Source organism: Ylistrum balloti, unplaced genomic scaffold (genome assembly GCF_031769215.1).
Source record: "Ylistrum balloti isolate Yb309-2 unplaced genomic scaffold, AGI_CSIRO_Ybal_v1 Utg370386, whole genome shotgun sequence".
Taxonomy (NCBI): domain Eukaryota; kingdom Metazoa; phylum Mollusca; class Bivalvia; order Pectinida; family Pectinidae; genus Ylistrum; species Ylistrum balloti.
The window spans coordinates 1910966-1973798 of record NW_026782268.1 but is presented as its reverse complement, the minus strand read 5'-3'; the positions used below and the strand labels follow the sequence as shown (position 1 = coordinate 1973798).

The following is a 62833-nucleotide window of genomic DNA, read 5'->3' as shown; positions in this document are numbered from 1 at the left end:
GAGTGTTTTCTAATTTATATTTTACCAAAATTTTATCTCTTCGTATCTCGGTTTGTTCAGTTTGCGATCAGTTTAGCTATTAAATGTTCCGAAACGCTAATGATATCTTACCAGAATCACCTGGAAGTCTCGATAAGATCAAACGTATTTTTTCAGCATGTTGAAAATGAGCGTGGATGGCAACAAATAATGTCCACATATTTGAATTGTAGATATTGTGTAATGACGGTTCAAAGCCAACTCCGCAGGATGTCCTGTCGGGTGACTTGTAGGAACTTCATTTATCCTATCAACGCTATCATTACCTGTGTAACACGTTTCTCGCGGAGTTTTCATCGCTTTTCTATTACATCCGATATTAGGGTGACGATAACGCTAAATTTCCACAGCACGTAGATCTAAACTGTAGCCACACCTACAAATATGTCTGTACCACGGAAACGATTGAATTTTCTTCTTCGTGCCGAAAATTTAAACGATCTCAATTGAAGTCAATAACTGTATGAATTAAAAAAAGAAAGTTTAGCGGCCACGCCTATCATATATGTGACCATCTAAATTTCGTTGGTAATAAGTTGTTCCGGAATAAATTACAAGATTCCGGCTATTTTCAAATTTGAATCTGCGATGTTATATTAAGATTTACCTGATTACAAAAAATAATCAAAAAGTAAAGTCTGGTGATAGGTCTAGATACACTTATCAGTTGTAATTATTTGAAAAAAAAATACGTATTGAAAAGTAATTTTACTCATTTACAGGTTTCCAAAATTCGTGATTTGTCAAGTATACAGCATTTTATTTCCTTCTGAAGCTCTGGCAATTCCTTGTCCCTATAATGAAAGATATAAAAATATATGAAAAATGTGCAGGGATCTGGATTTTCCCAGTAAGTAGTTTCATGCATTACAAGTGCCCTGTTAACAGAAAATCTAGGTCTGGTATATGCTTTCATAATTTTATACATGTGTGCACACTTTAAGCTTAAATATCGGTAAAAATGTATTAAATAAAAAAGGATCCTGTTTATTGTTTTATTTCAGATTATTGCTAAATATTTATTTCAGCCTAACATCATGGAATATCTTATACTCAAAGGCGATTTGGTGTGACATTAGCTTCCAATGGACCAGACGACAAACACACATTGTGGCTAGGTGTGATATCTTTACACCTGACTTATATACTCACATAGCGTGAGAAATCCCTCACCTGCTTCAATGATGGTCATTATAAAGTTACTCGTTAATACTCCTATACTGGGACAGTGCAACTCTATGTCCACATCTTCAAAGTAAACAATTTGACATCCTCCTGCATGGACGAGATCAACTATGTACGCATAAAAGCCAGATATAAGCTTATACGCAAGATATGGGGATGATCAAAGTGTTTCATTTGAATTTTACAGCTCTTTAATCCTCTTTAATGACACTGGTATTCAGCAGGTATATCATGTGTACGAACTGGGAGGCAAACTAGTACAACTCATGCCCATCAGCTTCCTCATTTTCATCATCAGCCTTGTCGAATTACCGAAATGACGTTTAGCGTGATCAGACTACAGAGCTGAGTTGTGTCTGATCATGACCAGCCTGCCGAATGGCATCACATCTGGTCACATTACTGAGATGACTTATGGTCTATCGAAGTAACTTGTGGCCTCAGGATTGGTCAGACTACCAAGATAACTTTTAGTTTCACAACTGGATAGAGTAGGGCGGTAACTTATAACCTCACATTCGGCCAGACGTTCGGGATGACATCTAATCTCTTGACCAGTAAGACAACCGATTCAAATTGTGGCTTCACGACTGGACAGATATACCGATGTAACTTGTGGTTTCACGACTATTCAGACTACCGAGGTACTTGTGGCTTCACGATTATCCAGAATACTGAGGTGACTTGTAGCCTCATGACTAGTTAGACTACCGATGTAACTAGTGGCATCTCGACTGCCCAGACTACCAATGTGACTAGTGGCCTCACGACTGTCCAGAATACCGAGGTGACTTGTGGCTTCACGACTGTCCGGACTACCAAGGTGACTCGTGGCTTCTAGACTGACTAGACTACCAATGTGACCTGTGGACTCACGACTGCCCAGACTACCAAGGTGACTTGTAGCTTCTAGACTGACTAGACTACCAATGTGACCTGTGGCCTCACGACTGTCCAGACTACCAAGGTGACTTGTGGCTTCTAGACTGTCCAGACTACCAAGATGACTTGTGGCTTCTAGACTGACTAGACTACCAATGTGACCTGTGGCCTCACGACTGCCCAGACTACCAAGGTGACTTGTAGCCTCACGACTGTCCAGACTACCAAGATGACTTGTGGCCTCACGACTGTCCGGACTACCAAGGTGGCTTGTGTCTTCTAGACTGAATAGACTACCAATGTGACATGTGGCCTCACGACTGTCCAGACTACCAAGATGACTTGTGGCTTCTAGACTGACTAGACTACCAATGTGACTTGTAGCCTCACGACTGTCCAGACTACCAAGGTGACTTGTGGCCTCACGACTGTCCAGACTACCAAGGTGACTTGTAGCCTCACGACTGTCCAGACTACCAAGATGACTTGTGGCTTCTAGACTGTCCAGACTACCAATGTGACATGTGGCCTCACGACTGTCCGGACTACCAAGGTGACTTGTGGCTTCACGACTCTCCAGACTACCACAAGGTGACTTGTGGCTTCTAGACTGTCCAGACTACCAATGTGACCTGCGGCCTCACGACTGTCCAGACTACCAAGGTGACTTGTAGCTTCTAGACTGACTAGACTACCAATGTGACCTGTGGCCTCACGACTGTCCAGACTACCAAGGTGACTTGTAGCTTCTAGACTGTCCAGACTACCAAGATGACTTGTGGCTTCTAGACTGACTAGTCTACCAATGTGACATGTGGCCTCACGACTGTCCAGACTACCAAGGTGACTTGTGGCCTCACGACTGTCTGGACTACCAAGGTGACTTGTGGCTTCTAGACTGAATAGACTACCAATGTGACCTGTGGCCTCACGACTGCCCAGACTACCAAGGTGACTTGTAGCCTCACGACTGTCCAGACTACCAAGATGACTTGTGGCTTCTAGACTGACTAGACTACCAAGGTGACTTGTGGCTTCTAGACTGTCCAGACTACCAAGGTGACTTGTGGCTTCTAGACTGTCCAGACTACCAATGTGACCTGCGGCCTCACGACTGTCCAGACTACAAAGGTGACTTGTGGCTTCACGATTGTCCAGACTACCAAGGTGACTTGTGGCTTCTAGACTGTCCAGACTACCAAGGTGACCTGTGGCTTCACGATCTGATTTATAGAGAACAATTGAATTAATTAATTTTAGACCAAATTTCACGAAAATGCAAGTTCACGATGTATATTTTGTGATATGATAAATTATATTTAAACTGAGCTTCATTAACATACGATAGAAAATTACATTTTTGTACATTAACAATTACTAATGTGACATTTCTACTTTTCGGAATGTTAAAAGAATGTGATTTAAATTATACTAGTGGTAATATGTAAAATTTACACGATGATATAATAATGTTTTGTTGAAGATTTACGGTTGATTTAGTAACGATAGCACAGAAAGGTACATTGTTATGTTTAGAGAGTATGCCATTTGTAAGATTTACGGTGAAATATGACGTCGTTAAAATTTTGTGGTTATGAAGCTTTCAAATGTGTGGTGAATTTTTTGTAATGCTTACGGTAAATTGTGTCATATTCCAAATGCTTACAGTACACAGATGTAACTTGTACAACTTATCATCCCTGGGAAATTTGTCATTTAACATATCTTTGAAGTGAGAACATAATCTTTTCCTTTGAAAGGTAAAACCTGGAGGGATTCCCAATTATTGTTCGGCACTTCCCTGCCACAGACCTTTATCACCTGTCGCATTGTACACTGATAGCGGGGGTAGATTTTATAATTGAAATATGTGACTGTTATTGTTATATCTGGATTTGAAATTAGATAATATCGAAGCCCGAAATGATGTATTATCCTGCTCCGGTTGGCTTTACTAAATTTTTATTAGCAATTTAATTGCTTATAAAACGTTTGTGATCAGCGCGGGACAAAGCAATACACCACATGGCTTGAAGCTAGGCGGCGGCCTCGGATTCCGGAGATTAACGATGGAACATAGTCTAAAATTACATAAAACATCGCCCTCGCCACGTACTTGAAAACATCTGATATTAAAATATTTACTTATTTATCATGTTTTTTTGTGAAACATTTAAATTATATTCCCATGAGTAATTGCTCAAAAACTCCCAGTAAAAACAGGAAAGGAATTTTTATTAGTGGTAACAATAACGATACCTCTTAAAATTATAAGTGTACTTATATTTAATCAACCAATTGCTGGGTTTTAAATTTACATTGTCTGGTGGGTATGGTGTTGCCCCAGAAACAGCACATGCCCATGTAAGAATAAAACCTGATTTAACTGGAAAATGAAATACAAGACATAGTGGTTTTAATCATCGTGTATAATTTGACATTTTTCGACGTTTGATTGCTTTGTAACTGGTAATGTAAAAACAAAAACAAAAACAAAAACAACAACATAATCAGAATTTGGTTTATTTTAATTCTATATTTAACCATTCACTGTTTAAAACGTTAAGTATTTAACATATTTTACAGTAGAAGCGCGTGGTTGGGTAGTTTAAGGTACGCCGCTTTGTCTTGTGTATGTGTCAATTTTACCAGTAATTGAAGAAGGAAGTCAAATCATCATGCGAATAAGTCATGCAGTACTTTAAACTAAACCTGTTCACAAATTATACAGATAAGTTCACAAATTATACAAATTAGTTCACAAATTATACAGATTAGTTCACAAATACAGATTAGTTCACAAATTATACAGATTAGTTGACAAATTATACAGATTAGTTCACAAATACAGATTAGTTCACAAATTATACAGATTTGTTCACAAATTATACAAATTAGTTCACAAATTATACAGATTTGTTCACAACGTATACAGATTAGTTCACAAATTATACAGATTACACAGATTAGTTCATAAATTATACAGATTTGTTCACAAATTATACAGATTAGTTCACAAATTATACAGATTACACAGATTAGTTCATAAATTATACAGATTTGTTCACAAATTATACAGATTAGTTCACAAATTATACAGATAAGTTCACAAATACACAAATACAGATTAGTTCACAAATTATACAGATTAGTTCACAACGTATACAGATAAGTTCACAAATACAGATTAGTTCACAAATTATACAAATAAGTTCACAAATACAGATTAGTTCACAAATTATACAGATTAGTTCACAAATTATACAGATTAGATCACAAAGTATACAGATCAGTTCACAAATACAGATTAGTTCACAAATTATACAGATTAGTTCACAAATACAGATTAATTCACAAATTATACAGATTACACAGATTAGTTCACAAATTATACAGATTACATAGATTAGTTCACAAATTATACAGATTAGTTCACAAATACAGATTAGTTCACAAATTATACAGATTAGTTCACAAATTATACAGATTAGTTCACAAATTATACAGATTAGTTCACAAATTATACAGATTAGTTCACAAATTATACAGATTACACAGATTAGTTCACAAATTATACAGATTAGTTCACAAATTATACAGATTTGTTCACAAATTATACAGATTAGTTCACAAATACAGATTAGTTCACAAATTATACAGATTTGTTCACAAATTATACAGATTAGTTCACAAATTATACAGATAAGTTCACAAATTATACAGATTAGTTTACAAATTATACAGATTAGTTCACAAATTATACAGATTTGTTCACAAATTATACAGATTAGTTCACAAATTATACAGATTAGTTCACAAATTATACAGATTTGTTCACAAATTATACAGATTAGTTCACAAATTATACAGATTTGTTCACAAATTATACAGATTACATAGATTAGTTCACAAATTATACAGATTAGTTCACAAATTATACAGATTACACAGATTAGTTCACAACTACAGATTAGTTCACAAATACAGATTAGTTCACAAATACAGATTAGTTCACAAATTATACAGATTACACAGATTAGTTCACAAATTATACAGATTAGTTCACAAATTATACAGATTACACAGATTAGTTCACAAATACAGATTAGTTCACAAATACAGATTAGTTCACAAATACAGATTAGTTCACAAATTATACAGATTACACAGATTAGTTCACAAATTATACAGATTAGTTCACAAATTATACAGATTACATAGATTAGTTCACAAATTATACAAATTAGTTCACAAATTATACAGATTAGTTCACAAAGTATACAGATTAGTTCACAAATTATACAGATTAGTTCACAAATTATACAGATTTGTTCACAAATTATACAGATTTGTTCACAAATTATACAGATAAGTTCACAAATTATACAGATAAGTTCACAAATTATACAGATCTGTTCACAAATTATACAGATTTGTTCACAAATACAGATTAGTTCACAAATTATACAGATTTGTTCTCAAACTATACAGATTTGTTCACAAATTATACAGATAAGTTCACAAATTATACAGATAAGTTCACAAATCATACAGATTTGTTCACAAACTATACAGATTTGTTCACAAATACAGATTAGTTCACAAATTATACAGATTTGTTCACAAACTATACAGATTTGTTCTCAAACTATACAGATTTGTTCACAAATTATACAGATTTGTTCACAAATTATACAGATAAGTTCACAAATTATACAGATAAGTTCACAAATTATACAGATTTGTTCACAAATACAGATTAGTTCACAAATTATACAGATTTGTTCACAAATTATACAGATTAGTTCACAAACTATACAGATTTGTTCACAAATTATACAGATTATACAGATTTGTTCACAAATTATACAGATTTGTTCACAAATTCAGATTAGTTCACAAATTATACAGATTTGTTCTCAAACTATACAGATTTGTTCACAAATTATACAGATTTGTTCACAAATACAGATTAGTTCACAAATTATACAGATTTGTTCTCAAACTATACAGATTTGTTCACAAATTATACAGATTTGTTCACAAATACAGATTAGTTCACAAATTATACAGATTATACAGATTAGTTCACAAATTATACAGATTTGTTCACAAATACAGATAAGTTCACAAATTATACAGATTTGTTCACAAATTATACAGATTAGTTCACAAATTATACAGATTAGTTCACAAATTATACAGATTAGTTCACAAATTATACAGATTTGTTCACAAATTATACAGATTAGTTCACAAAGTATACAGATTAGTTCACAAAGTATACAGATTTGTTCACAAATACAGATTAGTTCACAAATTATACAGATTTGTTCACAAAGTACACACATAAACTTACAAACTATAAATACAAGTTATGCATAAATTTAGTTCACAATTATAGACAAATCTGTTCACAATTATAGACAAACTTGTTCACAATTATAGACAAACTTGTTCACAATTATAGACAAACTTGTTCACAATTATAGACAAACTTGTTCACAATTATAGACAAACTTGTTCACAAATTATAGACAAACTTGTTCACAAATTATAGACAAACTTGTTCACAAATTATAGACAAACTTGTTCACAAATTATAGACAAACTTGTTCACAATTATAGACAAACTTGTTCACAAATTATAGACAAATCTGTTCACAAATTATAGACAAACTTGTTCACAAATTATAGACAAACTTGTTCACAAATTATAGACAAACTTGTTCACAAATTATAGACAAACTTGTTCACAAATTATAGACAAACTTGTTCACAAATTATAGACAAACTTGTTCACAAATTATAGACAAACTTGTTCACAAATTACAGACAAACTTGTTCACTAATTATAGACAAACTTGTTCACAAATTATAGACAAACTTGTTCACAATTACAGACAAATCAGTTCACAACCCATTTTCTCTGTTTTGAGACCCCGCCTAGTACTATAAACATGTATACTGCGTACATACTTTAGGAAGCCTCTACAATATACAGACGAAAAACTAACGATTTCATTATGTTTTTATTTTCAAAATTAGAAAATTGACCAATGCAAAAATGAAAAACGGTAATGGTAATTTATATCAGGAAATTTGAAAACCTTTCAACCTTGCACGCTACATGTCCAATATCGAGACTCTACAAAGCAGGCTGTGATTTCACTCTGACTTCTGCGAGAGCCAATAAAAGTGAACGATACAAATGAACACACTTTAATATAAAACGTAATTTGATTATTGTTTTTTAATGAATTTTGACTTAAACATGAGGAACTTTTAATTTAAGAGGGATATATAACTAATCAAACACTGTATATATTATATATATATATTTTTTTATGTATTTTCTTTCGCCAAGTTTTTTTTAATGTGATTAATTTAGTATGTTTTTTCATTCCAAGCGTATTAAATCAATTGCTACTTCGCTACGCTCTAATGAATTCTTGCATTATTTTTAATAGTAATATGCATGTTTAGAATCATTTTAACATAAAAAAAACTGCCTCGAATTATTTCGTTGCATTATTCTTGGCAATAACGTATATAAATTAAAGCATTAAACTGCATTTAAACTAACAAAATTGATGGTTTTTTATTCTGAGGTGTGGACATGGTTGAAATCATTCCCGTGAACCTTAACAGCGGTAATGTACCACTGCGTCTCTGCGTCGATGTAGTGTAGATGTACTTACCGGTATGATAATATATAGACATATACGGGAACCATGAAGGTCGCGGAACCGTGGCATGGATCTAAGTAACTTGCCAAAAAGGTTATTTGTCCCCCTGTCTGACGATGGTTTTAGTCATTAATAACTTCACATCAATAATTTGAAAAATGATTTTGGTAATTTGACACATTTTCAACACTGACCTTTGGCCAATGATATAGTAAATGTCTTATATAAAATCATTGAAACTATTGTATGCTTGTACAGAAACACTGTATTCTTGTACAGAAACAAATGTATTCTTGTACAGAAACACTATTCTTGTACAGAAATACTGTATTCTTATACAGAAACACTGTATTCTTGTACAGAAACAATGTATTATTGTACAGGAACACTTTATTCTTGTACAGAAACACTGTATTCTTATACAGAAACACTGTACTGACACAAATGTATTTTTGAACATTGGTTGAATGAAAAGGAAAGTTTGCTTAGAGGTAATGTGTCTGTGGCTGACGGCCATCCAGGGTGTCTTGGCATGTTTGGAGGTGATGTGTCTGTGGTGGTTGACCGTCATCCAGGGTGTCTTGGCATGTTTGGAGGTGATGTGTCTGTGGTGGTTAACCGCCATCTAGGGTGTCTTGGTATGTTTAGAGGTGATGTGTCTGTGGTGACAGACGGCCATCCAGAGTGTCTTGGTATTTTTAGAGGTGACGTGTCTGTGTTGACTGACGGCCATCCAGGGTGTCTTGGTATGTTTAAAGGTGATGTGTCTGTGGTGACTGACGGCCATCCAGGGTGTCTTCGTAAGTTAAGAGGTGATGTGTCTGTGGTGGATGACGGCCATCCAGGGTGTCTTCGTAAGTTTAGAGGTGATGTGTCTGTGGTGACAGACGGCCATCCAGGGTGTCTTGGCATGTTTAGAGGTGATGTGTCTGTGGTGACTGACTGCCATCCAGGGTGTCTTGGTATATTTAGAGATGATGTGTCTGTGGTGGTTGACGACCATCCAGGATGTCTTGGCATGTTTAAAGGTGATGTGTCTGTGGTGACTGACTGCCATCCAGGGTGTCTTGGTATGTTTAGAGGTGATGTGTCTGTGGTGACTGACGGCCATCCAGGGTGTCTTGGTATGTTTAGAGGTGACGTGTCTGTGGTGACTGACGGCCATCCAGGGTGTCTTGGTATGTTTAGAAGTGATGTGTCTGTGGTGACTGACGGCCATCCAGGGTGTCTTCGTAAGTTAAGAGGTGATGTGTCTGTGGTGGCTGACGGCCATCCAGGGTGTCTTCGTAAGTTTAGAGGTGATGTGTCTGTGGTGGCTGACGGCCATCCAGGGTGTCTTGGCATGTTTAGAGGTGATGTGTCGGTGGTGACTGACTGCCATCCAGGGTGTCTTGGTATATTTAGAGATGATGTGTCTGTGGTGGTTGACGGCCATCCAGGATGTCTTGGCATGTTTAAAGGTGATGTGTCGGTGGTGACTGACTGCCATCCACGGTGTCTTGGTATGTTTAGAGGTGATGTGTCTGTGGTGGGTGACGGCCATCCAGGGTGTCTTGGTATGTTTAGAGTCAGTGTCTGTGGTGACACTTGTGCTGCTTGCTGACCGCTGTGAATGGTTCTTGTAGTAAACCTCTGTCCTCAGTTCATTTTTACGCTGAAATGATACTACAGCACATTTGGGTCATTCTTTTGTACTCTGAATCAATTTTATTCCCAAAACCAACTGCATTGAAAGAGAAGACTTTAAAGCAGAATTCGTTAAGAAAGTTCATTTTATATCAGGGGTTTGGGGCAGTAAATTGGGGAAAATACTATTATGAATAAGAATAAGGACATTGGAGATCTCCCGGAATTTATCACTAAAGATAAACGTAATACATTTGACGTTCATTCATTAACTTTCATTTAGACTATCAACCGTAATGGCTTGTTTCATGAAATCTCAGATGCACTCAGTAAGTCTGGGAACTGAACTCGAACGCTACATTATACACTGTAGCTTTGCTGTACGATAGAATCAGCAGCGCACAATTTTGAAGTATATTCATGTTCGTACTAGACACTTAACTGTATGCATGTTACCATGTTGCAGTCTCAAAAATGAAAATTCATGATTGAACCGGAAGAAAATATTGTAGACATTTATTGTCGATAATATGTTTCTCTAAGTTAAATAAATGTCAACACAGGTTGTAACTGTTCACAAGAACAATGCCTCACGACACGCGGCTTCATATAAAATGGACACTTGTGTAAGATCATTTATCGAGTTGTGTTAAAACGCTTAGATATTTTATTGTTATTTTTCATGTTAACGCGAACTGACTAAATGTTTGAACGTATGTAGTATAAATGAAAAGTTATGAAACAGATAAGACTTAATTTTCTAATCCTATTATATCGCCAGAGTGTCTGTTTTTCCTGATTTTATTCCAACCTCAAACATTAACATCTATTACAGTACAGCCGCTGTATACAGTTACAGTACAACCACTGTATACAGTTACAGTATCAGCCGCTGTATAAACGTTACAGTATCAGTCGCTGTATAAACGTTACAGTACCGCTGTATAAACGTTACAGTATCAGCTGTATAAACGTTACAGTATCAGTCGCTGTATAAACGTTACAGTACCGCTGTATAAACGTTACAGTACCAGTCGCTGTATAAACGTTACAGTATCAGTCGCTGTATAAACGTTACAGTACCGCTGTATAAACGTTACAGTATCAGTCGCTGTATAAACGTTACAGTACCGCTGTATAAACGTTACAGTATCGCAGTATAAACGTTACAGTATCAGCCGCTGTATAAACGTTACAGTACCGCTGTATAAACGTTACAGTATCGCTGTATAAACGTTACAGTATCGCTGTATAAACGTTACAGTATCAGACGCTGTATAAACGTTACAGTACCAGACGCTGTATAAACGTTACAGTATTGCTGTATAAACGTTACAGTATCAGCCGCTGTATAAACGTTACAGCATCGCTGTATAAACGTTATAGTATCGCTGTATAAACGTTACAGTATCAGTCGCTGTATAAACGTTACAGTATCAGCCGCTGTTTAAACGTTACAGTATCGCTGTATAAACGTTACAGTATCAGTCGCTGTATAAACGTTACAGTATCAGCCGCTGTATAAACGTTACAGTATCAGCCGATGTATAAACGTTACAGTATCAGCCGCTGTATAAACGTTACAGTATCAGCCGCTGTATAAACGTTACAGTATCAGTCGCTGTATAAACGTTACAGTATCAGCCGCTGTATAAACGTTACAGTATTGCTGTATAAACGTTACAGTATCGCTGTATAAACGTTACAGTATCGCTGTATAAACGTTACAGTATCAGACGCTATATAAACGTTACAGTACCAGACCCTGTATAAACGTTACAGTATTGCTGTATAAACGTTACAGTATCAGCCGCTGTATAAACGTTACAGCATCGCTGTATAAACGTTACAGTATCGCTGTATAAACGTTACAGTATCGCTGTATAAACGTTACAGTACCGCTGTATAAACGTTACAGCATCGCTGTATAAACGTTACAGTACCGCTGTATAAACGTTACAGCATCGCTGTATAAACGTTACAGTATCGCTGTATAAACGTTACAGTACCGCTGTATAAACGTTACAGTATCAGTCGCTGTATAAACGTTACAGTATCGCTGTATAAACGTTACAGTATCAGTCGCTGTATAAACGTTACAGTATCAGTCGCTGTATAAACGTTACAGTATCGCTGTATCAACGTTACAGTATCAGACGCTGTATAAACGTTACAGTATCAGCCGCTGTATAAACGTTACAGTATCGCTGTATCAACGTTACAGTATCAGCCGCTGTATAAACGTTACAGTATCAGCCGCTGTATCAACGTTACAATATCGCTGTATAAACGTTACAGTACCAGACGCTGTATAAACGTTACAGTACAGCCGCTGTATAAACGTTACAATACCAGTCGCTGTATAAACGTTACAGTATCAATCGCTGTATCAACGTTACAGTACCAGACGCTGTATAAACGTTACAGTACAGCCGCTGTATAAACGTTACAGTATCAGCCGCTGTATCAACGTTACAGTATCAGTCGCTGTATAAACATTACAGTACCAGTTGCTGTATAAACGTTACAGTATCAATCGCTGTATAAACGTTACAGTACCAGACGCTGTATAAACGTTACAGTACAGCCGCTGTATAAACGTTACAATACCAGTCGCTGTATAAACGTTACAGTATCAATTGCTGTATCAACGTTACAGTACCAGACGCTGTATAAACGTTACAGTACCAGACGCTGTATAAACGTTACAGTACAGCCGCTGTATAAACGTTACAGTATCAGCCGCTGTATCAACGTTACAGTATCAGTCGCTGTATAAACATTACAGTACCAGTCGCTGTATAAACGTTACAGTATCAATCGCTGTATAAACGTTACAGTACCAGACGCTGTATAAACGTTACAGTATCAGCCGCTGTATAAACGTTACAGTACCAGTCGCTGTATAAACGTTACAGTACCAGACGCTGTATAAACGTTACAGTATCGCTGTATAAACGTTACAGTACCAGCCGTTGTATAAACGTGACAGTATCAGGTGCGGTATACCATCCATTGTATAAAAGTTACCGTATTTGACAGTATCTGCCGATGTATTAAAGTCAATACCAGCCGTTTGATAAAAGTTACTGTTTGATTAGAGTATTATATACTCCAGATACTGCACCAGTCAGAAATTTATTTTGATGTCATCAAATGGACATGAAGTTGTGAACTGAAAATAGACTTTACAAACTGTCAGCGCATCATTTTTTTTATTATTATTATTATTATTATTGTTATTATATTGATAAAAGTATCTCAAATCTATTTTTTTTTTAATTTCTTATGATATTTCAGGAGACTTGTCTCGATCATATACAACCCCATTATATGTTCTCATATTACAAGCAGTTAGAAGAAACGGAGCCGAATCGTCTTTCCGGGGATAGAACGTTATTACCGCCTATTGTAAGTATGGGGCCTATTTTCACTCTAGTCTTTTTAGCCATCTCGTCACACCTGTTGGCTCCGTTGTTGTCACACATAATTTTCTGACTAGTTATGATATATAAACATACATTCAGTATACTTTACCTACACGAAGAAAAAAAATTCCATTCTTAATTACGCTGGAAAATTAGTATTGACGACAAACTTGTACGCATGTTCATGCTACTTTGTGTAGTATATCAAATGTTATATATATAAGACGGAGATTAATTTTAAAGTTCTTTGTTATGAAATATTTGCAACGGCAAACAACAAAACATATTTGCAGAAAATCAAAATCAATCTTAAAAAATCAATAATGATTTATATAAAACCTCCATACCTGTCCGGACGCATATTTTCATCCGGAGTTCGACACGGTATATTTCGGTTAGATTCTATTTTTTTAGGTTCGATAATTGACGTCATGGTTTTTTGTACTAATCTGTCGAGATTTTCTTCACGTCGCCCGCTGTTTAATAGCCCCTGCCCACACCTTTACATGATGAACATCACACAATTCAAAAGAAAGGTCTGTTTGATATTTGATTTTCTTCTAGCGGTATCATTCGTTGTTTACTCAATTGTGGTCAAACGCGGTGTGTAGGATGTGAGTGCGGCTCCTAGGCTAGGAGAACGACATGGCCTGGTGTATCTCTTTCTCTTCCGTGATAAGGAGCGAGATACCACCTGGAGCGCGTCCAAAGTTGTCTTTGAAGTTGGAGTTTCGCTATATTATCTCTGTAGGCTGCACTGTATATGCATAATTTTACTGCAATTGTTTGGCAGGTAAACACAGACTAACTTGCTTAAATGTTTATTTCAAGTCAAAATACCACTTAAAAGGCACAATTTACAATGCCAATTGAAAACATTTTTATGACATTAGTAGAAGCCCATTCAAATCAATCGAGATATAATACTGATCGCTCTGAAAGAGGTGTTTAACTTCTAAAAGACAACGCTTTCATCTTCGTTCGTCGTATCATCTGCTCGAGCATAAGCGATAACGCCTAGGGTTTTATCTTAAATGCTTCGCGTATTATTTTTTTCACACAGAAATCCGACAGTCTCGTAAACGTCTGCTATGTTTTACGCCAATGAATAACAGTACACTATGGGTAATGTTTCTAGATAAACCTTTGTCATCAGTCGAAATGCACTCACTATCGTTTGGGCAAACATATGTACTTCTCGTTCAGCATCCGTTTTTGTCAACACCCAACAATTGCGTCGTTATTGAAATATTAATATATATTTGGAACAATTATATTTCGAACGTCAAAATCAGACGTTGTTAAATTTTGAAGACATGGACGTACAGCCATCCAAACTCAGAAACAGTAAGAACCATTAGCATTATCGGGTTTGGCGTAATGGAAAAAGCCTTGAAGCCAATCCTTTGTGATGAAAAAGAATGTAACTTTTATTTGAAATGCTTACGTAAAAAGTAATTTGCAAATTAATATTAGTTGATGCAAGTTCAGTTACGCAATGCACTAATATAAGTTTGTTTCTACTTATATACGAAACTTACAAGCAATAGCCATGATTTCCTTGAGAGATTTTATATACAATATAAAAAAAAAATCAAAAGTTCAGTCAGTGAAACTACAACGTTAGAAAACCTGTGTTTCTCAATACCGCTCTTTAAAACATAAATAATACTGCTAGCACTCATATATATTATTTGATACTGAATAAACACTGCAATGGTTTCAATATCATTATCGAAAGCTTTCCGTTTCTAAACCGTTATAGACCTATTCAATGTCGCAGTAGGTTCGATGCTTTTGTGTTGTTGTCCCCCCCCCCCCCCCCCCCCCCTCCCAAAAAAAAATCTTGTGCGGTATAAAAAAAAACTGTTTTCTCATTTAGGAACATAAACAGAAGACGCTTATGTGTCCGAAACATATGGTCTTACTTTCCTACGTTTTCTCAGAGATTCAATCTATTTTTTCTTTTCTCCGTTCGACGAATTTTAATTTAAATCAAAAACGTGTTAATAGTATTTGTTGAGACACCTGTATCGGTGTACAATCGATGTTTTGTTTTTGCTGACGTGTCATCACTTACAATCAAACTGTTAGTGCACAGTCTCCCAAACATCGCCCACATACCATTCAAAACAGGGAAATTCGCGCGGAAAAACATACTTTAATGAATAACACGCGAACTTCTTTTTTCAGGTGGAATGAAGCAGAAAAAAAGACTGAGAAAAAGTATGTTTCACTCTTCTATAATGAATGAAAAACGAAAAGTTATTTTTTGACAAAGTTAAGTAATAAATATATACTTCTTCTCAAGAAAAGTTAAATGTTTGTTAGTTTTACCCTAATAACTAACAAGTGTCTTCTGGTTTGTTTTTTTGTTAGAATTCTTAAGGAGAAGAAAATGTATCATTGTAAAAATAGGCGAAAGTGCGTTACTTGAAAGTTTCTTACAGAATATATAATCTAATGAAAAGATAAAAGAAGACCAGTTTAGTACTAATGTCGTCAGTTGTCGCTGCTCTTGTTGTTCTGCTTAGTGACTGCGTGAACATATCACTGTTAAGACAAATAAATTCTAGCTGACGGAGGATATCTTTCCATATTTTTTCCAATATCATTGGTGTATCCAAATGGTCTTGGCAATGTAATGCAAGTTTAATTTAGATAAGATAAGGATCCATTGGTGGGGGTGGGGGAGGGGGTGGGGGAGTCGCAGATTGATGGACGTCGCGAGCAATAACATGTACAATGTAGTGAAATGAGTAAAAAAAACACCATTCTACATATTATGATTTGCATGTGATTCTAGTTCCACATTAGTTGCCTCTCACACACAATTCAACATTTCAGAAAATATGTTAACCTTTTCAGTTCATCATACAGGACAACATTACTATTGATTTCCATGACAACGGAAATGGCAGGGATATATATCAGCATTGAGATATATACACAGCTAACGTCTTCAGAATCCATTGACATATGTGTAATTCGATACATAATTCGTCATATGACATGTAACATGAACTTAGAAAAAAAAATGTCAACTGTAATGAATTTCAAGAACCGATCACATTTCATTTCTTTTTAATTTGTAGTTTTTTCGCCCTAATAGTTATGTCAAATACTTCCTGATGTTACGTACACACGATCCTGTTAAATATGAGGTCATTTAGTTAACGTATTACTGTTGAAAGGAAATTAAAATTCTACGTTTCATCAACGAAACCGCTGATCTATATCGTAAACAATTTCACAAATATTTCATATTTTAGGTAACACCTTCATGGTGTATGACTAGCCTTATAATCTGACCTAGAAGCAAACGGTATAAACATTCTTCTACATCAAAAGTTCTTTTTGTTTTATGTCTAAGAAAGTTATTTGTGTGAAAGTATGTTTTAAGTCAGCAGGAATTAAGTGAGCTATTTGCTCTGACATAAGATATGAAGACGGGGACTAGATAGAACGGAGAAGATCTATACCCTCCTCGCTGACATTTCCTTATCGTTTACCACTCCAAAGGGAAAGTGTATTACCTAAGTTTGACGGAGCAGTATCAGTCTCCGGCCGCTCAGAAAAAAAAAAAAAAAAAACTCGACAGGGCTGAGAACGCCATATTGAAGTACAGGAATACTTCTGTAATGGAAATCGTAAAAGTTGGCTGGACATCAAAGTAAAACCGCTCGTTTATAGAGGACACCTACTGAGACTCCCCGCTCAGTTTTACCGTGTTGTCTTGTTAGCATGAGATACACAATGGCTTATGGAATCAGATTTGTCATTGTCATCTATACCATATTAAATTACCCATTATTGTTAAAACGCTTTTAGACGTTTCTACGCGGAGTTTAAGATCCGTTAAAAGAAACCAAATGCGATGTTTGAATGAGGGTTTTTTCTCTTCAAATTACCATGTTCATTTTTCACCCTGTTTGATGTTGTATGCTATCACAGGGTCTGCCGAGTGCCTACTTAATCCTGTATAATTCCGTATTTTACCTGTAGAGGGTTACTATACATCATGTCATCAACACAGTTTCTGTGTCTGGGTTCAGCTAGTTTGAACACACACGTGTTCGTTCTTACTCACTCAGCCATACAGTGTTTATTTATGATATGACTTTTTTAATTATATAAAATATTACATTTGTCAGTTTTTAAGTATACAAATGACGTATTGGTTTGTGTCGATACATCATAATACATTTTATTGGGTATGACTTGAAACTTGTCTAAAGTTGAATAAATACATACCAAAATAAATGAGTCTGTAAGATTTGTGATGTTATTGAAAAAGAGTCTTTAAAAACAGTCTGTAAGATTAGTAATGTTATTGAAAACGAGTCTGTAAGATTAGTAATGTTATTGAAAACGAGTCTGTAAGATTAGTAATGTTATTGAAAACGAGTCTGTAAGATTAGAAATGTTATTGAAAACGAGTCTGTAAGATTAGTAATGTTATTGAAAACGAGTCTGTAAGATTAGTAACGTTCATTGAAAACGAGTCTGTAAGATTTGGTATGTTATTGAAAACGAGTCTGTAAGATTTGGTTTGTTATTGAAAACGAGTCTGTAAGATTAGTTATGTTATCATGGGGAAAACTAGTTATTTTATTGAAAACGAGTCTGTAAGATTTGTAATGTTATTGAAAACGAGTCTGTAAGATTAGTTATTTTATTGAAAACGAGTCTATAAGATTTGGTATGTTATTGAAAACGAGTCTGTAAGATTTGGTATGTTATTGAAAACGAGTCTGTAAGATTTGGTTTGTTATTGAAAACGAGTCTGTAAGATTTGGTATGTTATTGAAAACGAGTCTGTAAGATTTGGTATGTTATTGAAAACGAGTCTGTAAGATTTGGTATGTTATTGAAAACGAGTCTGTAAGATTTGGTATGTTATTGAAAACGAGTCTGAATGTGACATTGCTAGAGAATGGTATTATGATTAAGTAACTCTAAACACTCTAACCTCCATTTTGTCAACTAATAAATCTAAAAATACACGAAGAATATGCCTACTTATAGATCGGCCATTAGACCTAAAGAAAACGGCCTTTCGTCCAGTATAATCTATTACTCTATTCACTCTGCGACACCGTTATGTATGTTTGTATAGTACGTATTGCTATCAAATTTCTGAAGTGTTTATCATTTTGCGATAAAATTTTTAATTAGATTGAAAATATTTATCTTTTTGATACACTGTATATATAACTCTATAACAATTTCAGACTGCATGATAAAATTATAGATAAATATTTGTGTAGGTTTGATCAAATTTATATAAGCAGGAATTCGATGTTTCCCAATTGCTGTAAATTAAAAAAAAAAAATTTCTTATAAATATAACAGAAAGTACGCGCATATTATAAATCGCTAGATATCGTGTGTATGACCAACTCCGAATAAGTTCTGAAAGTTATACTTTTTCTGTTCTAAAATTTAGTGCTTAAATGCATTTATGACAATTCAGTTTTGATATTAGTATATAATATAATGACATAATCTGTAGTATCACAAAGCTGTAAAACATATGAACGCTCGACTATGGAACCTACTTCTAAAACATACTGAACATATATATATATAAATGTATAAAAACTTAAAAAACTGGAAAACACGATGAGCTGTAAAACATAAGAGAATTTACCATATTTTCACTATATAAATGTATATTCAATTAATGAATCTTCCGAAAAAGCGTACATTAACGATTAAACTCTCTAGAGTCGAGATTATTATAATGAAGCTATTCTTGTTATGGAAAAAAAACCTGACAATGTCTTTAGCATTTAGTCCTCATTAGCAATAGTATCGATATAATTGAACACACTTTATATATTCACGCTCAATCAGTTCACAAGCATGACATCCTATGTAATTGTTTCAAAGCGTGCACCTGTTTGCCGCCCAGTATTAAGTGGGAAGCGCAAGACAGGTTAGACTGTTGTTTGTAAAATTAGATCGGATGTTATTCTTAAAAAATAACAATTCGGTGTGATAACACTATAAATGTGTCAGTCCTTGGTCCTTTCGTCCGCTATAACCGTCTACGTATGAACGCATAGATTCACGGTATTTCTGAGGATATAGTATAAAGCCGTCTATTACAACTGGGCCTTTGTATCAACTTATTGTACTATACTGCAGCGGACCATTTGTAGTCCATAAGGACTTTAAACGGACCCTTTTACCGTGCCATTGCAAAAATAGGTCTCTCACTTAACCTTCGTTTATCTTAACACCTTGTAAAACAACGCTATTTATACCGCAATCCACGACTGTTGGGGTTCATCTGGTAGAGACATGAGATCGGAACGCTTTCCTTAGCAATTCAGTGCCAATATTTCAATTTTAAAATATCTGTGGTTCGTCAGACTGATAACAGCGTTCATCAAAGCACTACCACCACTCTTCGGTAAAATCTTAGTAGTAGGCAACAAGACAGTTTTGCTTCATTTATGAAACATATTTTGGAATATGCATATTATTCCGCAACTTCTTGGACATTAAATAACAATTAATTGAAATATTTTATGGAGTTATATGTAAAAAATTATCCCTTGTAGTTTTAGAATATATGGGGTGATCGGAGGAAAATAGACAATAGAAAAAACATATTTACCTTTAGAAAACAACGGGAAGAACAATACCAGATATGTAGGAACGGTAGATATACGCCATTGTTATAAAAGTGGAATTCAAGTAATGTCAGTTTCTCAAAGAGGGAATCAGGGCACTCACGAACACCAAGCGTGGCAAGATTTATATTTGGACTTAAAATGCCACAAGTTAATCTGTATCTTTTGAAACTCTGTTGTATCACCAGCAGTCGACTCTGTCAATGAAATCGTAATACAAAACACATTCTCCAGGATGTGCTGGAACGAAAAAAATCAAGAGTTTGCGAAATATATATACTGAAAACATACATACTTAAGTGGTAATATATTTTTGCACTTTTCGCGGTGAACGTTTTACTCTAAAATAGACTAGCTTGATCTGTCGCTTCAGGACATTGTTTATATACATCTTTAACTACTGATGCAAAAAAATCAGCTCTGCGTTATCCTTCCAAAAAGTATATTCGTTGAGAGTATTTATTTGCTCACGAGACATATAGTTCTTAAAATATTTTCATTTTTAAGAAATGTCCTTTCATGTTAGTTTCCAAGACATATTCCCACAAAAGACATCTACAAATGTAGTTTCGAGTATCGTGGCCGCGCCGCCTTGCTTCAACCACTAGAGTGACCAAGATTGGCAGTAGCCATCCAAGGATTTCGACAACCTTAGTAGAAAATTATGAATAAGGTGTAAGCACTTAAATCTAATTCCTTTCAGACATATTTTTCACGTTAGCTGCTCTCGGGATCGTGGTACATATATACAGTATCATTTAACTCAAATATCTGGGTTTTTTTTACCTTTGACATATCGTGAGCAATACGTACACTTAACAAATAAATGGTTTGCACCATTTTCTTAACATATTTTGAATGATCGTTTGTTTTCATTTATACAAATATGGAAAGTTCTCAGCATTATACTCCATCTTAGTTTTCAAAACAGTTACAAGAAACAGTATCCAGTTAAATACAATTCTATAGTTTCCAGCAATAGGTTTACAATTTAAGTTACTACAAACCAGCATTGTGTATAGAAAGTTCGTTAGTTATTATGTTTCTGTTGTGTCCGTTATGACATCACCTTAAAATTTATATAAATATTAATCGGAGAGGGCGTTGATAATGTTGAAATAACTTGTGCCCAAATCGTTGTTGTCAAATTTTGGCAAATAAAATATGTTTAAACTATACTATCGCTTCCATTAGGGGAAATGCAACATTTTCATTTTACATTATATATATCTATATATATATACGTATATTTCAACATACCAACAAAAAAAATCAAATTTTAAACGAAATATTTTTAAACAACCTGTACGGCCGAAAAAAAATCAAATGTGACAAAGAACTAAGATAGACACAGTGCAGAAACAACAGTACAATGATGTTATGACACAAAGATATAATGAAATGAATTCAAAGGTGAGATAACAAAAAAGAGTGGAGGGAGATGAAATAGTAAAACGATATGCTGAGTAAAATAGACATTATCAGAATATCATTTTACAACAAATATCTTCCGATTTTTTCTCTCAAGATTCTCGTCTGAGGACGTGGGATGGGATATTTGATATACAGAGAACATATAATTATGCGTTACTTAACAGATCAGGAACCACAGGAATCCAGATAACTGTTGAGGTCAAAGGGTTAAAGTTAATATATATTTTGAATAGCAAATCGTCTCGGCAAATGTTTATGTACGTGGAATACAAAAATATACTAATTTTATTTCGACAAAAAGGATATTTTAATTCACAAACCTGCCCGGGTTTTCCGCCTCTTCCGAGTGAATCGATAGACATTAAACATTTGAATCAGATATTTTATTGCTTTGCAATCACTCATTGTTACTTTCATAACAAGTTCATTATCACCCCCTTGTGTATTTTGATTAAGTAAACCTTACAGGGGAGGTAATAATTCAACGTAATGAATTGACAAAGCTATTTAATCCAATAGCCGGCCCCAAGGAGACCGTTCTTTACTGTACAACTTCAAACCCTGCTTAGACACTAAATAGCGGTAAACCTGTGTGTTTAAGAAAGACTAATGTTATTTAAGAAATTTAACTTTTCATCATCTTATCAAATTGGATGGGAGGGCTGAGAGCAGGTGCGGATAAACGACAAAACACTCTTTGTTGACTGATCAGAACCCCTCGGTGCGTTGTTTAGATCAACGTTTGTCATTTTTATTAAAATCCTGGAGATTAACGAATTTGGTTAATTCTTTATTCACTGCATTACGCCTCCTCGTTATAACTCCCGATAGAATTTCCACTATGTGGTGTTGGGCCTGTATCTGATAACTTGATTAGAAACTGTATTGTAAAGCGTGACTTTCCACTTTTGTTTGTTAAAGCTGATCTTTTGGGTGTAAAATATCTATACAACTGATTCATACCTCCAAGTTCAGGCCATTTATCAATAATGAAGAACCGCTAGACTGTCTTGCTGTGCGTAAAATGAACTTAACAACAGTCCAATTCAGATGGATATTGTGTTACCGACATTTTTCAGAATACCTAGATGACTAACATAGACCATGTAGAGATCAAAGGGACCCGACAATGATTTGAGCGAAGATAAACAGAGAATATTATATTTGAACAAAATCCGATCAAAATTTACGTACGAAAATTAAATATGTATAACATATTAGAAAAAGTCGCTATATATAAAGCCAGGCAAAATTGGTAGTCGCTTTAACTATTGATAAATACTATTACTTCAAAGGATCTAAAAGTTGACTGCACTAAGATTACAAAAGGGGATAGCAGTTCTGTAATACTAATTTATGAATCGTTTAATATAAGGTGGGCTGTCTGTATTTTCACCTGTAATCCTACAGAAAGTTAAAGCAAAATTAGCAATCGTTTCAGTTCTAAGACTTCATAATGTTGCATATATAATATGAACATAAAAACTCATTGCTCCAACCGGTGTGGTCCGCGTGTGACTCGGAATATGTCAATCTGATTACCACAACACGGGGTTTCATCATAATATAGGCTTTCTGTGTTGATGTGTATTCATATGATTGAGCAAACACTCTTACACACATATTGATTTGACGCTTGATATTAAATTTATAATGTATTACCTATAGTGCTTTTCTTTTCATCTAAAGGTATCATGTGTGATCTTTTCCATATTCAGTCTCAAGGTGATACCAAACAATAGCGGACTTTATAAAAGTTATGCATTTGAAAATGATTTTTTATAAAAATGTTTGAAATAAGTTTTTAAATTATCCCTTTAATACAAAAAAAAATCAGTTTTAAACAGATTTTTAATTGATTATTTTTAAAATATTGCTTATATAATGATCAGTGCTTATAGGATAGCAAGTCTGACTCAATACGTGTAGTAAACATATTTTTTAATACCAGATAACGTTTTAGAATATTGGAAAATTAAAGAAAATTGATAAGCGCCAAAAGGATTTGGATTGAAATGATAAAAAGGAATTGATTTTTTTTTCATACCAGAGAGATGTTAAGAATTGTAAGAAAAGGTTTTTTTAACTGATATATCTCAATAATATCTTCGTTGGATATTCTTTAGTGTACCAAGGGTTTGACTTTACAAAGAGAACTCAAGCCGATCCACTAAATACACACACCCTCCTCCCTCCAGTAAATAGATCTTAAATATTTGAATTGCAATACATTCAACTGAAACCAGATTAAGAAAAAAAACATGTGAAACAGCACTGTTTCTTTTATTACGTGTCTAAAGATTTCTTTCGTATGTAATAGATAAAGATATATTTCAATGTACAGGTATATCCTTTTTTCATCACACGTTTTAATAGATATGTCTTTAATACAAGCACGGCAGACAGTCGTTAAAACCTTTCATTACAATGATAAAACATCACTGAAATGATTAAAGTGTATGTATCATAATTCTTTAGTCTATGCCAAACAGGTATTAACTTTAATTAAAGGACGTGCGTTAATATATAAAGTTTAATAGAAATATCTGACATACTTCTAGATAAGTTCCCTGTGGGATAGTCGCTGATCACACATCACGTGAGTAATCGTCAAACTATTGCAGAAGTAAACTTTTCACGTGATAATGATATAAATAGTTTTATAATTTTTTAAGGATGGTTCTTGTAAATATGAAATATCTCTATAGATTCTCCTATAACAGAATGATATTGATTAACGAATTCGTTAATGATATTCCAGAAATCGCGTGGTTAAAATAGGATAAAACGAATTTAATGCCAAAAGCAGTCATAAGAACACCGCTTGTTTTTACGTACCCTCGTGACAAATTTAAAACAGAAAATACGTGGTCATTTTCGCCAATAACAAAACGCCATGTCTATATCTTCCATTTGCGTATATAATCCAGATTCAGGCGTGACCAGTCGATAACATTGCAGCTTGTCATTCACGATTTCACTGTGTCCTTTTCTATTATACAAACATCTTTCTATGCGATATAGTAGGAACCGATATATGAACGATTACTTGCCAAGTCGGGAGACGTAACTTCTCGTTTATGCTACAGAATCTAAATTTTATATAACAATAACGTATCGTCCGTCTCAATTCTTTTGCTGTAAAATGTCATATTCGTCAGAAAGTATCAGAACAAATATTATATGATTAGTAATAAATATTTTTATACGATTTAATTCATATTAGATATATAAAAACGAAGGATAAAAGACCATGTCAAACAGTTGAATGTCTAGTGTTAGATTCTGTCAACAGACGCGGAGGTGGTTACCCATTCTACATATTGAATGCCTTGGATGGTTAGCTGTTGTCCCTTGCCCTTTGTTGTTGTACTGATCAGTTCTATTGTTTACCTACTTAAACCGACCACACGTGGCAATCCTTTGGTGACATTAGCGCTAATCCTATTTCCTAGTCCGCAAAAATACTAGATTGTCTTTACAACTCCTCATTTTCGTTCGTTTAGATTTATTTACATACGTAGGTTGATAAAACAAAAGTCCGGACAATTATAACTAATCTGAAATTCCGGTGTGACCCGAACCTGGCACGGAAACATATGGTGGGTCTGTTGAACACTCCCATTAACCTGTGGGTTTGGGGTATGTCAATTTGATCTGCACCAAGATTAATAAGTGTAACTTAGATTTTAACAAACGTTATTTTCTACAGTTTCTCTATAGTGTTACATCAAATATCTTTTCGCTTTTTTATTTTACGAAATTTGATTTTAAAGAATTGTAATACCAAACACCCGTAAATGATTCCTACTTTCCCCATATCACCGTCTGTGTGTTTCACCAAGAATATTTTTTAATTATTTCATAGCATTATCTAACAATTATTCACTTCATTTCTTTTCATTTCGCACCTGAACGGTCTATTCTCTTAACCAGCGTTCAAACTCATTCAGTGTTCCGGGGGTTTTCACTAAGTTCCATATGTTTTTTTATTTTTTTTTTTTTTTTTCATGATAAATTATTATATATATCGATTTTGAATACAATCAATTACGGATGTAACTTAAGTAGAAGAGAAAAAGCATGGAATATAATAGCATTATTTGTTTGTTTATCAATATAGATTGATAACAACAATAAACATTTTCTCGACATGGTTAGTTTACTGTTTATATGCGGACTGTCGGCAAGAGGCCATTAAGTAAAGACACATACAATACACTGACGATTGACCTCCCTTACCTGCACATCGTAAAATCATTGCTTTTGATGACAAAGGTAAACACAAAGATTACGTGTGAAAAATTCTAAACATTTCCTATCTCGCTATCATTGTCAATCAGTAAACAAGAGCAAGCCTCGATGGCGAGCATAAAGGGGAGTTATCGTAAAAGGTGCATGGGATTGATTTAAATTTGGACAGCGATAACAGCGAACGATAGCTTAATCAAAAGCTGTTTTCTTATGTGAAACGGGTATGTGCAACATTGATGTGATGTAGGGATATCCCATTTCCTACAAAAGATGAATATCCGTAGGGTTAAAAAATATATATTGTTCTGTCCATGTTATCGAAAAATTTGATATGATTCAGCATTCTCTGCAAGGGAAACAAACCCGAAAAAAAATCATTGAAGTTTAATTAATTTTGATAGTATTTGTCATTTTGATTTGAATAGCAAGTTGATAGTGTTAATGCTAGTGTTTTCTTTAGCTTTTGATCTTTGATCTGTCATGACTTGGCAAAGTTAATTAAATTTGAAGGTTTCTTCGATGGATAGTTCTTTTCAACTCTAAACAATTAAAACACAAATAAGGTTTTGTGCCATACAGGTTTACACATTCTGGCAGTTAAAAACAAATTACAAAGTTGCTATCCTAACCTTAAACTGATGCTTAAATGTAATGAAAAAAAAACAACAAACAAACAAAAAAAAAACCCAGTTACTGATCGTGTTACATGGTACTATTCTCTACTACATACCAGCAATTCCTGGCAGAGTTCATCATCAAAATTCTGTAAAAGTTCACTTCCACATCATATTAATACACGAATTCAGCTTTTAAGCTTGATTTTCTTTCCCGACCCGAAATGCATCATTTTTTTCTTTTAAAATTATTTCTTTCTTAAGTTCAACTATTTAAACCTTTATTTGTTTTTAACGTCATACATCTTTATTATTAATACCTCTCATTAATAAAGCCCTGCTCTGTTACATGAACATGTAATAAAACACATCCACAAATGAAGAAAGACATCATTGAAACATCCAGTAACGCAGAGTTACTTCAACAGATCACAACGTCATAATACTTGTATATTGCTATTGCGGGCTTAGGTTATGACCTATTAAAATATTTGTTATATAACAGTTCACTAATTCCCTCAGACGACACCTCACTATCTCATAAGTATACATAACATCGTAAAATATGTTCACGTGAACAGCTAGCTTCATATTAGATTACGCCAGCCAGCTCTGCCTGTATACCACTGAGAAGTAATCGCCGGTCCCTTTCATGTTTACCCTCCGAGGAACGTCATGTATCTTACCTGCCGCGATCAAGGTATTTGTACAAAGGGTATATCTTAGTCCTGGGTTTCAATGTCCTACCTATGTAATCTTCAACCTTTCATTCTCATCCTTTGGTATTTTTCATCCTACAGATACCCCGCATGGATCGATGCCGAACTTTTAGAAATATCCCCAAGGAGATACACAGTGAGCTAATTACTAACTATTTAGAGGTCGTGGGTAAAACCTGGGGTTCGGCTACTAAATTCTTTTATAATTATCTGTTAGTGTATTTCGCTAACCACCAAGCGTTCTCCGATACTTGGTCTAAACCCGCACAGGGCATACCTATGCTCACTTTGATTCAATAAAGTATATATCAAAAAGGTTATTCGATGTTGTGTGACTTAACGAACAAGGATTTGATATGTTATGCGTGTTTGAATTTACTCACATAGTCTGTTGATATGAATGAACCCAGAGGCAGTTGGTTAAACTAAACTGCCGTGTGTTATAACCCCGCCTATATTTAACATCAAAGACTTCGGCGACAGAGGTGTTTTGTAACGCTGGACTCTGTGGAAAACTACAAAAACAAAACACAACCTTTACAAATGGTGTTTGTCCATAATAATGGATTTAGACGCTTGTAATGATTTAAACATTTGTGTAAGTTAAACACTTATTGGAGCAAAGCTTAACATTTGAGTGATTGGAAATGATCCGTTTGGTTGGCGTCACGCCCCCTCGCCACGCCCCCATCACAGGTTTTGAATGAGTTAGTAAACTCACACGTGGTGTAGACCGCTAATATATAGGCCTTAAATATGAAAACTCTAGACATTTCAATATACAATTGTACAAGTTGATGAGGACAAAAATGGATAAACATGTACAGTACTTCGTAATGAGAATGAATTTCAAAATATTAACGAACTTTTACAATCAAAATGGAACATTGTGAATATCTATTACAAATACTATTTACAAAAACATCCGGTGTCCTGAAAACGAAGAAACTGTTTTTAAGCGAAATCATTTTAAAAGTTTAGTTCCTAAAGAAGTGATATTGGATTACATCTATCAACGATTTCACGGCGTCAGTGAGATTCTAACATTAACAATGGGATATTCATCTACAAAGCTGCAAATAGATGTGATGGTGTTACTTCTGTTGTGGAGTCATACGAGTTTTGTGTATGGACTTGTGTTTAACAGGAGGGCCGAAACATGTGAACCTATACAAATCCCCATGTGCCAGGGAATGCCATACAATATGACAAGAATGCCTAATCTTCTCCATCATAGTTCACAAGAAAATGCAAAATTATCCATTGAACAATTTGAAAAATTGATAGAACAAAATTGTAGCGACGTTCTGTTGTTTTTCCTATGTGCTATGTATGCTCCTATATGTACTGTGAACTTCCAACCAGAGCCTATTCCGCCTTGTCGTAGTGTATGTGAACGAGCTCGTACGGGATGTGAACGTATTATGAACGAACATAATGTTTCCTGGCCGGAATATCTTGACTGTTCCAATCTTCCTCGGTATGACAGAGGAGTATGTGTCTCACCGGAGGCAATTGTCTCATCTCTACCAGACCGTTAGTATTCTTCTTTTTTTACCTTTACTTTCACTTAATCTTTATTACAGAAGTTGCACGAATCAATTTTCCGTATTGTGAAATGTATGTCATGTTAATTCAGACTTTCCCCATTCGATATCTATCTGTTACATTTAGTATAGCGTTTACCACTTAAAAATTTGTATCAGTGAAATCTAAATGATACATATTCTCTGTAGTTTTTTGAACGTTATCCCAGACAGAAATATTTTAATAGTTATGATTTTTACAGGTAGACAATACATCAAAGGACTTTTATCAATAACATCCATTTACAAAAACGTACATAGTAAATGCTATCTGGAACCACCTGTATCAGAGAAATGCAGTATAACGTATATATATATTCGCTGAAAGCCTTGTCTGTACCAGTTGTGTGGTAAATTTGCTTCTGTATCGGAGCTATCCGAAAGTCTAGCGCGTAAGCTCTAATCTACGTTACAGCGTGATGGTATGTGGATGAGTTCCAGACACAGTAGGCAAGTGTTGATCGTACAGAATTTTCGCATTGTTATTTATTTCCTATGCGCACTTTGTAAAAGCAAAACGTGTCTATCTATCTTCATATATACTCTAAATATATAGTAAATCAAATATGATACATACACTGGTTCGTTAATAAATAAAAAATATTTATTAACACTCATAACTGATATATATATAATCCTATTATTGTTTGTAGATTTTGTCATGAAATATAGATACCAGTAGATATTTATTTCTTGAATTCTTTCCCCGATCTCAGCTATCTTGTAACTCTTCTATCAGGCTGTCATTATCTTCATTGTCATACAGGTCCGACTTCTTAAAAACTTTCACGTGGGTAGAGAAAGATTATTTCCCGTCCTTATTTAAAGTATTCACCACATACATGTCCTATGATAACTTCTTTTATTGCGTTATGGAACATGTCTGAGGTTCCACTGCTGGTAAGGGAAATGCTATATAAATACTGACTTGTGATTTGTGAGTCAATTGTCCAACATGAAATATAATTTGACATTGACTTTTCATACTTATGTGGATAACCAGCCGAGAAACTGACTTAACTGATCCCATAGCTAGGTCACTATATTGACATCAGTCTGTAATATATCATATTTAAAAAAAAAGTTAATTGTAAGTACCCTCGTATTAAAGTAACCACGCCAAACAAACACATATGGTTTTGATTTTACAATTGTTTATCTTCCCTGTTTATGACGAACCCCCCGGTTGCTATAAGTATGCAATGCCACATATCAACATAGACATCAGGAGTGAGAACTCTATAGACATCATGAGTGAGAAATCTAATTGCGTGACATAATGGCGTATGTTTTACACCTATAATCTATTACCCTCACCTGATTGCTTATTTAAGTACTGAAAACCTTTATCAAACATGTCAACAACCACATTTAATACGAGTAATTATATGTATTCAACACAATTAGAGAAGGTCCATAAACAGCAAATCTGAGCATTACAGTAATAATTCTTTGAAGATTGGAGAAGGTAATGAGTATGATACCACCGTCAACATCTGTCCTTATTGTTCATGTCAGTACTATGGTCTTCTACGCAATAGAAGAAATAGAAAAAATAAGTCGGTAAAACCGAAATGTAGTCGATATTCCTCCCATCAACAGAGAACAAGGGAAAGCGTGAAAATATAAACAAAAAATCACGATCATTGTAAAAGAAGCGATATCAATATGCAACAAAGCATTTGGCGTAATATATGCTGTGATTTAAGATAATGTATTGTTCTTACTATGTCTTTTAAGAAAGGGATGGTGTAGTGTATTATATATATTTCAAGCGAAGGAGTAGTGTATATATACAGTAATAACTTCGGATAGTGAGTTTTACAATGTTGAAACACTACAAGAAAATATAAACCTAAAAATTTAAGAAATCTTCAGTATTGACACATACCTAAAACATTACTAAAAACAGACGCGGCAAGCTTTAATGATCAAAGGACCTCACCGCAGACGAAAGTTAAAAAAAATCCCCACTATTTTACAGATTAATATTTTTGCAGTATTTTTTTCACGCTGTTTTATTTCTTTAATGTGAATCTTTTGGTTGTAAACAACCACAGACATTAAAAGAAAACGTGTCTTATTTATCAAACAGGATTGTTTTCATTAAATCTTCAAATTCGTCTACCTTTAAATTTTTTGTTTTGTTTTATGGACTTTGTTGACAGCAGGAGTCTCATCCGTATATAACTTATGTGGCTCGGGTCATACCGTTACAAATGTTAAAAGAACTTGATAAATAAGCTGTGGTTTTTGCTAAGGACTTGTTAGCATTCTGTACCACTATCCTTTGGTAATTTAAAGGAGAGTTAATCTCTCTGATGATAAATAGTAAAGCCCCTGATGTCATAACGACATATCACCAGGATTCCCTATTACGAAGGTATGCCAGTCATGTAGACGTGCTCAACTGATTTATGAATTTAAGCCTTCTATGCTAATTGGCTGTTCCCAAAATGTAAATATGAATACGCAACACATTTGTAGCCTCCAGGAGATAGAAACCATACAAGACACTAAATATGGTTTTGTAGTAGACTTATACATACAGAAAATAATTCGCTAGCGGTACATAGCCATCTCACTCATGCAGGTATTATAATATAGAAGCACAAGAGAAGTGATTGTTGAACGTGCCTTGAACTGAAATCAACACAGCTGTAGAGCTGAATAGCAACTTAGATATCACCAAAACAGTGTTTCAAAGCCGCACTGATTCAGCAATAAGTGTCTAAGCGACAAGTAAACTGAAAGCGATATATATAGTACAGTTTCTTCTTATGTACTTTCTTCTCATTCAGGACCACGTCTCTAGTTACTTGGAATGACCAAGATTTACATCTGACGTCATCGATGAAGCAGATGACGCTAACACTTTTAAAACACATGGCCTTACTCTCCTAGTATATTTTCAAACAGTTTGACCTGGTTTCATCGAATTTCTGTTTGAATTTGATTCTGTTAACATGTCATTATTTTCTTTGTTGTTATGGTAAGAGAAATACTTCAATTTCAATACTTTATCGTACCAATAGTTACCTCACAGATTTTGAAAATTATGTATGTGAATGAATAAACAAACGAGACAAGGAATGACTGATCAACGGACGAACGGACGAAATAGAAGCATAATGACATAGTTATACAAATCTCCGTTATCAAAAACTATCAAAATAAAAAAAGCCTACGATACATATGTTTAACACGTAACAACTTTGTAAAAATAGCCACTCGTTGAGTTAAATGTAGTCCTGAACACCAGTTAGGAATTCTAAATGATGCTTTTTTCTCAAAATCGAGCACGGTTCAAGATTCCTAAAGCTTCAACAACTTGTGGAATAATTTTGTAATAGCTGCACATAAATATTTCAATTGATAAAACGAGAAAGAAAGATATGTTAGAATTCAATTAATATTAAGTATTCTTTAGTGTATACGGGGTTTAACATCCTCGAAACAGCGATGATCTTACGGGTAATGATGTTAAAAGGACACCAGCGGAATGGCAGAATATAAAGTTCAGTTGCGGTGGGAACAGTAGATTTCTTATGGTATCTCCAGTGTCCATTTAGTTGAAAACACCGAATGAAACCCTCGTTTTTCTAGGTGACCACTATTAATCAACCCATATCATCATGTAGTGTTACACAGCGGATCCTATTCTTGGCTTCTCAGATTTCCAATAAAACAGACAGCATTGGAAAACTAACCTCAATTGTCAATGGGTGCTCCACACCTATTCGTCTCTTATGCCATGCAGTGAGATACAGACCCATTCTTTCCCCGCTCCTGTAGGGATTTCTCGATATGTTACACACACATTAACTGATATTGTATGCATTAGGATTAAGGTAAATCAATTAAGGTAAATATGACACAGGGTAATATAACATCACGGACGTGCCTTGTTTCGATTTTTCATAAATGACCTTCATATTGAGCACGCTTAAACAAAACGAATTGTGTTTATGAGAGGGAATTATGATATCATTAAATGAGATTAAGAAACGCGTTGCATGTTGTAATGTAAACAATACACTTCATCATAGAGAACTGATAAGCAACACCACAATCTTCAAAGAAACGTTCCACATCATGCATACAATTCGATCATCCAACTATACATATACCTCACAGGGGCAAAACCAGAGAGCTATCAGTGTGCGTTTGTTATAAGCGATTTTAATGTTGCAGTGCTTAGACTAGCTAATACGTCTACTGATAACACGTTTACGAGCTATGCCGTGTTAACTTTGTCACAATTAAACATTGTTAAGTCTTCAGGAAAAACATTAGATAAAGTTGGCAATTTTTTCGCATGACGTGATGGTGTAACTTCTACAGAGTTGATCAGGTGGTTCTTTTCAACATGAAAGGTGAAGTGTATTATTTATAAAGCGAACGGTTTAAAACTCTACGATACATGCAAATCTAATGCTGGTTTGGGAATAGCACAAGATACATGTCCTCAAGTGCTCGAGATAGATACAGCCTTCGTCATGTCTTATGTATCCTACATATTGTTATCATGGATGGAGTCATGACAGCCGACCTCTATTTAATTAATCCGCTAATTATCTTTTTATTTGTGATTCCACTATGCCCAAGAGATATTGTTTTGCCAGCACCACAAAAGACATTGATGACGATTGTACAAGACACACATGTGAATAGCAACATTTAAAACAAATTTTGAGTTAGATACAGGAAAGTCAAATAATAAATTAAACTGTATCATACAGCTGTTTCATCCTTCTAGGACTCGTCAGTGATGCTAAGGGCCTAAATGTTAAACTTGGGAAATAATTGAGAAAATTCCAAGTTATTAAAAGAAATGACAAATATCTTGATGAACATGTGCCTTAATGCAAGAAATTTTGTTTATTTTAATTATTTGATAATTGTAGAAGAAAGTCATATGTTTATCATTCTAACTCTAATAGTCACTTCTCTGGTATTTTCCTCTCATAAGTTGATTGACATTAATATTTTTCTAGACAATCCTGCCACGACATTACACAATTCAGATACAAATTAAATGTTTTTTTAGAACATTTCCTCACGGAACATTGATTTAGATATAGTCCACTTTCTCTTTTATAGTACATGTCAAGTGCAGTAACATCAAATTCTCCTTGCTTCTCCGAGGAAGTATCCCGTGGGCAACGGAATTTGTTAAAAGTTGATTATTTCTATAGGAAAAGACCACTTAACATTTCTTTCTCTATGGACGGATAAATCCATTACTTACTTTCTTCCCACTGGGATGACAAACTGCTGTAATGTCGTGACAAGGATTGACTCATTTTTACCCCTCAATGCTCTATAATCCCCGCTGCCGTGCGCGGACACCGATACACGACCTCTATCGACGCACTTGGGCCGAGATAGCATCTGAAGGGCCATACATGCTTCACTAAGTCAAATTAAGCAGGTGGCCCTGTTGAGTTGTGTTAAAGATTATTGCGATTATCAGTGATTTAAGATTTGAAATCTAAATAAATCAAATGTTTTGATTCTAGATCTTGGGAAAACAATCCAACAGTATTCAGCACATTCTGTGATTATAATTAACTGCTTATACAATGAGAGTATAGCATCATAGTAGTAAAGCGAAGGTGCTTGTGTATGGAAGAGTTATGTAATAGGAGCCTCTGCACACCTGTTGAGTTAGTAAATATTTATTTGTATTCCAACATGTGCACCCCCATGCTGCATTACGTTTACAAATCAAGAGTACAATGTAGATTACACTGACAAGACATTACATAGCATGACGTCATATACAGGTGCAACATTCATAATAAACAATAATGCTAAACTAGGACACCATCATCATCATTACGAAAAATTACACTTCGACAATACTGTTAGCTTATATTTTTTCTCGACAAATCTAGTATGCCATTTCGTAGATTTTTTCCAGAATGTAGAAAATTAATCTCATATATGTGGAAACGTACAAAAAGAACACCTCTTGCTGTTCACGGAAAATGGGGGGGGGGTACATTAAACTGTTGAATTCTAATATACACATATTGTTAATGGTTGATTTGCTATTCATCAGACCATAAAAGGTCAAGGAGAATGTCATTAGGTAAAACAAATACTTGTAGTGCCAGGACAGAAAACTACTTATGTAGGGGATAGCAATTGAAAACATATTGTTTAAGTATTGCAATGATTTGAGACATTTTTGTGTCACTCTTATCTATGTCCATCCTGAAAGTTCATTACATCTTTATCATTTTTATACATTTATGAACTGGGATTTAGATAGTCATTATTATCTTGTCTCTAACGTTGTTAAAAAGATCCTAGACACTTAAGGTATTTGGTGAAACAGATAATTTCTGGTTTATCCAATGCACAAAAAAAAAAAAAAAATCGCGGCAGAAATTTTACATGAAATACTTATTTATGACTAACAACACTTACCATTCCTACTGAATTGTCATAATCTCAAAATAATTCTGACTAAGAATACAAATATCTATACGTGTATCACCACTGTGATTTTGGTAGGAAGTTACTTTGTCAGTACGAATCCATTAATTTGTAAGACAATACCCCTGGTCTTTCTTTGATATATAACAATAAAATTATTATAGGAGTTCTAGCTGTATATGATCCATACTTAGAACCAGTGGCACTGTCGCAATCTTACACAAAGGTCAGACAGTTCATTATATATTAGTAAGCATAATTTGTGACAATACAAAATTGTCAGTATATATACTATGTTCATGGTTAGTTCACAACATATATAACAATTTAACGATTTATCTTATCATAACCTCTGTAATATCGCTTACACACGGTAAGGTTATTTAAAGCGTATCATAATGAAGTTTAACAAAGGCCAATTATATTTTTAAGCACATGTGAACAGAGAGGCACGAACCTTACGATACATTGGCTGAACACACGCAGTGTCTATAACTGAGAGCCTGAGTTTAACACCATACCTCTCAAGTATTCAGTTTTGTTTAAAATAAAACATGTATGATAATTTTTGACAATACCCAGAGATCGTTGTTAGGGTAGTATTTCAGAGATAGGCAAGTTTTTATTGACCCCCTAACACACTAGGGCAATTCCTAGATGTAGGTAAATGAGATTAAACCAGAGCGTTCTGTTAGGTAGTCATTTTCCTCACAGCTTGTAAAGGATATTAAAAGAGACTTTCACAAGTCTATATATATACGGGATGTTGTATTCCATACAAGTGTAGGGACAAAAAACCCATAATATCTTAATAGTGTCAGTATATATTCAACGAAATCATGAATTTTAAGGCGGACTCTTTGTAAATCCTTCAGAAGCATTTCTGTAATATTTTGTATAAAATTAAAAAAAAAAAAAAAAAAAAATACGAGTCATACCTATCATATGTCCATTTCTTTACCCCCGAAGACAACATTAGCAGATTGGACGCAACATGTGAAATGAATTTTGTAATCATCAAATAACATAAAGGAAACTGGATCCCTTGCATTAATATTGTAAAAAAGGCGTTCATATGTATGGATAAAACAGTAATGTTGTAAGTGGGAATTTAAGTTTCATGATAAATGTAAATTAGTATTAGCGCATTCCCTCGGATTAAAAATAAATATGAACTTTACCTGTGTAATTCATCGTGGGTTTGCGGATCGATGTCTACATATAGAAACAGATGTTATATTATTTTTGAATGACAGTTAAAAACTATTATATTTGGGTATATTAATTTTGAATGGAAGAATGAGAGATCTACAGGTGTTTATCATAAGTTTTTTCTTAGCCTGGTTGACGGAATGTCCATGAAAATACACACTAAAGGCAGAATTTCGTACTATAGTGTATTAGCAATGACCACACCGTAGCGAAGATTAAACAGCCGTATAATCTTACTCACTGTTGACTAAGAACATCAGTCGGTTTATGATCCCATACTTGGAGGACACAGCGAGTATACAACAAAGCCAGTGGCCGTATCTATATTGTTATTCCCTGGGACTTTCTATATCACTATACAAAGCCACATTTCTCCCATTTACTGAGCGCCCTACGAATGTGAGATTGATAAATAGCTAGGTTGCCGGTTCGCAGTGAAGAAATGAAACTTTCGCCTGTTTGAAGTCCAGAATTAAATCAACGTCTGGATGTTACAAATTGCCACCTTCACACGTTGGAGAGTTCCCTTTGTAACTAGGCTTTGACAAATGAATTTCAAAATAATCCCAGTTCAGCCACTTTATAAACTGAGATCCTATTGTGAATTCAAATGTAACAGATGATTAATAGACAACTCAGTAATTTTTGAAGGTAAATTAATTTTTGCTACAAAGACGCTGTATTCTATATTTGGATTCGTTTGTATTATGCCGGACAGATAACAATAACTGGGGTTACACATTTACCTTTGATGTTGCCGCTTTTGAAGTCTCCAACATGTACATTAATTTGTTTCTCTTAACGGCAAAAGCTCGATCTCGGCTTATTTTGATCATATTCTGTTGAACAATTGTTCGCTCTCTCTTGTAGTATCGTGTAATTTCTACTTTCTAGGTGCAGATTAGGATAAGCAGCAATTCATTTGGACATCTAAAATGTTATTTATAACATACAAACTAATTTCCATTTCATCATCAGTTTGTTATATAAGTGCTCAAACATTTGTTACATAAACCACAGTATGATTTATCTGCATCATTTAAACGCTTTACATAAAACTAGATACAAGGCGGTATCCTAGATAGCAACAAACAGTTCTTTGAAAATGTTTCATGAGAACACAAACGTTTTTCTCCGACTGTGCCTAAAGTTGGATGATAATGACATGGAGAGGTTCTGGACTAATCAATATATCTTCGACATTAGCTCTGTTTAAACAGACCTAGAATATCTAGCCTCAAAGAAGACAATATGCTATACCTCAGCAACAGAGAGAACATTAAATTGTGAAATCTTCTTACCGTCGCTTTTTGATGCGACTTGAAATCCCAGCGTGGAGATGAACTGTATTATACTATCTCGACAGCAGTATTAAGTTTTAATGTAGGCCTGCCTCAGACGAGTTTGATAATGTGTTTCTCTGTCTGGACGGGACACAGATGAAAAAGGCCTTTGATATGTATGGTATTACACTTATGCTTGTCTGATGAAATAAGTCTAAATCCAGTTTGCACGGGCTATTTGTAAAATACCTTATCAGCCTATCATTTCGCCAGTCCCGTGCCTCAGGATCACAGGGCTGACTTCGCTTCGGCAATCTTTGATCATTTACAAGTTATTTGTTCATTCTTAATGCTTTCTTTCATGTACCAACAAATAGAGATTTGTTTTCCCATTCACAGTCGTTCTATTTCCCTTTGTTTTACGTTTGAAAGCTGATAATAAGGATATATAATCGTAACTACAAACGGTTTTTGTATTTGTCTCATTTAGGTGGACAGACAACTCCTGAGCCGATTGAAGAAACCAAAGGGAACAAGTCCGATAGAGATACGACCAATAACACAAGGAAAAAAGGTAGAAAAATTGAACAGTTTGATTGTCAGGGTGAGGGAGATATGGTGAGAAGGCCTGTGTGGCACCTCAGCTTACATAAAACACATAAAAATATAATTTCCAGTAGACAATTATCAACAGCGAAACCAAATAATGAATTTTGTATATACCACAGATGTTTACCATTCGAGGAACAGTGAAGGACCTAACTTGAAATTTAATATCATATTTTTAATGATAAGTGGAATCTATACCTTAATATATACATGGTACATATGTATGTATTGTCACAAGCATAATTCATTAAACTCATAAAATAATTTAGATGCAACTCGACATAAGGATTGCGATAAAATCGAATTCGTGTAATAAAACAATTTTACTTAAAAAAACATTTGGAAGTTCATTTAGGATATTTTAATACATATTACAGTTCTGTAATGTTTGAATTTCCACAGAACACAAACAAATTACAGTATCGGTGAAAAATAGTGACGGATAAAAGTTTTCCAGAAAGGATGACATGTGGGGTGTTCCTACAAAATAAATAAAAATGTCCATCTTTTAGTGGTGATTTTATTTTAGCACGTTTCGTGTGTCAGATACAAGCTGAATTATGAATGCACTTATTGTACTTATGAAAGTGCGCATTCATCATTGTGCTTATTCGCCTATAGTTAAAATGTTTTCATTATTTGTAATCTGCTAATTTGAAAGTAAACATATTTTAGTAAATAAAAAAATCCAAAACGCAAGAAAAGATGGTATATATGACCTGTCAAGACCTCAAACTTCAGTTACAATGATTGTTCCTGGAAAAAAATATCTATTAATTTAAGGAATAATGCGATAGTATGCCATAAAACTGTGTATTCTTTCAACTATTCTGAGTTTTAATTTCCTGTCATACTTTGATGTGCTTGTTTTTAAACAAATACAAATACACCAACAGCTCAATTTGATACAATGTTAAAGTGAAAAGAGCGTTTAATCTGCAAAACCTGACTTCCGACACATTAAAAAAACACCACATTGTTTCTCGGGATGAAGTCTTTTATATTAACATATTCAAAGCGATAGATTGTAACTTATTGCGTGATTAAGGAAACATAAACAGTCGTATATACGCTTACATATCCTTGTTGATCGTATGGTACATTGCCCACTGGGCACCTTAAGACATTAGATCTCTGAAAATCCACACTTAACACGGATGTGTTGTTCTCAATGTTCATAAGACTGTATTTCTTTGATGAAAAAGTGAGAATGTTTAACAAACTCCTGAGTGAGAAATACTATTTGCAAATACAAAACGAATCAAAGCACCCTATAGCAAACCGTGTTTATTCTAGAGGTTAAGCTGTGAGCAAGCGGCTGAGGAATCCATTTGATTTTTCCCATTGAAGTTAATATGACGACCACCATCCGGCGAGGTAGCTTTAGACAGGTCGTACCACTACAAGCCTAGCTGGCAATTTCAAAGGAATCGGTGATGTTTGAAATATAGGAACCTCTTTCTTGTATGTCACTGCGGATCTCCTTTAGTTAATAACTTAAGATGGGATACTTTAATGTTGGTATCAACTTTGAAAACATCTATAAGAAATGGGGTTAGAGCCGAGATAGAACAACGTCCGCTTGGAGCATACCTTTATGCAAAAGCACCGAGTACACTCTGTTGGCACGTGCGTTGCCAGACACCAGAAATCACTTTAACTGTCATTGCGAAATATTTTCCCGAGAAAAGAAAGGGAAAAATGAGACTTAGCCAAAAAATGGATATACTTTTTTTTTAGATTTCTTATTTCTTTTTCCGCAAAAGATATGGATTTTAATAACTTTGACTTCATTCTTTAAATATAAAAACGAATAAAAGAATATACATCATATTTCAAAATTAACACCAGCCTTCTAAATTATACAATAATGTCTTCATTAGGAAATGTTGTATTTCTGTGAGCAATATGAAATTTGACATGTTTGATGCTTTTGTATGACTGATTGTGTCGTTGTTTTCAATTTGTTCTCATTCGGGACCATGATATTATTTGATTGGATTAACCAAGATTGTTCAGAATTTTATTATTATTATGTTTTTTTTTGTGGTTATTGTTACGCCGTTTAACGTCCACGCAACAGCCAATGTAGTATGCGGGCGAATTTCACAAAGGAACCAGACAATAGTGACATGATTTCGTTAAACGTGTACAATAATGTGTGTACATAACACACAATGGAAAGCTTCATGTTTATAAGAAGGAAATGCGAGCTTTCAATTGTACACCTCGAGCGTAGAATTCAAGATTTGAATAATGTTTGCAAATGATTGATATTTGTGACGCCGTTAGCGTCTTCTCATTATTTATGTACTCCTCTTAAGTAAAGGTTTATAATTTGCTGACGTGAAAAGAAAAGGAAAGAGATGGAGTCAAAATAGTCGTTTTGATTTATTTCAATGTATTTTAACCGAATCGTAACTGAAAATATAATACCTGAATTATGACAATACAGTTGTATGTTGCCATAAAGAACTTTTATCATTTTAGGTGGTTGTCATTGTACGAAGCGTCCACGACTCAGGAAGAGGCTCTATAAAAAGGGGAAATTTAATTTTGGTAAGTGATTTTTTCCGAGAGTTGGTATAGATGACAGATCTTGCTACAAAATAACTGAAAGCAATATTTGTCTACGTAACGTTATAGTCTGTTATCGCCTGAAACAGAGTGATATCAGATGGATTTCTACATAGTATTATCTGCATGTGATGTAGAGAAAAACCAATCAAATACAGAAAAGAAAGCTTTCCCACTTAATTTTAGATGTTAATATGCACTCTGCACCGATAAACACTTATTCCTCGGGATGTAATAACCGTGCTTGTCGCCAGCTAGATGTAATTTAAACAAGGCCAGGGAGAAACAAATGGGAAAGGTGTGACTTATGTAAGGCCGGGGTTAGCGGTCACCTCAAACACAAGTAACGTATCACTAGTAACATCAGTCAAGTAAGCAAGGCCCGAGGATTCCATATTTCTAATTAAACAGTTAAATCGGACTATTTACAGCTACTGTCACGAAAGGTCTAATGTCTATCATAGAGGGCCTGTTCGAAGTATATTTATGCCCTAAGCCATTAAAGCTCATTTTAGGCACATGGATAATTAAGGTAAGGTTGCTGTTGGCGTGTTAAGTGTACATAAATACATTTGACAGTTTCTTGTATACGTAAATGTTAAGCTAAACCATAATACATCGGTACAGTAAGGTGCGCCGAGATCAAAGACAATTTATTAACAATGAGGAATTGTGTATCAAGAAAATGGCCGAAGTTTACAAATACCTGTACCTGTGTACAGATTGCCTTTGTAAATAGGTGAAACGGCACGAGAGGAATGCTTAACAAAGTAATTAGATTCAGTCACTAATTACATTTAAGAATGGCATGGAATTTTTAGAACAGATTCCTCTGTGTTATGTGAATGTTTTGGTATTTACTGAAACGATGAGTGTAGAATTTTGTTTGTTTTACAGGATCGTATGGATTTTGACATCATATGTCACCTTGTTCATTTCTCATTCTTTTCTTTTTGACTCCGATTAAAGATAAACACATCTTCCTAGTAATATCATATTAAATACTTATATCTGTGCTCTGTGGTGCTAGGTCGGGAAACGGGTTGGGATGGTAGTGTTCTAATACAGACATTTTAGAGCAAGAACTTGCTGTTTCTACAGTTGCCAAGCTTTACATAGCGGGTGTCGTCAATGAAGCAGAGGACGCTTCCGCTTCTGGAACACTTGGTCTGATTCTCCACGTATTTTTTCAGAAGTCATGTGTAAATCTTTCTTTGTTCATATCATATCTTTGCCTTAATTTTATTGAATTTTAATTAGGAGTATGATTATGTTGACTTGTTGGTATATTCTTGTAGTTTTTATATGAAGCATAATATGATATTCATAAATGACCAATACTGTAATTTGTGTAACAGAGGCCATGATTTCATTTCAATGCATACGCTAGCCGAGCGCGGTATATTGTGGCTGGTATTTACCAGGGTTACATACTCCCCCTCTAGGAAAGAACTCTTCTCAGACAACTGAGAAATCAATGTAAAAACATTTCTCTATATCAATATCATTCAAGTTTACACAATAATAACCTAAACGTCTATATCTTCTGTCTTGAAATGACATTTTGAATCAAGATATATGGTCGTAATTGTGAAATATCTTTTCCCAATAGTCAGATAGTTCGCATGTATTAATCCTACCATTCAAAAAGAAAACCCAACCTTTTACGGGTTGTCATAAGGAGAGTTTAAACTCCGCGATAAATACCAAGGTCGGGTTTCATCTTTTACACACAGGTGTCGAGTTTTATGTTGTCTTCGTCATCTTGTGTGCTAATACAGGAGGATATTAACGACGCTCAGAATATGAAACTCTCCTCCACGAAGGAACTAATTCTCAGGTGGGCTGAAATGCCCATCTTAATCCATTGGTGAATTGGCAATGAATTTAGAAATTGCTTTCCCGAATAGTATACGTTTATAGTATTGTTACTATAACGGACGATCTGGTCAATGTCGGAAAAAAATGGTGATCACGTGACAATTTGATTTTGACAGATACAAGTATCAATATGGTTTATATCTTTACTTTTATCAGAGTCACAATGACCATGAATTATAAAAAGTTTTGCAATATACACTAAATGGTTGTTACAAATCAATAAATGTTAAAGATTTTCCTGGTGTAAAGCAATACTTAAAATAGGAAGGTATTTGTCTCTGAAAGGTTGTACACAAAGACATACAAGAGATAAACACTCATTGTAAGTGAAGTTAAGGACCTAATTTAAGCCTTCGAGGCGACTGTGGAAGATCAGTCATCGAAAGAAAAGTAAAAATACAGGTGGCGAGATCAGCTTCACTAGACCAATGGTTACATTAATTTCGTTAAATCCAAATATCTGATAATTGCTTTAATAATACTAAATTTTCTGTATCTTTCGACGCCGACTCCTCATCCATCTGAATGTCGTCAATATTTTTCATTTTGTCTTCCTGAATGTTGTGATGTCCCTTTAATCTATATGGTAGTAGTTCATCTTCCCTATGTTTAAGCATTTTTTTAATATTCTCGTTTTGTCCTTAAGTAGAACGACACGCTATCTTCGTTCTATATAATATTTCTATATCACACTTATCAATGGGAAATAGGGAAAACTGTGCTGAAGAGAATACAATCGTATTTTTCTTTGGTTTTTGGCAATAATGTTTCGAAAGCATAATATTACTTCCCACCCACATACCAGATCTGGTCTTCTGTGTTCGGTGATGAAAACTTGTTGCGTCATATCCGCTGACGTACTGTACTTTAAATGATAAGAGTTCCACAACATCGCGTGTCCTATGTAATATTTAACAAAACGTGCCGTCAGAATGATAGACAGCCCCTCAACCTGAAATAATCATAGATGTTAAAAGGTGCGCTAATCATAATTAATCCCGACGTACGTCCTCCCAACCATATAACGTTATCTTCATAGTGGTCTAGATGTTAAAGATATAAAATTTCAAGACAGTTCCATGAATGGACACATGTAATAATGTTGATGATTAGCCTATTTACAGACAAGCGTGTGTGTGTGGTATCATCTTGTGCTATACAGCCACTACAAAAACTTTAAGCGATCAATGAATTTTGCAAATTCACGTTCTCATGCTCACTGAGTGAAGAACTCCCGATGTACTCTTATATCCAAACAATATAAAAATATATCGTTACCGTGTTTCAATTGGAGTTAATCATACTGGTCTTTATGTCAGGCTGTACACACACTACGGCACGTTAGTTACTGAACTCCTATATCCAATTACATCAGTAATTTATTATGAATCATTAGACACAACAGAGACAAAATTAACTTGGTACCAATTTTCCCCCTATTAATTCGTCAGATTTCGTCTGATACATTAATACAACATTTGAAGCAAATTGATTTCATAACCAAATGGCGTCATATCACGCATTAAGTACAAGGAAGGTTATACCGAAAAAATAAGGTATAAAAACAGTTATAATTCATGCAGTTTCATTCAACATGAATGAGATATAACTACGATTTTCACAGTCAAAGAACAAAGAAGTTTGTAGCAAATATCAATTAATTATACAAACTGACAAAAGATTTTACAAACTAAACCAAGAAAGGAATCACAGGTTGTTGGCATGTATTAATCCGCTTAGTTTGAAACGTGGGAAACGGTACACATGTTGACTACTTCATGTGCTGTTTCAGTTTTTATATCAATAGTTTAAGAATTAAAAGGCTGTACATTATTGAATATTTTTCTTTTGGAACTTTTTTCAGTGTGTAGACAAAGGTCTGTAAGAATTCAATTGCAAATATCGAAAAATCACAATAGAGCCAATTTTTGGAAGGGATCTGAACGTTAGTTAGTTTTTTTCCATGCACATGTAGCAAACAATATATGTGACTATATTTTCAATGCAATCTTGCGCTTTTTCTTCTATATCTGTAAATGTTATTTGCTATAATTTCAGCAATACGAGCGAGAATTCTCGGGCACGATACTGCAAATACGATAAATACTGTAACGAGGGTAAGCGTCATTAAAGTTCTCAAGAGCACACGAGTACACATCATTGAAAACAACGGGATCGAACTATGGACCAACTCTACGTGTGTATGTCCGAAGCTTCTCCGCAGAAAGGAATATCTAATTATTGGTTATGACGATCCTGCCACCCAGCGACTTCTCTTCTTTGATAATTGCTTTGCTACCAAATGGCAGAAACGATGGGAAAAACGTATAGCGGTAAGTTTAGAAATATGACAAAAGAAAAAATGACAACAGTGAAAAGGGGATTTAATAATTATTCCGAATAAAACATATTAGATAAGTTTAAAATGATTAAGTTTGATGTTAGAATAAAAGAAAAGTATGCTTTCTTTTCAATAAAATCTGTTTCAAAAGAAGTTTACAAAGTCGAACCTCGTTATCTCGAAGTCGGCGGGTCCATGGGAAAACTTCAAGTTTGCCGAATATCTATTTCAATGAAGTTATCATACTGTTTTGTGAAGTAGGATCAGGGCCGCCGAAATACTATTAGTTATTCTGTGTCTTCCAGTTACAAGAGTTCGAAATGATGAGGATAAACTGTAATTGTAATTTTGATAAAGACGTATTTGCTCGAAGAGGTTTTGAAAGTTATGGCGGTTGGGAGCAAATAATCTGAGAGGCAGAGTGTACCCTGTAGTAAGGTTGAGAAGAAGAAACACATATACATATATAGACAAATGATCGATGAAGTAATAATAACAGTACGGACAAGTGAATTGTCGGTACTGTCGTTACCACTTCATTTATCATATATCTATTCCAGAAATACGCATCCAACGAACATTTGCTTGTTAGGATTCAGTACCAATATTGGACCACACTGTCGATATTACTTACTAGATTATATAGAATATGAGACCTTCTTTCTGATCAGAGGCATTTCGATGTGAAACATGATGTGATCAGTGGTTTGTCAGTGAAATTAAGCAGATGCTAGTTTTGCCGCCAACAGCAGCATTCCATGCATTAACGTTGTTTTTCATTATTAATGAGTTATTTGTACAGATTGGATGTTATGCATGCAGACTCGTCATGTTTATCAATGTTATGACACATTTGACATAATATAACATCAAAGTTGTTCCTAAAATAGCACAGCTTCGTTAAAAATGATCTCACTAAACACTATAAATAACAATGTTTGTAAAAACTACAATTGTGACATTCCTTCATTTTAAAAATTATCTCTAGTGGCACAATATAACACTATTTGAGCAAAAGGGGGTCTGCAGAAATTAGGCTTTCAAAATTAGATTATTATTAAAGACACACAAAGGAATGATAATTCACATAGCAGAAACAGGGCCTTTATAATTTGCCAATCAGCTCCAGATGGAAATGTTAAAAAAATCTCAACAGCATTGATAGAGTTACTCATTTTCAACCTTTAGGCCAAACAATAGCACTACACACACACTGGTTCTTAATGCACATACTGGTTTACAACATCGAAATGGAACTAAGGTTTTGGGATATCTGTCAAGAATGTTTGGAAAGAAGAATATGTGAGTGCTCTGGTATGGTGCTTGTCTTCAGGGTCAGTGAACATTTGTGTTTGTGGTTCATTAAAGACATATGGAGCCAGACTTTAAATACCTGAAACTTGCAGAACACCTCGAACTTAAACATCCTCCCATTGAAGATATTCATCATCGCAAACGACGGTTATTACTTATTTCAGTATTGGTCTAATATGACCTAACCAAATTTACATAGAATATTCAAAATAAGGGAAAGTTAAATGGTGAATTACCATAATTGCCATTGTAGATCATACACGAATATGACAAAAGTTTAATCTGTCGTCTGATAAGCAATATTTCTTGTAGGAATTATTTCAGAGAGATAACCAGAGTACTCTAAAACATGTGAATTGGAAATCCTATAAAAGGATTTCAATCGTAAACCTTTTTCGATTCTTAAGTTGTTTATAGGTAACTCAACAGCATCATTGCTTGTTATCGTATACATGAAAATGGAAATTTACCATGAAAATTTATTATAATCTTATATTTTTGATACAGAAATGGAACAAAAACCGAAGATCGTGTAGAAAGAAGAAGCGCAAAAACTGCAGAACGAACCGAAACAAGAATCGTGTAAATAGCACAGGTACAAACCAAAATAGTGTGAGAAATCGAGGACGGGAGAACCGCCGGAACCGGAAAAAGAACAGGTATGAGATAACATATATCACGGTCCTTTTTATAGTCGGACCATAATTCTAAATAATATAATGTGATATATATATATTCATGTACATAGATAACGTTATAAGTCATACCCGTATAAAAAAAAATACACTATGTATCAAATTGGTATCATCATGACATATTTGGAATTGTTCCTGAAAACTATACTTAAAATTATTGTTTTTTCAGGATAAATTCGACGTCGACGACATAAACATATGTAAGGCATGTAAGGAGGAGACATTGTATAGTTAAGATAAACAAATGTTTATAGTGGAATACTTAACCTATACATGACTTCTCACCAATATCTGTGTTTGGAGGCAACCAGCACTGATCATCTCCGTCATACTTCGACGAACTTCGGATATCTTCGGTGATTCGTTGACCTGACGGTCAGACGAAGGTCATGTTTATCAAAACATTGTCCTTGGACAAATTAACATCCCATACTGTGATATAGTAAAATTTCAGCCGTGTTTGTTTTGTTCGTCACTGTCTATGATTATTCAAAAGTAAATATTATGTGTAAACTGATTGTCTACTGTTTTGACCGGTACTTTGTGAATTAGAATCAAACATGTTTGTTAAGCATTGTTCACAATGGCTGGTACATCGTCATATTGGAAGCATATTGAACCTCATAACTCAATTAGGCAAGTTGTGAGATGTCCTGAACGTTAAAGAACCCCTGTAATCTATGTTTGGTATAAGCCATTCGGATATGATATACCTCCTTTTCTCGAAATTTGCGTTTGGACCCATGAGAAGGTATCGCATTTGTATCATCCACAATGTATAATGCGAACCTTGGTAAACTAGCATTTATGATTTATTCTCGAAGTCTGACCCCAGTGTTATGTACTGATCATAGCATTTCTATTTACATTGTCGTTAATGATCTTTGAGTTTTCGGAGAAATTTGAATAACAGACATTTAAAGAAAAAAAAAGATATCATGAAACTGGGGTCAGAGAGTGCAGACAGAAAAAGGTTTTGGGACACAGTAAATACTAGAGTAAATGGTACATATCCGATATAATATGACGAAATCTCCATCCATTCAAAGTTTCAATTTGATGCATGACAAAGTATGGATTCTATCATTTGTTGTCTTATCGTGTTTATTTATTGTGTGCCACAGGTAACAACTTATTATTTTTCATAGCTTCATTTTCATACAACGTTTAGTGTACATATCGCTTTACTTGCTCGGTATCAATCACAGGAACTACTTATCAAGCATAATGTAGTTAATATTTGGTTCAGTAGCATCAGCATAAAATTGATAGGAGCCATTAGGAAGTCTTAGGAAACAAATGCATGTTCAGATATACATAGGTCTGAATGTTACAAGTGCATGGTACTGTCTTTGCTGTAATATAGAAAAAGGCCTTGTGGTGGTATATGGATATAGAATGTATAAGAAAACGGCAACTATACACAAAGTATAGTTGCAATTAATAGATGTATATTTGTACATGAGTTAATATGTCGATCAGCAGTCATATTGTGGCTGTGAGGATTGGAGATCCTTACAATGACATGAGTTCCAATTCGTATGATATTTTTTTTTCAAAATCAGAATATGATGTAAATGTTTAAATAATCACATTTTGGGAAGGGTAACTTAACTTGTTTTACGGCGGTAAGTATGAATATTTATACGAATAAACATAAGTGCTATATCATTTAGATATAATATTTAAGGTATTACATCACTGATATGAAATTGATCTTAAAAACCTATGTACGTTGATGTAAGATAGACAGATAAGTATTATTTATTGATTGTTTGGTTAAATATATCGTATGTATAATTTACTACAGGACGTAAGTGGTAATTCAGTGTTTGTTAATTCCTTTGTTTCATGTCGAATTGATAAGTAGAATGTGATTTGTATAGACTGAAATGTATGTGAAAGACACAATAAGTTGATGTAAATACTTTGTGTATATATTTATTTGCTCATCAAGCAGAAATGGCGTATCACGTCTGTCGTTTGTTCTGTGTTATTTTTCATTTAAAAAGTCTTCCCCAAGAACTGTTCTATTGGCATTGTAACATGATTTAAAACTGGGGACGAGAGGGGTGGGAGAGGCAGTAAGTGTTGAGCATTAGGATTTTACAACACTTTGATGAAAACCTTTCCGGTAATACAGTGGGATCCAATAACACAGAAGAAAAAGTTGACTACAACAGCACAATAATAATTTTGTTAATATCGAGGTGCTCAACCACAATATATGTTATTGCAGGTAAACCAAAACATTGTATTAAAAAGTGAATTGTTCTTTCGAACTTGACCTTATCCATTAAATATCATTACCAGGTGAGCGATTTCGTCACAGCGAGCGTCTTGTTGCAATATACGAATTGTTGCTGTTGTACAAATCGATGAAATAAAATATTTATGAAACTAAATGCATTTGTTCTTTTCACGAAAGCATGCATCATCTTTCTTAATGTGATATTATTTCCTCTCTTTGCACTGTGTCATCGTTATCGTGTTTTCGTGATGTTTGTTGTACACCAATCATCATGTGTCGAAATCCTTAGACAGTTTGTCTCTCCATGATTATGATACAGACCAATCTTCTTTCGTATCCTGAAATTATTTCAGCCGGCTGTTGGTCATTTTTCATTAAACATTTCTAATTCAATCTAAAACAACTGTGACTAGGTGCTGAATAATACCAAACGTTCACATTTAGCAAAGCTTTCATATCAACACTAATTCATAATTTTAGTTTTCCTTGACGAATGTCAGTGTTATGTAAATGTCAATTGAAAAGTTCCATAATAAACAGTGGAAAACTGATTGTATCGACTTTTAAAATCATCATTTTCGAATAACCTTTGACCTCAAGATTCAGATAGGGTTTTGATATCATTGAGATAGTTAATATTGCAGAGTTGTTTACCTTGCAACTATTGCACGTGAGAAAATGGGACAAACAACGTGTTATGTTCCCGATTAAGAGCTTTGTTGAAGGTAGCAGTTAAAGTAGATATCGAATTTAGTCGATGGTGTAAAATGAACATATGAAACAGATTTCCGTTAAAGAATTTCCCCTGATCGCGTATTTAATTTCTGTCCTACATACTGAATCCAAGCTTAGAGTAGGTACGCACTTTTACAATATTTGAGGGGGATTGTTACATGAAATTGATACACTGTTGAATTTATAATTACAATGACAGAAAACAATATCTTCTGTATATAGCGAAAAAGCACATTTAACCCCATTCGAATTACAAATATTTATAAAATTGAAATGCACATGCAGAACAGTAGGTGCATTTATTTCACCAAAATTACTTATTAATGTAACAATTTTCTATAGTTAGCTTTGAAGGGTGTCAACTGTAATAGATACACGCAAACACAGGAAATTGAATCATATTGAAAATGTTTTTTTCCTTAAACTTGATACATTACTCAAGTTAATTATGTCAGGAAGTTCAGTGTTCCCCGCGACTAGAGCTCTTTAACGGCATGCAATTCTTTACGTTACGGCGAAGCACTTGGGAAGTATTAATTGAGGATTAAAATGTCTTTGTGGCCGTGTTATTGAAAGAGAAAAGTTCAGTTTGGTATCAATGTTTCTTGAATGGATCGACGTTTCGCGGTCCATTCTAAATATTGATACCTTATACTAAACTTTTTCCTTCGGGGAAAAAAAAAAAAAAAAACGAAAAAAAATCCCCCTTAAAAAAAAAAAAAAAAACAAAACAAAAATTTTAATTAAAAAAAAACGAATAATCCTTACAGATATAGTGTAAACTTTAATTTTACACATACTCTTTTATTCCGAAAGAGGTGAAATCACTCAAGGAGGTCAAGACGAAAGTGATCGTTTGTTTCCGATAGCCTTTAGAAACAGCCGGCATCTTATGCCAGGAATTCCCGCCAATAAATCGGTCAACAAGTAAGCAGGAGAGTTCCAAAATAGGAAATCGTTTTACAGTTATCTTTCTTTACAATTACCTAGAATATAATCGAAGTTTCTGGTTATTATTTTTTTTCGCACACATAACACGGTAGTATTATATGTAGTGGTGACGCGGTGTCGAATTTAAATCGTACCAGACTAGACATGTGTTACGGCGGTTCCGGTGAGACTCGGTGACCTGTCATTGGAAGTTTCTGTCCGTCCTGATAAAGCTATCTGATGCCTTATTTCTACTTGTTTGACATTTTGTTAGAGAATAAGCTGTCCCCGATGCCTTATTCCTATGTCCGGACAGTCAGACATTCATTATTTACTGTGGCCCACACAACGTCACTCCTGTGTTGTATAAGGAAGTTAGGATATCGTGAGAGAAGACTGAAACAGAGACATGTGAACTTGTTTAAACTGTATTGAAGAATATTTACCTTATTTTCTCTGCGGATTTGTACCAAACTTTAAAAATGATTTTATTTTTGTCGCCATTTGTCATACATGTAAATATATCAAAACTACACACATGCATTGAAATGTCATTGGATTTACTCTGTAAATTTGATTATTAACAAAAATCTCGCATTCTTTTTGAAGACATATACCAAGCAAACCAACATCTTTGCATGCAAGGTTTTTTAAAGATGCACGTGCTTATGCATTAAGACATACACGTATCCGTGGTATTGTGTTCAATGTGTATTATTGCGTTTCGCTTGAACTCAAGCGTGTGCCATTGATTCTAATGGAAAATAATGTTCACTTACCACCTCTAGAAATCAACGGGTTTGATACCATCAATTCACCACAGGTTTTAAATATTATTCGTTAGGTCAGAATTGAATTAATATTCTACATGTCTCCATTGTGCACTAGAAAGAGTGAATATTCGGCATGTCTCAGTTGAGATTTCAATAGTTATCCCCAGTGGGTTAATCAAGGCAATTAAAGAAGGTTCATCACAAGGCTACACAGTACATAGTATAAAGAAAGTATTTTTCAGATCTCTGTCATACTGGATAGCTTTTGTTTTATAAATAAATCATTGACGCCTACCGGTGTGTCTGCTGGCTGATTGGTCTTATTTTGGGTAGAAACATATTAGTCACAATAAAACGAATTTCAAGACAAAATAATTGAACTAGATGAAGATATGGAATGAGAAAGGTAAATGTACTTATATACAAACTGCATTGTTGGGAGCATATTCACTTTGGTTTTCGATGCTCTTAAAGAAGGCAGATATGATACACGTACCTGCTTTATGTTTTGCCCTAGATTGTCTTAGAATGAGATCATTCAAGTGTTGGGAGTTCCATATGGTGCAATAAAATGAAATAGAAACATAGATATTTTGATATATGTTAAGCGTAGGAAAAAAAAAAAAAAGAGAGAGAAATTAGGATCCACGGTTTGCACCCCTGTACAGAGTGATACAAAACGGAAGTAACTGCATACTGTTGTGAAATTGTGTTGACTGACAAGTCAGTAGAGTCGTCCTGATTGAATCATCTGATAAGCAGATTGATATGTAGGAGGGATTGCGTGCCAGTGGAACCTCGCCCTGCCTCTCTCTTCGGCCTACATAACAAATGTCATTCGTCTGGTAAAAGATACATTGTTGCCGGTATTAACCCCGTGTAACGGGATCTGTTGTGGGACGTGAAAGGTTTACAATATATATAACACCTGTATGAAAAAACACGCAGGATTGACATAGCCATTTGTCTTTTCGTAAAATATACCTTGTTTACCTACTTCAACTTCCCTGCAACTTCCGTGCATACTAGAACATGTGCTGCATCAAAATATTATATTTCCTTGTGTGAAACGAAATCCAATTCGCTCGAATATTGCCAAATTACATTGGTGGTTCAGTTGTTATTTAAATGGTTCTCGTTAGGGGAACGTGACATTAATTGCATGAATTTGTCAAAATTTACATGGCGGATGTCGTCTTTGATATATAAGACGTTTACCATCCTGGCAAACCGGTCTAATTTTCACTGTTTTTTTTTTTCAAGACAATCGTTTAAATGTTATTTTCTTAATATTTTGCTGTCGTTTCTCTAAAGTTTCTGTTGAAAGGTCGGTATATTCTCTGTTATTTTGGCTCTAGTAAGTCAATAATGTTTAACGTTCAGCACAGGTTTCGGTCAATAGCTTGTATGAGCACAACTTTAGAGTCAACACATTCATTTAAATTTTAATATAGGAACGAAAAATAAAAGCGTGGAAACGTAAAACGAAAGTTGCAAAATCAAGACCAACGTCAACAAATTATAATATATGTAAGGGGATATACACTGACCATCATTTAATGATTTTGTTAAATCGACAACTCACGATAACTCAATCAGTATGTGTTTTTAATTTCTTTTCCATCTTATCAATATCACATAACCATGTTTATCCATCTCCCAGTTATTAAAGGATTGTACTGCATCCGTTCAAACACCATATTTATCCCTAAGTATTCGTTTATCACACACACATATATATATAAACGGAAAATAACAATAGTAAGTTATTACTACTAAACTACACGTTTAAAAGTTCGCCTTAAATAAGGATTCTAGTTTAATAGGTTTTCGTATTTCTCAGTAAAGGGGTAAAACAAAAAATCTTGGCTTAGGTAACAATTGAACAGTAGAATGTCCACGAATGGCATAAGGAAAGGAGAGGCATCAAAGACATTGTCATCTCTTATGCGATCTTACATTAAGGGAAATCACCAATTATGGAGGAGTTCGTATTTTATAACATGCAGTTAGTAAAATCAGATTTATTTTTTCTTCGGCTTTCAGTAGTGATTTATTTGTTGATACTAGTATTGAAATTAGTTACAACATCAAAGCACCATAGTCTGTCTCCTAGGTCATGCGGTGTATGTGTATGTGTATGTATGTGTGTGTGGTAGTGTGTGTTTGGTGTGTGTGTGTGTGTGTGTGTGTGTGTGTGTCTGTGTGTGTGTGTGTGTGTGTGTGTGTGTGTGCGTGTGTGTGAGTGTGTGTGTGTGTGTGTGTGTGTGTGTGTGTGTGTGTGTGTGTGTGAAGGTCGGCGATGAAGCTAAACCCAATTACGCATTCAAAACCTAGTTTAATTTCTTTAATAACTTCGATCAAAAACTTTCTCTTCGTTAATATTTTGGCCTTACATGATTGATGTTGAAGCCAATTTCGTTGAAAAAATCAGTATTTTGTTATTAATTTTATCGTGATCGTGGTGTGATTTATAATTTTCATCATACGATCATGGAGACTTGCAGCAGTGTTTGATATACATTAATTATCCTTCAATAAAAGACGCTAGCTGATGAAGGACTTCAGAGAAGGCTCAAACGAAACGTTATGAAACCTATATACACTTTATTCAAAGATATATAATACTTTGTAGTATTGGACATTAAGACCGTGTGCCCTTAGGAATTCTGACTGACTCCACGGACAAGTTCAATCAATCAGCTATGACGTAGTTTAAAGTATTCTGGTGCCAAGCGTTTAATCAATCAACTTTGATAGGGAATTCCCAAAGAATTTGAAAATAACATCCAGGGCTCTTCAACAGCTGTCCAGTTTATATTTGAAAAAACGACGCTGATTTGTGTTGTTGAACCAAAAACGTATTACAACCACGGGCGTTGCCAAAGTATTCAGGAACGTACACGACCGTTGTAGGATATGTTTATCATATACGTTATGGGGAAAGCTGATCATAGGACGTTTTGGGGTAGGTTTATCATAGGACGTTTTGGGGTAGGTTTATCATAGAGCATTGAAGAATAGGTTTATCATAGGCCGTTGTAGGGTAGGTTCATTATAACATGGTGTCGTAGTGTAGCATGGGACGAAGTACGTTAGGTTTATCATATGATGCTGTATAATAGGTTTATTAAAGAGCATCGTAGGGTAGATTATCACAAGACGTTGTAGGGTAGGTTTATCGGAGGGTGTTGTAGGGTAGGTTTATCAAAGGGTGTTGTAGGGTAGGTTTATCAAAGGGTGTTGTACGGTAGGTTTTTCAAGGGATGTTTTAGGGTAGATGTATTACAGGGTGTTTTAAGGTAGGTGTATTACAGGGTGTTTTAAGGTAGGTGTATTACAGGGGGTTGTAGGGTGAGTGTATTAAAGGGTGTTGTAGGGTAGGTGTATTACAGGGTGTTTAGGGTAGGTGTATAACAGGGTGTTTTAAGCTAGGTGTATTACAGGGTTTTGTAGGGTAGTTGTATTAAAGGGTGCTTAGGGTATGTGTATTACAGGGTGTTTTAAGGTAGGTGTATCACAGGGTGTTTTAGAATAGGTGTATTACAGGGTGCTTAGGGTAGGTGTATTACAGGGTGTTTTAGGGTAGGTGTATTACAGGGTGTTTAGGGTAGGTGTATTACAGGGTGTTTTAGGGTAGGTGTATTACAGGGTGTTTTAGGGTAGGTGTATTACAGGGTGTTTTAGGGTAGGTGTATTACAGGGTGTTGTAGGGTAGGTGTATTACATGGTGTTTTAGGGTAGGTGTATTACAAGATGTTTTAGGGTAGGTGTATTACAGGGTGTTTTAGGGTAGGTGTAATACAGGATGTTTAAGGGTAGGTGTATTACAGGGTGTTTTAAGGTATTCGTATTACAGGGTGTTTAGGGTAGGTGTATTACAGGGTGTTTTAGGGTAGGTGTATTACAGGGTGTTTTAGGGTAGGTGTATTACAAGATGTTTTAGGGTAGGTGTATTACAGGGTGTTTTAGGGTAGGTGTAATACAGGATGTTTAAGGGTAGGTGTATTACAGGGTGTTTTAAGGTATTCGTATTACAGGGTGTTTAGGGTAGGTGTATTACAGAATGTTTTAGGGTAGGTGTAATACAGGATGTTTAAGGGTAGGTGTATTACAGGGTGTTTTAAGGTAGGTGTATTAACGGGTGTTTTAGGGTAGGTGTATTACAGGGTGTTGTAGGATAGGTGTATTACAGGGTGTTTTAAGGTAGGTGTGTTACAGGGTGTTTAAGGGTAAGTGTATCACAGGGTGTTTTAGGGTAGGTGTATTACAGGGTGTTTTAGGGTAGGTGTATTACAGGGTGTGTTATGGTATGTGTATTACAGGGTGTTGTAGGGTTGGTGTATTACAGGATTTTTTAGGGTAGGTGTATTACAGGGTGCTTAGGGTAGGTGTATTACAGGGTGTTTTAAGGTAGGTGTAATACAGGGTGTTTTAGGGTAGGTGTATTACAGGGTGTTGTATGGTAGGTGTATTACATGGTGTTTTAGGGTAGGTGTATTACAAGTTGTTTTAGGGTAGGTGTATTACAGGGTGTTTTAGGGGTAGGTGTATTACAGGGTGTTTTAGGGTAGGTGTATTACAGGGTGTTTTAGGGTAGGTGTATTACAGGGTGTAGGTGGTATTATTACAGGGTGTTTTAGGGTAGGTGTGTTTTAGGTGTAGGTTACAGGGTGTTTTAGGGTAGGTGTATTACAGGGTGTTTTAGGGTAGGTGTATTACAGTAGGTAGGTGTATTACAGGGTGTTTTAGGGTAGGTGTTATACAGTGTGTTGTAGGGTAGGTGTATTACAGGGTGTTTTAGGGTAGGTGTATTACAGGGTGTTTTAGGGTAGGTACATTACAGGGTGTTTTAGGATAGGTGTATTACAGGGTGTTTTAAGGTAGGTGTATTACAGGGTGTTTTAAGGTAGGTGTATTACAGAGTGTTTTAGGGTATTCGTATTACAGGGTGTTTAAGGTAGGTGTATTACAGGGTGTTTTAGGGTAGGTGTATTACAGGGTGTTTTAGGGTAGGTGTATTACAGGTTGCTTAGGGTAGGTGTATTACAGGGTGTTTTAGGGTAGGTGTATTACAGGGTGTTTAAGGGTTTTAGGTGTAGGGTAGGTGTATTACAGGGTGTTTTAAGGTGTTTTAGGGTAGGTGTATTACAGGGTGTTTTAGGGTAGGTGTATTACAGGGTGTTTTAGGGTAGGTGTATTACAGGGTGTTTTAGGGTAGGTGTATTACAGGGTGTTTTTGGGTAGGTGTATTACAGGGTGTTTAAGGGGTGTATTACAGGGTGTTTTAGGTGTGTATTACAGGGTGTTTTAGGGTAGGTGTATTACATGGTGTTTTAGGGTAGGTGTATTACAGGGTGTTTTAGGGTAGGTGTATTACAGGGTGTTTTAGGGTAGGTGTATTACAGGGTGTTTTAGGGTAGGTGTATTACAGGGTGTTTAAGGGTAGGTGTATTACAGGGTGCTTAGGGTAGGTGTATTACAGGGTGTTTTAAGGTAGGTGTATTACAGGGTGTTTTAAGGTAGGTGTATTACAGAGTGTTTTAGGGTAGGTGTATTACAGGGTGTTTAAGGGTAAGTGTATCACAGGGTGTTTTAGGGTAGGTGTATTACAGGGTGTTTTAGGGTAGGTGTATTACAGGGTGTGTTATGTTAGGTGTATTAACGGGTGTTGTAGGGTAGGTGTATTACAGGGTGTTTTAGGGTAGGTGTATTACAGGGTGTTTTTGGGTATTTGTATAATACAGGGTGTTTTAAGGTATTCTTATTACAGGGTGTTTAGGGTAGGTGTATTACAGGGTGTTTAAGGTAGGTGTATTACAGGGTGTTTTAGGGTAGGATTATTACAGGGTGTTTTTGGGTAGGTGTATTACAGGGTGTTTTAAGGTAGGTGTGTTACAGGGTGTTTAAGGGTAGGTGTATTACAGGGTGTTTTATGGTAGGTGTATTACAGGGTGTTTATGGGTAGGTGTAATACAGTGTGTTTTAGGGTAGGTGTATTACAGGGTGTTTTAGGGTAGGTGTAATACAGGATGTTTTAGGGAAGGTGTATTAAAGGGTGTTTAAGGTAGGTGTATTACAGGGTGTTTTAGGGTAGGTGTATTGAAGGGTGTTTTAAGGTAGGTGTATTACAGGGTGTTTTAGGGTAGGTGTATTACAGGGTGTTTAATGTATGTGTATTACAGGATGTTTTAGGGTAGATGTATTACAGGGTCTTTTAGGGTAGTGTATTACAGGGTGTTTTAGGGTAGGTGTATTACAGGGTGTTTTAGGGTAGGTGTATTACAGGGTGTTTTAGGGTAGGTGTATTACAGGATGTTTTAGTTTAGGTGTATTACAGGGTGGTTTAGGGTAGGTGTATTACAGGGTGTTTTAGGGTAGGTGTATTACAGGATGTTTTAGTTTAGGTGTATTACAGGGTGGTTTAGGGTAGGTGTATTACAAGATGTTTTAGGGCAGTGTATTACAGGGTGTTTTAGGGTTGCTGTAATACAGCATGTTTAAGGGTAGGTGTATTACAGGGTGTTTTAGGGTTGGTGTATTACAGGGTGTTTTAGGGTAGGTGTATTACAGGGTGTTTTAGGGTAGGTGTATTACAGGGTGTTTTAGGGTAGTGTTATACAAGTTTTTTTAGGGTAGGTGTATTACAGGGTGTTTTAAGGTAGGTGTAATACAGGATGTTTAAGGGTAGGTGTATTACAGGGTGTTTTTTGGTTGGTGTCATTACAGGATGTTTTAGGGTAGTGTTTATTAAAGGGTGTTTAAGGTAGGTGTAATACAGGATGTTTAAGGGTAGGTGTATTACAGGGTGTTTTAAGGTATTCGTATTACCGGGTCTTTTAGGGTAGGTGTATTACAGGGTGCGTTATGGTAGGTGTATTACAGGGTGTTTTAGGGTAGGTGTATTACAGGGTGCGTTATGGTAGGTGTATTACAGGGTGTTTTAGGGTAGGTGTAATACAGTGTGTTGTAGGGTAGGTGTATTACAGGGTGTTTTAGGGTAGGTGTATTACAGGGTGTTTTAGGGTAGGTGTATTACAGGGTGATTTATGGTAGGTGTATTACAGGGTGTTTTAGGGTAGGTGTAATACAGTGTGTTGTAGGGTAGGTGTATTACAGGGTGTTTTAGGGTAGGTGTATTAAAGGGTGTTTTAGGGTAGGTGTATTACAGGGTGCGTTATGGTAGGTGTATTACAGGGTGTTTTAGGGTAGGTGTAATACAGTGTGTTTTAAGGTAGGTGTATTACAGGGTGTTTTAGGGTAGGTGTATTACAGGGTGTTTTGGGCAGGTGTATTACAGGGTGTTTTAAGGTAGTTGTGTTACAGGGTGTTTAAGGGTAGGTGTATTACAGGGTGTTTTACTGTAGGATTGTTACAGGGTGTTTTAGGGTAGGTGTATTACAGGGTGTGTTATGGTATGTGTATTACAGGGTGTTGTAGGGTTGGTGTATTACAGGATTTTTTAGGGTAGGTGTATTACAGGGTGTTTTAAGGTAGGTGTATTACAGGGTGTTTTAGGGTAGGTGTATTACAGGGTGTTTTAGGGTAGGTGTATTACAGGGTGTTTTAGGGTAGGTGTATTACAGGGTGTTTTAAGGTAGGTGTATTACAGGGTGTTTTAGGGTAGGTGTATTACAGGGTGTTTTAAGGTAGGTGTATTACAGGGTGTTTTAGGGTAGGTGTATTACAGGGTGTTTTAAGGTAGGTGTAATACAGGATGTTTAAGGGTAGGTGTATTACAGGGTGTTTTAAGGTAGGTGTGTTACGGGGTGTTTTAAGGTAGGAGTGTTACGGGGTGTTTAAGGGTAAGTGTATCACAGGGTGTTTTAGGGTAGGATTATTACAGGGTGTTTTAGTGTAGGTGTATTGTTTTAGGGTAGGTGTATTACAGGGTGTTTTAGGGTAGGTGTATTACAGGGTGTTTTAGGGTAGGTGTATTACAGGGTGTGTTATGGTAGGTGTATTAACGGGTGTTGTAGGGTGTTTAATGTATGTGTATTACAGGATGTTTTAGGGTAGATGTATTACAGGGTCTTTTAGGGTAGTGTATTACAGGGTCTTTTAGGGTAGGTGTATTACATGGTGTTTTAGGGTAGGTGTATTACAAGATGTTTTAGGGTAGGTGTATTACAGGGTGTTTTAGGGTAGGTGTAATACAGGATGTTTAAGGGTAGGTGTATTACAGGGTGTTTTAAGGTATTCGTATTACAGGGTGTTTAGGGTAGGTGTATTACGGGGTATTTTAGGGTAGGTGTATTACAGAATGTTTTAGGGTAGGTGTAATACAGGATGTTTAAGGGTAGGTGTATTACAGGGTGTTTTAAGGTATTCGTATTACCGGGTGTTTTAGGGTAGGTGTATTACAGGGTGCGTTATGGTAGGTGTATTACAGGGTGTTTTAGGGTAGGTGTAATACAGTGTGTTTTAGGGTAGGTGTATTACAGGGTGTTTTAGGGTAGGTGTATTACAGGGTGTTTTTGGGTAGGTGTATTACAGGGTGCGTTATGGTAGGTGTATTACAGGGTGTTTTAGGGTAGGTGTAATACAGTGTGTTTTAGGGTAGGTGTATTACAGGGTGTTTTAGGGTAGGTGTATTACAGGGTGTTTTAGGGTAGGTGTACAGGGTAATTTAGGGTAGGTGTATTACAGGGTGTTTAATGTAGTGTATTACAGTATTACAGGGTAGTGTATTAGGGTGTTTTAGGTGTATTACAGGGTGTTTTATGGTAGGTGTATTACAGGGTGTTTTAGGGTAGGTGTATTACAAGATGTTTTAGGGTAGGTGTATTACAGGGTGTTTTAGGTATTACAGGGTGTTTTAGGTGTATTACAGGGTGTTTTAGGGTAGGTGTATTACAGGGTGTTTTAGGGTAGGTGTATTACAGGGTGTTTTAAGGTAGGTGTGTTACAGGGTGTTTAAGGGTAGGTGTATTACAGGGTGTTTTAGGGTAGGTGTATTGAAGGGTGTTTTAAGGTAGGTGTATTACAGGGTGTTTTAGGGTAGGTGTATTACAGGGTGTTTTAAGGTAGGTGTATTACAGGGTGTTTTAAGGTAGGTGTATTACAGGGTGTTTTAGGTTAGGTGTATTACAGGGTGTTTTAGGGTAGGTGTATTACAAGATGTTTTAGGGTAGGTGTATTACAGGGTGTTTTAGGGTAGGTGTATTACAGGGTGTTTTAGGGTAGGTGTAATACAGGTTGTTTTAGGGTAGGTGTATTACAGGGTGTTTTAAGGTATTCGTATTACAGGGTGTTTAGGGTAGGTGTATTACAGGGTGTTTTAGGGTAGGTGTATTACAGGGTGTTTTAGGGTAGGTGTATTACAGGGTGCGTTATGGTAGGTGTATTACAGGGTGTTTTAGGGTAGGTGTATTACAGGGTGTTTTAGGGTAGGTGTATTACAGGGTGTTTAGGGTAGGTGTATTACAGGGTGTTTTAGGGTAGGTGTATTACAGGGTGTTTTAGGGTAGGTGTATTACAGGGTGTTTTAGGGTAGGTGTATTACAGGGTGTTTTAGGGTAGGTGTATTACAGGGTGTTTTAGGTGTATTACAGGGTGTTTTAGTGTATTACAGGGTGTTTTAGGGTAGGTGTACAGGGTGTTTTAGGGTAGGTGTATCACGTGGTGTTGTAGGGTAGGTGTATTACAGGGTGTTTTAGGGTAGGTGTATTACAGGGTGTTTAAGGTAGGTGTATTACAGGGTGTTTAAGGTAGGTGTATTACAGGGTGTTTTAGGGTAGGATTATTACAGGGTGTTTTTTGGTAGGTGTATTACAGGGTGTTTTTTGGTAGGTGTATTACAGGGTGTTTTAAGGTAGGTGTGTTACAGGGTGTTTTAGGGTAGGTGTATTACAGGGTGTTTTAGGGTAGGTGTATTACAGGGTGTTTTAGGGTAGGTGTATTACAGGGTGTTTTAAGGTAGGTGTGCAGGGTGTTTTAGGGTACAGGGTGTTTTAGGGTAGGTGTATTACAGGGTGTTTTAGGGTAGGTGTATTACAGGGTGTTTTAGGGTAGGTGTATTACAGGGTGTTTTAGGGTAGGTGTATTACAGGGTGTTTTAGGGTAGGTGTATTACAGGGTGTTTTAGGGTAGGTGTATTACAGGGTGTTTTAGGGTAGGTGTATTACAGGGTGTTTTAGGGTAGGTGTATTACAGGGTGTTTTAGGGTAGGTGTATTACAGGGTGTTTTAGGGTAGGTGTATTACAGGGTGTTTTAGGGTAGGTGTATTACAGGGTGTTTTATTAGTGTATTACAGGGTGTTTTAGGGTAGGTGTATTACAGGGTGTTTTAGGGTAGGTGTATTACAGGGTGTTTTAGGGTAGGTGTATTACAGGGTGCGTTATGGTAGGTGTATTACAGGGTGTTTTAGGGTAGGTGTATTACAGGGTGTTTTTGGGTAGGTGTATTACAGGGTGTTTTAAGGTAGGTGTGTTACAGGGTGTTTAAGGGTAGGTGTATTACAGGGTGTTTTAGGGTAGGTGTATTACAGGGTGTTTTAGGGTAGGTGTATTACGTGGTGTTGTAGGGAAGGTGTGTATTTTAGTGTAAATATATTACAGGGTATTTTAGGGTAGGTGTATTACAGGGTGTTTAATGTATGTGTATTACAGGGTGTTTTAGGGTAGATGTATTACCGGGTCTTTTAGGGCAGTGTATTACAGGGTGTTTTAGGGTTGCTGTAATA

At 35.3% G+C, this 62833-nt stretch overlaps 1 protein-coding gene across 1 annotated transcript; it reads left to right on the top strand.

Moving 5' to 3' along the window:
• Positions 1-9327: 9327 nt before the first annotated feature.
• LOC132554168 (uncharacterized) lies at positions 9328-47653 on the top strand. The gene is made up of 7 exons (XM_060218468.1): positions 9328-10351; positions 28496-29050; positions 38533-38616; positions 41142-41210; positions 45168-45442; positions 47272-47423; positions 47629-47653. The coding sequence occupies exons 1-7, from the start codon at positions 9328-9330 to the stop codon at positions 47651-47653; spliced, it is 2184 nt and encodes a 727-aa protein (XP_060074451.1).
• The last annotated feature ends 15180 nt before the right edge of the window (positions 47654-62833 follow it).

What these genes read in the sequence shown, in the direction of transcription:
- LOC132554168 (XM_060218468.1), top strand. Translation starts at nt 9,328, where the DNA reads ATGTTTGGAGGTGATGTGTCTGTGGTGGTTGACCGTCATCCAGGGTGT. An exon ending in GATGGGAAAAACGTATAGCG is followed by an intron (nt 45,443 to 47,271) that starts GTAAGTTTAGAA and finishes TTTTTGATACAG; the next exon opens with AAATGGAACAAAAACCGAAG. An exon ending in CGGAACCGGAAAAAGAACAG is followed by an intron (nt 47,424 to 47,628) that starts GTATGAGATAAC and finishes TTGTTTTTTCAG; the next exon opens with GATAAATTCGACGTCGACGA.